Raw genomic sequence first — 72,089 nt, forward strand, 5'->3', positions numbered from 1 at the left:
CTCAGGGTAGCCACCTCTCTCCAGCTGACAGCAGAAAAGAGGGTTGCCACCCCAGTTGATTGGAAGGATGGGGATAGTGTCATGGTCCTTCCAATGATTCCTGAAGAGGAGGCCAAAAAACTTTTCCTGAAAGGAGTCTTCACCAAGGAGCTCCCATCTGGCAAGAAATACCTCTGCTCCACACCCCAGCCTTAAGTCTCTTGGAGAAGTTGGTGCTGTGAGCCAGAGGACATCCGCTGCTGATCATGTTTTCCTGCTGCAATTCCATAAAAACATCCTGGTGTCATCACACCAAGGTTTTTAGGTTTCTATACTATTGGCTTATTAAACGAAAACTGGCACTAAAAGTTTCTTGGGATTCTTTACACTCTGTCTTCACCAGCATTCAATTCTGTTCATACATCAGCACTCTCTACTGGTTCTCTTTGAAATATGTTCTGTATTTAAAACTCAAATCTTGTTGGATCTCTGCAGGGCTTGTGACCAATGAGGTCATATTTGTTGATGGCTGAGAAAGCTTGCTTCCGTCCATCAGAGAATGACTATCAATTTTTCCCTCCATCAGAGAATGACTATCAATTTTTTTAACTGTCCTATCACAACCTGTCTTCAGTCACGCATTTTGAAGAGTGGCAGAACTTGAGGTTCAACTCCTCTGTAAATATCCAAGAATAAAACCCAGGAACTTAGAGTAAGCCAGATGTTCTTTAATATTGTTTGGATCATAGCTGGGAGAAAAAAAACTTTTTAATTCTGTACCTTTCTAGTAGATAACTGAAGTGAAGAACAAGGGAAGAGACCTTTAAATATTTTGCTATAAAAAAAAATTTTTGTGGCCAGGCGCAGTGGCTCACACCTGTAATCCTAGCACTTTGGGAGGCAGGCGGGGTGGATCACAAGGTCAGGAGATCCAGACCATCTTGGTTAACACAGTGAAACCCCGTCTCTACTAAAAATACAAAAAGTTAGCCAGGCGTGGTGGCGGGCACCTGTAGTCCCAGCTACTCAGGAGGCTGAGGCAGGAGAATGACATGAACCTGGGAGGTGGAGCTTGCAGTGAGCCGAGATCGCGCCACTGCACTCCAACCTGGGCAACAGAGCAAGACTTCGTCTCAAAAAAAAAAAAATTGTGATAAGTTTCTATCAAAATGGGGCGACTGCAGAAAAGGCTTCCCTTGGCTTCCAAGGAGGTGTAGCAGGTGTGAGCAATCCTAGTGCCATGTGCCTTTCACACAGGGTGTGCCTTTATCAGTCTGCTTTCTGATGATGTGTACATGAAAGAGTACACGATGTGAAAGGAAGAGAGAATGACTGAAAGTGTTTTATTGTAGAACTCTTCTTGCAGTGGGTTTTGCTATTTTCTGGATTTTACTTTTTAGGGAACAACAAATAAAATCCTTTGTTAAAACTGAAAAAAAATACACAATGTATCAATGTCTATTTTTATGTAAATGTTAATATTTAAAATTGCGGTTGCCTAAATCACTTCTAGTTTCTGTATGTGTTACCCAAACTAATTTGGAATCAGGAACTTACAGGATACTTCTAAAAAAGACATCAGAGGTCATTGTGAAGGATGAGAAATGTCCCATGAACTCACTGGTTTTTACTGGTAGCCTTAAGGGGTCGTATCATTCTGTTTCTCAATGCCTATCTCAGTAAGAAGCAGAGGAATTTTGTAAATAAATATTTGCTCCATCAATACAAGCAGGATTAATTCTATATGGAACAACACAGTGCATGCAAGGATCTGTGGGGTTTCCTTTATTCCTAAAAAGCCAGTCTGCAGGCACTGTCTCCCAGGTTTAGACCTGGAAATTTTAGAAAGCTGTGAAGTCTCCCACTGTAAAAAAATTACTGTTTAATGCAATCTGTTGCTCTTTTGTGATAAATTGCCTTCTTGGAAGCAAAGCAAGAAACACCTGGATGAGGGACAACAAAAGCCGCAGAAGACAATGTAACATTAATTGCCCTTGGGAAGAAAACTAGATGACTCGAGGTCAAGGGTTAGAGACTTCCTTTTACCATCGATCTTGTTTCATTTTACTGTTTGTACCATTTACATGTATTATCCCTTTGAGAAAACAGATTCATAATAATTTTAAAATAAGTTATTTTGTGACTTCAGAAAAGAGCAACAAATAACATTTTTGTCTAATTTATCATAATTTAAGCCTTGAGGGTCTCACGCAGTCAGCTCTGATGGAGCTCAAAGTCCAGCTAAACAAAGCTTCTATGCCTGACACTGCTTCACAATTGAGCATCCACACAGTCAGTCCTTGCAGCAGAAATGAGAGACTGTATAGAAATGGAAAGGCTGGGGTCAAGGGACCCACAGCCTTGAACAAGCTCCCTTTCGTGAGACAGAGAGGGGACAGATATATACGTATTTACTCATATATGTAGAAACAGTCCTTTGAAATTATGGATGCCTAAGACCTACAGTGACTGGCATTATATTCACGGCACTGGATTGCATTTAATAAGTGGAAACCAAGCATAATTTGCTTTTCAACTTACTTATATTCATTGAAGGATTATCCAAATTAGCAAAAGGAGCATCCAGTACTAAATTAAATCTATTAATGCCTACCACAAGACACACATATTTGTTTGAGATAGAGGTTAGGCCATGATACTCTAACTTCTAGGTAGAGGCTTTACAGTATTCTTTTCTTCCCTTGTAGAAATGGAGGATGAGATATTGTAGGACATTCGTCAGAATCAGTTCTAGACCCTTCAAACAGAAACTCAAAGTATAAGTGACCTTTTAATAGTAGAAGAAAAGTAGGACAATATTCTCTCTCTCCCAACACACGCACACACACACACACACACTTACACTCCTCTAAGTGAGCAAGAACTTTCAAACTGTGGCCACTTGTATCCCCTGAAGTAGTCCTCTTCATGTGATCAGTTGTTTTGTGGGGTGGAGGGTTGTATTCATACACTTGCTCAGATTAGCTCTATGCAACAAAGCTGGTGAAACTTATTACGTTGATCTTAGACATCCATACACCTGCCAGCTCTGTTGACTAACCCATGTGGCTGTAGGTGTTATGGATTTGTAAATTAGGCAGTCCTAAGACATGGATGCTAATAAGATGTAGTTGAACTTGGGCTGTCTTCCTGTGTTGGTATTGAGAAAGTGCTGTAGCCAAGACTCAGGTTCACAATGTTTACACTCACGCATCTACAACAGTTCTCGATTTTTATGGATCACCTTAATTTTGTTAAAATGCAGATTCTGATTCTGCAGGTCGAGGGCAGGGTCTGCATTTCCAACAAGGTGATGCTGACACAGCTGGGCCATGACCCACACTTTTAGCAGGGCTGTGCCCCTCAGATGGTGTCTGGCTGCAGAGTCTTTCATACATTTTGAAATTTCAAGCATGAGATTTTGAAAATTTGAATACATGTAACTATACTACCTATCCAAAAAATAACAAAAGTTATACAAGTGAAATAATTGTTGTTGAAACCCCAGTATTCTGTAAGAGTCAGGCAGCCGAGTGAAAACATGGGTAAGATGCGCAGTAACAGGCCCTCTGTAGGAATCTTGCCTTTGAGTTGGAAGCTTTTTATCATGCTCACCATGCAAGTTTCCTCTCCTGAACCTCGGCTACAATGCTCTTCACAGACCAAATTGAAGCTTCACTGAGAATGGCTTCAGGGGATTTCCTGAACACAATAATCATTTTTTTCTCTTTTAGATGTTTTGCTTCCAGAAGGCAAAAAAAAAAAGGACAAAATGAACCTCCGAGCAGAGCCTATATGATGATTTTGCAGGAATATTAAGATGGCCGCTCCCCCACCATTATCCTTAGCAAACTAGAGCAGGAACAGAAAACCAAATAGCACATATTCTCACTTATAAGTGGGAGCTAAATGATGAGAACACGTGGACACAAAAAGGGGAACACACACACACTAGAGACTCTGAGGGTGGAGAGTGGAAGGAGGGAGAGGATAAGGAAAAATAACTAACAGGTACTCAGCTTAGTTCCCGGGTGATGAAATAATCTGTACAACAAACCCCATGACATAAGTTTACCTATGTAACAAATCTGCACATCTACCCTAAATCTAAAATAAAAGTTTAAAAAATTAGAAAAAGAAAAATAGCCAGGCATGGTGGCATGCACCTGTAGTCCAGCTACTCGGGAGGCTGAGGTGGGAGGATCTCTTGAGCCCAGGAGGTCAACGTTGCAGTGAGCCATGATTGCGCCACTGCACTCCAGCCTGGGTGACAGAGTGAGAAATTACCTCTAAAAAAAAAAAAAAAAACGAGAAGGTGGGCCCCGCCATGGCACGTATTAGAAAAAGTGCTCCCTCTGGACGGATGAGGCCCCTGGATAGATGGTGCTGAAACAGGTCAGGGTCACTGGTCTCATTGTCCAAGATGTTATCCAAGCTCGTTGTCTCACAACCAAAAGAATTAAGGAGCGTGGACACAAAGAGTGAGGTTGGAGCAAAAGTTTAATGAGCAAAAAAAGCAAGTTCTCCACTGCGCAAAGGGGAGCCTGAGTGGGCTGCCGTTTTTACAATTGAGTCCAAAAGCTTTTAGAAGAAACTCCTCTCATCTATGTAGCTGTTTGAGTAACTTCTCTTACGTGAAAAGCTGTCTGTAAACCCCACCCCTTATCTTTGTAGTTGTGGGTATGTCTCTAGGCAAGCACAAAGCACCGCTTCTCTTGTTCGTATAACTGTGGGTTTGTTTTAGGGAAGCCCCCTCCTCTCTGTGCAAGTTCCCACGGAGCCCACCGTGTACCTGTCTGAAAAGAAGGGGAAACTTTTCCCTGGGAGCTGGTTAATCACACGAAGAACAAAAGGCTTCTGTGCCAGATCTTGCGTGCTTGTCTGTGCAGATGCAGCCTGAGTTTTCCCCAGGCTGCTCTATTTTTGCCTGTAGCTGTGATTTTTCAGGCAGGCTGCTTCTCCAAGGACCAGCCTTAGCTGTCTACCTAACTGATTTTTCCTTTTCTTCTCCCTCAGTGCTTTACATGAAGAAAAAGATGCCCTTCCTCACAGGTGTACCTGGCCCACAGCTTAAAGAGCAGAGCTTGGGCTGGAATTGTGAAGGTCACCATTTGACCACTACCGGGGCAGCCCATCTAAAACTCTCCCACTCAGCTCATACTAATAAGGAACTCTTATAGAAAATGGACAGTAAATTAGAGGCAAGTGTTCACAGGAAGCAGTCTTCTTATTTGCTTTTCTAATCCTTCTGGTGGCAAGAGAGCCTGAGTGCTGGGAGTTCAGGGAGGCGGAGAGGCTGACAGTGGCACAACGTGGGGCTCCATTTTCCTTCCCTCTGCCTTGGACGTCTGCCCCTTGGTGTCTGGTCTTTATACCTGATACAGTGTTTGCCTTGTGTTATGGCTGAGTTGTATCCCCTCACCCAAATTTACATGCAGAAGTCTTAATCTGCCGGGCACACTGGCTCACGCCTGTAATCCCAGCACTTTGGGAGGCCGAGGTGGGAGGACGGCTCAAGGCCAGGAGTTGGAGACCAGCCTGGGCAGCGTAGTGAGACCTCGTCTCTGCAAAAAAAAGAAAATAAAATTTCTAATTCCCAGTGACTCAGAATGTGTCTGCATTTGGCAATAAGATCTTTAAAGAAATAATTAAGATAAAGTTAGGTTATTAGGGTGGTCCCTCATCCAATCTGACTGGCACCCTTATACATAGAGGAAACAGGGACACAGACACACACAGATGGAGGACTGAGTGGAGACACAAGGAGAACTCGGCCATCTACAGGCCAAGGAGAGAGTCTGGAGAAGGAGCCAACCCTACTGACACCCTGACCTCCGTCTTCCAGCTCCAGCATTGTGAGGAGATGCCATTGTGTGATGTAAGCCTCCCAGTCTGTGGTAATTTGTTACGGCAGCAGGCGGGACTGAAACACCTTGCCACTAGACCTTGATAATTTATAGGAAAAGTCAGAGGTAAATGCTTGTGAGATTATCGGGAAAGGATGCACCATGATTAGACCCACAAAAGGTCCTCTCCACTCCCCCACTTCCCCTCCCCAATGCAAGGTTGACGGCAGTGGACTTGAGTGGAAAGTCAGCAGCAGCAATGGAGCCTTGAAGCTGGCCCTCCTAACTTGTGACTCTTCATGTTTTGATTCAAAGCCAGGAGGACTCAATGACCGCAGTCATTGCAGGGTCTGAAGATCCTAGAAATGCTTGGCTTCATACAAAGCACTATATAGGGACCTGTGTCAGGCGAACTGCTAAAACAGAAGGAACACTGGGAGAAGGCTTTTCCCATTTCTCCAACCACCGCTTCAGAAAATCTCTGATATGCAGAGAGTGATTATTTCTCCTTGGTCTTTCTGGGATGTTTGAAGGAGAAGGTACCACTCCTCGTGCATTTTTCATTCTATAGCCATTTAAGTCCATTGCTGCCAAGAAAATGAGGGACTGACTAAATGACTTCTAATTAAAAATATAGGAAAGCTTCAAGTGACTTCATGAAGATGTCATGGCAATATAGTGCATTAGTAAATCACCGCAACTCCCCAAATCTAGGCAAATAAGCATAGATCTATTTATTCTTGAATTTTTTTTCAGGATATGAGTCCCCTGCCCAAATCCAAAGGCCTACTTGAACACAATTTCAGTTCTTTTCTTCTTTCCCAAATAACATCAGTAAAATAATTTATGTTCTTCCTCAAAAAGACGAAAGCCAAACTCTTCTGATACTATTTCAACAACCCTTATTCCTCCACTCACAGCCTCTCCTCAGGTGAAGTTTTTTCTCCCTTTCTCCAAGCCTTTGCCTTCCTTCTGCCTCCTTTGTGGGTAAAATTAACGTACTGCCTAGAACCAGACCTGTCACCTTCTGACTCACGTTCTCCCATAAAGGTACTGAAAAGCCTTAAGAAGATTCATGAAGCATCATTAGACACTCAAATAAAACTGTCAATATGAAAAAAAACATGGCCAGGCACGGTGGCTCACGCCTGTAATCCTAGCTCTTTGGGAAGCCAAGGCAGGTGGATCACTAGAGATCCGGAGTTCGAGACCAGCCTGGCCAACGTGGCAAAACCCCATCTCCACTAAAAATACAAAAATCAGCCGGGCATGGTGGCTCACTATAATCAACTCAGAGAATAGCTTTGCTGTCCTCCATTCTCTATGGAATGCCAAACACCTGTGCTATCTTAGACTAGTCACAGGACTTGAAACTAGCCCAATTGTCTTATAGAACTGATGTTTACAGCTTCTATTTAATCCACATAGAAATTGACCTTCCCAGTCTTAAAATTTGAGACTGTCACATTTGTCTTTTCTGAGTTCCTTTCTCAGGAAACCAACCATCAGGCTTCCTAGATAGTATCAAGGAGCTGAAACTCACCAGATCACTGCCTCTGGACAATGAGATGCCAGACCCCTCACCCATCATGACTACCTAAACGGCCACCGGCTTCCTGTTGACCAACTCTTTCTACTTATCCTTTCCTAATTCCTGTTTTCCCACACAAGGTTACATTTCTTCCTTGCTATATAACCTCCAGTTTTGGTTGGTCAGGGAGACGGATCTGAGGCTGATCTCCCATCTCCTCTGCTGCAGCACTTTATTGAAGCTTCTTCCTTGGCAATACTCATTTTCTCAGTCATTGGCTTTCTGTACAGCAAACAGCAGGACCTAGAGCAAAGCCCTGGGATTTTGGTAAGAGATTCAATGATGTCTCTTCAACCAAGTTGCTTATTTTCACCATGCAGTAAAAATAAGTACCATAGGCTGGGTGCGGTGGCTCACGACTGTAATCCCAGCACTTTGGGAGGCCGAGGCAGGTGGATCACTAGGTCAGGAGATAGAGACTATCCTGGCTAACACAGTGAAACCCCATCTCTACTAAAAATCAAAAAATCAGCCGGGCGTGGTGGCGGGTGCCTGTAGTCCCAGCCACTCGGGAGGCTGAGGCAGGAGAATGGAGTGAACCCGGGAGGCGGAGCTTGCAGTGAGCCAAGATAGTGCCGCTGCACTCCAGCCTGGGCGACAGAGGGAGACTCCATCTCAAAAAAAAAATAAAGAAATAAATAAAAATAAGTACCATATAAGCCTTGTGTAGATAACTTGTTTCCTTTAACCCACTCTTTATGGGTTAAAGGACACCCCCCACTCTCAGCTTGAATCTTTGCCCCAAACCACTCTCGTTACCCACTCTTACTAACAGCCATTCGTTTCGCCTTTATTGGATCCAGCTTCTCTATCCATAGACATGGTTTCTACTGCATGGCTCCTGAAACTTAAATGTGCATATGAATTACTTGGGTATTTTATTAAAATTTATATTTACTTCAGTAATTCTGGAGTGAAGCCTGAAATTCTGCATTCGTGTCAAGCTCCCAGGTAATGTCAGTGTTGCTGATCTGAAATTGTGCATTGGTTTAAAATAGTCTATTGTAACCCTTTGTAGGGTTTTCAGGCTCCAAACTCAGGCTCTGGGAGTTAAATTATACTAGTAACTTATATATCACTTCTGCCAAATAAATAGCCAAATCAATCCATCAGTGAATATTTGTTGAATACCTACTCCAAAGTCCCCTGTAAAATATTTTCTTCTTAGTTTGGTAGATAGTTTCGAAAGCACTTACCACTTCAAGTGTTTGTTTGTTCGTTTGTTTTTGCAACAGAGTCTCACCCTATTGCCCAGACCAGAGTGCAGTGGAATGATCTCGGCTCACTGCACCCTCTGCCTCCTGGGTTCAAGAGATTCTCTTGCAGCCTCAGCCTCCCAAGTATCTAGGATTACAGGCGTGTGCCGTCATGCCTGGCTAATTTTTATTTTTAGTAGAGATGAGGTTTCACCATGTTGGCCATGGCTGGTCTCGAACTCCTGACCTCAGGTGATCCGCCCGCCTCAGCCTCCCAAAGTGCTGGGATTACAGGTTTGAGCCACTGCACGCAGCCACCATTTCAAGTTCTAAAATACTTATCTCTAAACCTTTCATACGCAGTCAGTATTCTTCCCCTTTCTCCTTATCTCCTCATCACCAAGTTTTTTTGTTTGTTTTTTGTTTTTGTTTTTTTGCAACAGAATCCCAATCTGTCACCCAAGTTGGAGTGCAGTGGTGCAATCTTGGCTCACTGCAGCCTCTACCTCTCAGGCTCAAGCAATGCTCCCACCTCAGCCTCCCAAGTAGCTGGGACTACAGACACGCACCACCACACCCAGCCAATTTTTGTATTTCTAGTAGAGATGGGGTTTCACCATGTTGGCCAGGCTCATCTCAAACTCCTGGCCTCAAGTGTTCTGCCCACCTCAGCCTCCCAAAGTGCTGGGATTACAGGTTTGAGCCACCACCCCTGGCCTACCAAATTTTAATATAAGATTTATAATTCATTTGTCTGAAGATGGGGTTCAGGGCCAAAGAACCTTTCCAGTATTCTCAAGCTACATTCATTCATTCATTCATTCAGTAAATATTTACTAAGCACACACTACATACATGGCACTGTTGTGTGTACTGTTTACTGATAAGCATAGAACACAAGACAAGCAAGGTCCCTGCAGCTACAAAGCTCAGACCCCAAAAGGGTAGGAAATGAACAATAAAAACATAAAAAATAAATAATTTCAGAGAGTCAAAAGTAAATGACAAAAATAAAACAGCATAATTCAATAGAATGGGACTAAGAAGCGCTACTTTGGATAGGGTAACTAGGGAAAGCCTCTCTGGAGGGATCTCATTAGAGCTGAGATGTAAATGACAAGAAGGTGCCAGCCTCAGAAAGGTCTGAAAGAAGAGGTTCTAATGAGCTAATTTTCATGATTTGCTCTGTAGACTGCTTTCTTGAAAGTTGTAGTTGTGTGTTCCGTGTTCCCTTGGTCTCACTGAACGTGTCTGAAAAAGGCCACTTTGCAAATACAGTGGTGCACAATTACCTCCTGTTTTGTCATCATTTTTAGCTCTTTCCAAAAAAAGATTGATGGAGACTGCCTGCATGAGGGTTGGCTTATCGGGGATACAGGGCAGACAGTCAGCATAGATTTCCATGATCCGGGAGAAAATTATCTGTAGAACATTAAAACTCTTCATTCATTCCTGGAAAGGAGGGAATATTTTCTTTGATAAGCACTTACTGAGCACTTGTAACATGAGAATAAATGTTTATATGTGCATAAACAGATGAAATGCGGGTATGTAGAGATGAATGTGACATGGATTTTGTTGTCAAGGAGCTTACAAATAAAATACAAAGTAAAATGGAAAAAGTGAGAAACTAGAAGTACAAGATAATGAAAATAATCACTTTGCAGGAAGGGTGACTGATCTCGGCCAAGAGAATCTGTAAATGTTCCCATGAGCAGTCTGTATTTGAACTAAGGCTTGAAATAGGAAACATGAGGAGCCATATCCATAGACAGTACGAAAGGCCATAGAATCAGGTAAGACACTTAGGGAGGAAGTGGAGGAAAGAAGAGGCTCAAGGACTCTGCCCCTGCACCACCTGGTTAATGGCCTTGAAGGTGATGCTGCACAAGAAATGCAGATTTCAACCATGTCAAAGGACGCACAGGTCCAGCAAGATGAACGACAAAACTTGACCTTTGGATTGAACATTGTGGAGGTGATGTGGTGACTGGGAGCACAGATGTTTCCGTGAAGGGGAGAAAAAAAAGGTTTATCAAAGTGGATTCAAGAGAAATATGCAAGGAGAATTGAAAACTGGCACCACAGCTCAGGACTTCTCAAACTGTAATGTCACTATGAATCCTGGAGAACCTGCTGGAGTGCAGTTTCTGATTTATAGGTCCTGGGTGGAAACTGAGAGTCTGAATTTCTACCACAATGGCAGGTGACATTGATGTCATTGGTGGATCACAATTTGAGTAGCAAAGGAAGAGAATATTTCAGGAGTTTTATATTAAAAGGAGCAATGAAAGGGACTGGGTGAGCAAAGTAACTAGAGGAGGAGGTGGCATCAAGGATATTATTTTTAAGATTCATGCTATCACAGCATTGTATGCCAATGGGGATGATTCAGCTTTGAGAGGGGGAAAGTCAAAATGAGGAGCAGGAAAACTGAACATCGTCCTTGAGTAGCATGGAGAAAGGGGCACGCAGTGATCAGTGAAGGGGTGGCTCTGGAGGGAAGCCCAGCCAGTTCATGCATGTTACCGGGGGCAGCACAAAGCTCCTGTGCATAGAGGCAGGTGAGCTGGACCGTGCACAGGGGTTCTCTTCTGTTTTTATTTCTCAATGCAGTAAGGCACTTAGCTGCTAGGACTGGGAAGAAGAAGAGGCAGCAGTATGAATAATCATGAGGAAGTAAATTGACTAGGGCAGTGGTCCTCAACCCCATGAGACCCATGGCCCTTTTTTTTTGTTTTTGTTTTTGTTTTTGTTTTTTGGGACGGAATTTCGCTCTTATTGCCCAGGCTGGGGTGCAATGATGCGATCTCGGCTCACTGCAACCTCCACCTCCCGGGTTCAAGCGATTCTCCTACCTCAGCCTCCCAAGTAGCTGGGATTATACGCATGAGCCACCACACCCATCTAATTTTGTATTTTTAGTAGAGACGAGGTTTCTCCATGTTGGTCAGGCTGGTCTCAAACTCCCGACCTCAGGTGATCCGCCCACCTCGGCCTCCCAAAGTGCTGGGATTACAGGTGTGAGCCAACGTGCCCAACCCATGACCCTTTTTATAACACATACTTTTAACACCCTTGCTACTATTGTGAAAATATAATAATAGTTTATGTAACCTACCTACACACATTTTTGAATCAACATAATTCCTTCACCATAATGTAAAGAAAGAAAAGAAAAATCGTTCAGGCGTGAGCGTGCTGTTCTGTTAGGAAGCCGAAAGCATCTCCACAAGCACTGTGAGTGCCTCTAGAGGGCAGCGAGAATCTCTGAGGCTTGGTGAGACTCTTTCATCGCCGTGACTAAGGGTCCACCCGCAGTTAGTGGTTGTGATTTCATGGGAGACTCTCAGTTGTACATTTTGCTCAGCTGCTTGGATGCAAGCTCAGAGGTGGCAGAGTTGCATTTAATCAGGCTGGCAGCTTTACTGGGGAGTAAACGGACTGAAAATGGTGCAAGGAAGTTTAAGGTCCAGGTCTACAATCTCTATGTGCAATTCCAAAATCCAAAAGAGCTTTGAAAATACAAGTTGGTTGTTGGTGGTTATCCAAAACTCATTTGGCAGTGAAACTCAGCCTGAATAGACACAAAGCTATTTAGAGCCTTTACTGATCCCACTTATTTGAGAATCATCTTCAGTTTCACTGAAAATGATACTACTTAACAGTAGAACCGATTATCTTTCTACAATTTTTTTAAATCTGAATTTGGAAACATTTGTGCCCTTAGAGCTTGGGATAAAGGATTATAAACTGTACATGTAAGGGAATTAATATAATGACGGGCCAGGTAAGCCAAGGCAGGTCAGATAGGAAATAAAGACTTGAGCAGTTAAGACACAGTGAAAAAAATCGGGCCACCAGATTCTGGGTCCCTGTATGGCAGATTGTGGGGTGGAAGAGCTGGAAGTGAGACAGGAAGCCTGGGAGATTCAGAGCTGGATGCTCTCAACTGAGAATCCAAATGGGGTACAGTTACAGATAATGACGGGTGCAGACCCTGTAGTAGCTGAGGATGTCAAGGCGAGGACGTCAAGAATAATCTATCGCCCAGGGATGGCGGCTCATGCCTGTAATCCCAACACTTTGGGAGGCCCAGGTAGGTGGATCACCTGAGGTCAAGGAGTTTGAGACCAGCCTGGCCAACATGGTAAAACCCCGTCTCTACTAAAAATACAAAAATTAGCTGGGCATGGTGGTACACATCTGTAGTCCCAGCTACTAGGGAAGCTGAGGCAGGAGAATCGCTTGAACCCGGGAAGTGGAGGTTGCAGTGAGCCAAGATCACACCACTGCACTCCAGCCTGGGCAACAGAGACTCCACCAAAAAAAAAAAAAAAAACCAGAACAATCTATCAGAAGAAGGATCCACGTGGATGTGAGATTAGCACTGGGCACTTACACGTGACTGCCTCCAAAGGGAGTGGTGGCCAGTGTCGTCTGAGAGCTTCAGCTGCCGACGAGCTGCCTGGTGACAGGTGTAGGAAGTAGAAAGGTTGAGCGTGAACAATGGGAACAACACTTACCCGTGGGGGTGACACCTAAAGAGAAAGCAGCCTCCACCCGACCCTGCTTCAGGGGAAGCCACGTCCTCGGGTCGGTTAGGACCAAAAGATGAAGAATTTAGGTATGCAAGATATTTTGCTGATAACTGCCAAGGGGATCAGAAGACACAGAGGAAGAATTTGGGGGATTCTGCAGGGTTTTGAGCCTGGGTCATCCCAGGAAATGTACAGAGCCACGTGAGGATGAGACTCCAGTGTTGGGAGGATGACCTGGGGGTGTCTGTCTCGCCACTTGCAGTGACTGTGATAAAATGGAATAACTGGCTCAGTCCTAATGATACATAACAGCAGAATTTTTGCAAAATTGCTAGATGTACTCATAAGATTGAGTAGTTCAGAGGTCAGTTAACTTTTTCTGGGCCAGATAATAAGTATATTAGATTTTGTGTCACAATTCCTCAACTCTACCATTGTAGCAAAAAAGCAGATATGGCCAGGCGCGGTGGCTCACGCCTGTAATCCCAGCACTTTGAGAGGCCAAGGCGGGCGGATCACAAGGTCAGGAATTCAAGACCAGCCTGGCCAACATGGTGAAACCCCATGTCTACTAAAAAATATTAAAAAAATTAGCCAGGCGCGGTGGTGGGCACCTGTAATCCCAGCTACTCAGGAGGCTGAGGCAGGAGAATAGCTTGAACCCAGGAGGCAGAGGTTGCAGTAAGACGAGATTGCGCCACTGCACTCCAGCCTGGGTGACAGAGCAAGACTCCATCTAGAAGAAAACAAAAAAAAGCAGATATTTCTCATAGATAAAGGAATGGGCATGGCTCTGTTCAATAACATCTTATTTATGGTTACTGAACTTTTAATTTTATATAATTTTTAATGTTATGAAATATTATTTTTCTTTTGATTTTTTGTTCAAACATTTAAAAATGTAAAAACTTTTCATAGCTCATGGCAGGCCAACTTTGGAACATCTGCCATAGATTGAAGACCTCTGGCATAGTTTAATATTTAGCGGGAAAAGCAGAAAAAGAGATTGGAACCAGATTACTGTGGTTGTCAAAAAAAAGCTAAAGTGTTTGGATGGGAGGTGTGGGTATGTATGCTTTAGAATCCATTAAAAATTGTTAACGGAGGCAAAAGATACGATCTCATCAGTGTTTTAGGAAAATAGGTGGTTGCAATAAAAATGATGGATTGGAAAGATAAGAAATTAGATGCGAAGAGTCAGTTTAGAGACCTTGGCACTTCTATACGGGGACATATAAATGCCTAGAGACCCCTTTGCTTGAGAAAACATAAGCCACTCAATGTTATTAGAAATAATTAAAGTGGTAACATTGAAAAGATACTAAATATACAATTTTACTTTCTCTCTGAACACACTGTAAGTAGGAAAAACATATTAACAGAAACAACAATCTAATATCCTGAAATAGACCTGAGAAAAGGGTTGCAGGTAAAAGAAACACAAGGAAGACACAGAAAAGGAAGGAAAAGAATATTTAGGCACATTAAAGAGATTTAACCCACAGGACTAGGACTCATGCAGTAAGAATATGACGCTGGTAAAGAAATGGGGCTTCACACGGGGAAGAGTTCAGAAAAAGGACTCAGGAGTGGGGTCCAAGATAGAACCAGAGCTGAAATTATTTTCTCTTGGAATTTGAGAATTCTTTTCTATGACAATTTCAAAAATCACTTTCCCTTCTTGAAATGCATGGTTGACCTTTCTGGTGAAACCCTAGGGGCTGGGGGAAAGAGAATCCCTTCCTAGGGGTTATACCCGGGAAGGCACAGGGGAGACGCATTCCAAGTCCTAAAGAGCTCCTGGATTGGGCCAGCAAGACATACTTTTAGCATCCTTCCACAACAGTGGTTTCTTGACTCTTTTTTTTTTTTCTTGACTCTTTTTTTTTTTTTTTTAATTTATGAAGTATTTATTGATGATTCTTGGGTGTTTCTGGGAGAGGGGGATATGGGAGGGTCATAGGATAATAGTGGAGAGAAGGTCAGGAGATAAACACATGAACAAAGGTCTCTGGTTTTCCTAGGCAGAGGTCCCTGCGGCCTTCTGCAGTGTTTGTGCCCCTGGGTACTTGAGATTAGGGAGTGGTGATGACTCTTAAAGAGCATGCTGCCTTCAAGCATCTGTTTAACAAAGCACATCTTGCACCGCCCTTAATCCATTTAACCCTGAGTTGACAGAGCACATGTTTCAGAGAGCGCGGGGCTGGGGGAAAGGCCATAGATCAACAGCATCCCAAGGCAGAAGAATTTCTCCTAGTCAGAACAAAATGGAGTCTCCTATGCCCACCTCTTTCTACACAGACACAGCAACAATCTGATCTCTCCTTCCTTTCCCCACACTTCCCCCCCTTCTCTTCAACAAAACCGCCATCGTCCTCATGGCCCGCTCCCGATGGTCGCTGTCTCTTCGGAGCTGTTGGGTACACCTCCCAGACAGGGCGGCCGGGCAGAGGCGCTCCTCACCTCCCAGACGGGGCGGCCGGGCAGAGGCGCTCCTCACCTCCCAGACGGGGCGGCCGGGCAGAGGCGCTCCTCACCTCCCAGACGGGGCGGCCGGGCAGAGGCGCTCCTCACTCCCCAGACGGGGCGGCCGGGCAGAGGCGCTCCTCACTTCCTCCCAGACGGGGCGGCCGGGCAGAGGCGCTCCTCACCTCCCCGACGGGGCAGCCGGGCAGAGGCGCTCCTCATCTCCCAGACGGGGCGGCCGGGCAGAGGCGCTCCTCACTTCCCAGACGGGGTGGCCGGGCAGAGGCGCTCCTCACTTCCCAGACGGGGTGGCCGGGCAGAGGCGCTCCTCACTTTCCAGACGGGGTGGCCGGGCAGAGGCGCTCCTCACATCCCAGACGATGGGCAGCCGGGCAGAGACGCTCCTCACTTCCTAGACGGGGTGGCGGCGGGGCAGAGGCTGTAATCTTAGCACTTTAAGAGGCCAAGGCAGGAGGCTGGTAGGTGGAGGCTGCAGCGAGCCGAGATCACGCCACTGCACTCCAGCCTGAGCACCATTGAGCACTGAGTGAGCGAGACTCCGTCTGCAATCCCAGCACCTCGGGAGGCCGAGGCAGGCAGATCACTCGAGGCCAGGAGCTGGAGACCAGCCCGGTGAACACGGCGAAACCCCGTCTCCACCAAAAATACAAAAACCAGTCAGGCGTGGCGGCGCGCGCCTGCAATCCCAGGCACTCGGCAGGCCGAGGCAGGAGAATCACAGGAGCCCGAGGCAGGGAGTTTGCAGCGAGCCGAGATCACGGCAGTACAGTCCAGCTTCGGCAACAGAGGGAGACCGAAAAAAGAAGGAGAGGGAGACCGAAGAGGGGAGATGGAGAGAGAGAGAGGGAGAGAGGGAGAGAGGGGAGAGGGGAGAGGGGAGGGGGGAGAGGGGAGAGGGGAGAGGGGAGAGGGGAGAGGGAGACTCTTTCTTAAGGAAAGAATAAAGGCACACCCGGAACCCCGTTGGATACCTACTCCTTGGCTGCATTCATTAGAGAAAGGACTCTCAGCAGTGGTGAAGCTTTATCAGTACCCTGCAGAAAATCCGCCGAAACCAAGGTCCCTGCCTGTTAGTTCACGATAGGCACAGTCCTCCAAACCTGTTTGCCCCTCTCTTGCATTCTGATTTACTGCTCGCTCCTCACTTACCTCCTCCTTTGTCCTTTGCTGTTCACAGACTGCACCTGTAAATTGGGTAATTCGAGTTTGATCCTGGGCTGCCCTTTCTTCTACCTACACTCATTCCCAACACTGGGGCTACTAATACCATCTATAGTGAAAAGCGCCACGGAGAAAATAAGCCAAGGGGATATGATAGAGATTGACTGAGTCAACTCGGGTACATTGGCCCCGATGTCACACTTAGGCTGAGAGCAGAATGCTTGGAATAATCTGGGGTGTAGAATTTCAGACAGAAGAAAGACAAATGCAAGAACCCTGTTGCCAGTTAGAAAGATGGATGTAGCTAGAGAAAATTCTGACATAGTTCATTACTGCTTCACTGCATCACTTTCCAGGGGATGGGACAGCACGGCATGCCTGAAGAGCTGAGGGGCTGCACTAGTTTCTTCATATCGACTACATCACCTAAATCAACCTGTTGTAAGGCACATTTAGTGGATTCTTTTAGCTAAAAAAAAAAAAAAAAGAAGATAAAATATTTAAGGTCCAAATCAAATATTATTTGAGTCCCTGATGCTCACATATTTACTCATATTGATCCATTTCTAATTACACACATAAACACATTTTTCAAACCTTTCTGACCATTACAAAACGCTGGTCACTACCCACTAATTGGTTCCAACTCATAATGAAAATCATAGATTTTAATCCTAAAATTAAAAAAAAACTATACATAACTGTGTGTCCCACAACTGCTTATTTTATACTTCTCTCTTTGCCCAAATAAGGTGGAACCTGTATTATTTACAGGCTGATATCATTTGTTCTCACCATTTCAAACATAATATAAAACAATAACCAGTTCTACAATTTCCCTATTTAGACTATATAGACCTTGTAAAACCTGGAGGATCCAATGTGCCTCAATGATATTTTCCTGGACAGATATGCATTTTAAAGTATTGGTTTAAAATCCACATTATGGATACAAAAGACATCTAAAGGCTGATGATATGATATAAAATACATCCCTAAAAGCCAAGTAATTCCATGTAGGAAGTGATAACATTGAAGTTTCCGAAAGAAAGGCTTTCTTAGAAGTGGTGATTCTTGATTTGAGTCTTGTAAAAGATATAAACTTGGAATGGGAGGGTGGTAAATTTTATAGAAAGGGTGATATTAGCGAGGATATCCCAAGGCATAAATTATACTTTCCAGGCTAGAACTGGAATGAGATTATGGAGTTCATATCTGTGCATTAACCGTGCCCTAAATGCAAAATGGCATCCTGGATCAAATCCTAGAACAAATAAAAAGTACATGAGTGGAAAAGCACGATGAAGACCAAATAAAGTCTGGAGCTTGGTTGACAGGACTGCACCACTGTTGATTCTGTATTTTGATAAATGTACATTGGTTGTGTAGGATGTTAACATTAGTGGAAGCTGGGTGAAGTATATATGGAAACTCAATGTACTATCTTTGCAACTCCTCTATAAATCCAAAAGTATGTCAAAATAAAAAGTTAAAAAAAGACCACACCATCTGAGGTTGACTCAAAAGATTTTGAGGGAAAATTTGAGTGATGGTCTGAAACAAGACGGTGCAAGCTCAGAAAATTTACTCCAGATAAGCCCAATTTTAGTAGGTTTGTTAGTAGAAAGGCAAGCGGTGTTTGGGGAAAGGGAGGTTATGGGAATAGTTGTCTTAGTCTGTTCAGCCTGCTATAAAAAAATAATTTGAGTAATTCATATTTATTTATTATTTTTTTGAGATGAAGTTTCCATCTTGTCGCCCACGCTGGAGTGCGATAGCACAATCTCAGCTCACTGCAACCTCCGCCTCCACGGTTCAAGTGATTCTCCTGCCTCAGCACCCTGAGTAGCTGGGAATACAGGCGCCTGCCACCACTCCTGGCTAATTTTTTGTATTTTTAGTAGAGACAAGGTTTCGCCGTGTTGGCCAGGCTGGTCTCGAACTCCTGACCTCAGTCGATCCACCTGCCTGGGCCTCCCAAAGTGCTGGGATTACAGGCGTGAGCCACTGCCCCTGGCCAAGTAATTTTTAAACAAAAGAAATGTATGGCTCATAATTCTGGAGGCTGAGAAGTCCAAGATCAAGGTGCCAGCAGATTCGGTGTCTGCCCAGGACCCACTCCTCACAGATGATGCTTTCTGTGTGTCCTCATAAGATGGAGGGGAAAAGGGCTCCCCCACGCCTCCTTTATAAGGACACCAACTCCATTCATCAGGGCAGAGCCCTCATGACTAACTGCTTACCAAAGGCCACACTTCTTGATACCACCACATCAGGACAGGTTTCAATGCATGACTTTTGGAGGGACACAAACATGTAAACCATAGCAACAGTCCATTCTTAAAAAGAAGAAAAAATCTGGCCAGGCGCAGTGGCTCACGCCTGAAATCCCAGCACTTTGGGAGGCCGAGGCGGGCGGATCACCCGAGGTCAGGAGTTCAAGACCAGCCTGACCAACATGGAGAAACCCCGTCTCTACTAAAATACAAAATTAGCCAGGCATGGTGGCACTGCGCTTGTAATCCCAGTTTACTCGGGAGGCTGAGGCAGGAAAATCACTTGAACCTGGGAGGCAGAGGTTGCAGTGAGCCGAGATGGCACCATTGTACTCCATCCTGGGCAACAAGAGCAAAATACTGTCTTAAAAAGAAAAAAAAAAAGAAGGAAAAATCTTATGAAACTGCCAAACATAGCATTAACAAATCACTGTCAAAGTCTGAGGAGAATCTGGGGTCTAAAAAATAGCCTTTAGGCCCTATACTTAGACCCACTGCTAAATTCTCACAGATAATCAAATAAGACAATATTTATATGGTTATAGCTTTCATCTAAAGAGCACAAAAATTTTTGAAAATATACAACAGTATGATGACAAGTCTCATGCTTCTCAGGGTGAAGTACCAAAAAGCTTCCATTTAGATTTTAGATTCTACTTAGATTGTTTTTTGAAAAGCAGAGTTAAATATGCCTTTTAAAAATCATACTCTACTAAGATATCAAATTCCAAGTAGAAACATACATTACTGACTGGTGGGTTATTCTTTTTTTCACAGAAACTCTAAACGTATGTTTAACAAGCTCTTTAGGCCAGGTATGGTGGCTCACGCCTGTAATCCCAGCACTTTGGGAGGCTGAGGCGGGCGGATCACAAGGTCAGGAGATGGAGACCATCCTGGCTAACACGGTGAAACCCCGTCTCTACTGAAAATACAAAAAATTAGCCGGGCGTGGTTGCGGGCGCCTGTAGTGCCAGCTACTCAGGAGGCTGAGGCAAGAGAATCGCTTGATTGCTTGAATCCATGAGGCAGGGAGGCGGAGGTTGCGGTGAGCCGAGATTGCGCCATTGTACTTCCCCCTGGGCGACAGAGCCAGAGTCCATCCTAAAAAAAACAAAACAAAACAAACAAGCTCTTTAAACAACTGACTGAACTTGGCAAATTAACTTTACCTTTACATTTGGTATCAGGATAGCAAGATTTGGGTTCTAAACTCTGCTCTGTGAACTAATACGCACAGGGCTTTGAATAAGGCATTTGTCACTATTGATTTCACATTTCCTCACCCATAAAATGGATGAGAACAATCCCTAAGGTGCTATCAAGATCAAACAAGTATGTAAAAAGGCATTACAAATCATAGCCAATAATCACGTGGACAGATTTCTTAAAAGAAAATGCAACTACGGAGTTTGCAAAATACCTTAATGTGAAATACTATATTAGACCACAGTGACGCATCTCAAAGGAGCAAGATGAGTTCTTTTGTTGTTGTTTTTGTTTCATTTTTTTCGTTTGTCTTTGGAGACGGAGTCTTGACCTGTCGCCCAGGCTGCAGTGCAGCGGCACGATTTCGGCTCACTGCAACCCTTGCCTCCTGGGTTCAAGCAATTCTCCTGCCTCAGCCTCCCGAGTAGCTGGGACTACAGACGCCCACCACCACGCCTGACTTTTTTTTTTTTTTTTGTATTTTAGTAGAGACAGGGGGTTTCACCATGTTGCCCAGGCTGGTCTCCAACTCCTGAGCTTAGGCAATGTGCTGGCCTCGGCCTCCCAAAGTGCTAGGATTACAGGCATGAGCCACCACGCCCAGCCAACACTTGGGTGCTAATCTGAGTTTAGACACTTATTCCCCTGTATAAAGCTTCTTTGTGCCTCAGGGTTATTTTAAAATGCAAACGAAATTATAACAATAATAATAATAATCATTTTAGAAATTCGATTTCAAGATAAAATGAGACTGTGCATGTATTCAATTAATATTAGCTAAATCAAATAGAAATAAGCTGAAGCTCTAATAATGAAATAACGTTTTACAAGTTTAAGGTTAATAAGCATTTATAGATAAGGCATGTTTTCTTGCAATATTCCGTTCCCAGGGCTCCTGGACTGAAGATTGAAGTTTTTCCCACGGCCTGCGGGTTCCCAGAGTCTGGGCCTGTATAGCCTCTCCACATTCGCCTCCACTCATCTCTCAGGTCCTTCCATAACTATTCCCTCTCCTGTCAGGGAGGCTCTGCCCTCCACGCTGATTCCTGCAGATCAGGGAAACCTCCCCTAACTTCCCAGCTCTCCTATGTGGCTCCCACAGCACCACACACCTCTCCTTCATTGTGCTGATAATAGCTGCATTGTGACATTTACAAGCATGATTATTTGGCTGGTATCCTCTGACTCTGTCTTTATTTACAATGTGGATATTTTGTTCTCTATAAATTTTTGCATTAATTTTGATTCTTTTACATGCCAGGTTAAAATATTACTAATACTGATTACTGAGGGTGTTGTTTTTTGTTTTTTGTTTTTGGCACCCCTCAAATTTGCTGCAGACAAGTGAGTTACTCACCTCAATCTAGTTCTTACCCTGCTGTTCTGACCTGGCCATTCCGCATTCAAATCCCAGGAGGCCAGGAATACTTATCCACCAGGGTCTAGAACCTCCGCCTGTCTAGGGGAGAAACTCAAATCTGTATAGCGTGAATTAATGCATAGTTATAGGTTTTGCATTTTAAGGGTTTTAAGGAAAATGTTGATTTGTAACACAGATAAAATGGTCGAAATACAAGTTTTTTATGACTAAAATTCCAGCAATGGACAACATTTTTTCTATGCACACCCTCTTTGTGGTCAATTTCAAAAGACAGCCCACTTCTGTTTCACGGGTTAATTGGTTCTCGAGCTCATTTAGGAGAAATTAAATTTCCTTTGAGCTGAGTTCATATCACAACAGATGAGTTCATTCGTTTTGGTTTCTTCTTCAGGCCCATGGAAAGGAAAGCTAAATGATAATGGGAGCAAAAATAATCTAGGAAGAGGTGGAGTGTGAAATGTAAAATTAGATTTTCTAAACATGCTGTCTCCAATGGCCAAACAGAGCCACACCCAAGCGATCAAATGGAATCAGTGGTAGGGGAGGCGATTATCAATCAGTCTAGTTTATGGGATGCACTGTGTGAATGGTTAAGGGAGTGATAAAGGGTGGTTTCTGACAATCCAAAGAAAGGATCCTCTGCTTGAACTAAGTGTGTGTGTTTCCATCTAGTGAGGAAAGGGGCTTTCAATGACATTGCCACTTAAAGGCTTAGAAAGAAGGTTCCGTTCAACATTCTTCGGTTCATTGAACTATTTCTTATCGAAACCCAAATGTTAACATTTTTATCTCCAAGGGGAAAAAAAAAAAGGCTGGTGGAATGCCCCTGTAGTTTCTAAAGAGACCACAGCAAGGCTCCATGGAGGCAGAAGGAGGGAAGTTGAGGGAAGTCGTTCTGACTGGTGAGTCGGCTTTCTGACCCTCGTCTGCAAATAAAACATTCTAAGGTAAGGAACTAAGGAAGCTTTATTGAAATCGGATTTCAAATGGAGCGGTCCTGCTATGCCTACTGGAGGAGATCGGGGAATAAATAATATTTCCTTCATTGAAAATTATATTTTATTGGCCAGGCGCAGTGGCTCACGCCTGTAATCCCAACACTTTGGGAGGCTGAGACAGGCGGATCACCTGAGGTCGGACCAGCCTGCCAACATGGAGAAACGTTGTCTCTACTAAAAATACTAAATTAGCCGGGCGTGGTGGTGCATGCCTGTAATCCCAGCTACTCGGGAGGCTGAGGCAGGAGAATCACTTGAACCAAATAGGCGGAGGTTGCTGTGAGGTGAGACGGTGCCATTGCACTCCAGCCTGGGGGACAGAGAAAGACTCCGTCTCAAAAAAGAAAAAAAAAAAGAAAGAAAAAGAAAAAGGAAGGAAGGAAGGAAGGAAGGAAAATTATATTGGCCAACCTCAAAATTGAAGCTTATTCAGAAACAGACTTTAAGAAAAAAAAAAAGTGGAGAACTGCTCCCAGATATATATGCAGAAAAGCTTCAAGTCAACATTTAGGAGGTTTTTAAATATTGATCTGGGTTTCGTTCTGATGGTATGGGTGTACGTACACGAACTGTTACATTTCACTAGACTGTAGCCAATAGTGAGAATTGACCACTGCTTTCGAAGTGAGTTGTGTTGCCTTTAGCAATACAGTCACATTAATGGCCAGAAAAAGAAAAAAAGAAAACAAACACGCCAGTAATACTTTATCTGAGACTGGGGGTAGGGCGGGGTGGGAAAGGTGTAGGCGTTTGCGTTCGAGTCAACCTCTATTTCGGGGGGTAAAAACTGCCTCCTCCGCTTGATTTTTTTCCTCGACCTGCAAAAGCGTAAATGTTTTGTTTTGTTCTTTATTGAGACGGAGTCTCGCTCTATCACCCAGGCTGGAGCGTAGTGGCGCGATCTCGGCTCACTGCAACCTCCGCCTGCCGGGTTCAAGCGATTCTCCTGCCTCAGCCTCCTGAGTAGTTGGGACTACAGGCGCGCACCACCATGCTTGGCTAATTTTTGTATTTTTCGGTAGAGACGGGGTTTCGCCATGTTGGCCAGGCTGGTCTCGAACTCCTGACCTCAGGTGATCCCCCCCCCCCCACCCCGTCTCGGCCTCCGAAAGTGCTGGGATGACAGGCGTGAGCCACTTGTCCGGCCTAAAAGGGTAAATGTGATTACACCTACGCGTATTTGTTCAACAGACATTTATTGAGTGCTCACCACGTGCTAACGCCGGGCGTCTGGGCTCGGGAGGCGCTGCCACGTGGCGGATGCGCAGTGCCCGGCGGCCGGGCTGAGGGGTGAACGCGGGGCCAGGGGGCCCCGGGCTGAGGGTTTGCGTGCGGGCCGGGTGCCTGGGGGCCCCGGGCTGAGGGTGAGCGCGCCGCCCAGGTGCCAGGCGCCTCCCGGCAGAAGGTGAACGCGCGGGCCAGGTGGCGGCGGGGCGGGCCACGCCCTCCCTAACCCTGGCGGAGCTGAAGGGTGGGTGTAGCCTGATTAGACCGCGTCAGTCCGGAGGGTGGGTCTTGGGAGGGGGCGCAGGGCAGTCCACGTTTTCACTGCAGTTTCTCCTTTGTTTTACGTTTGGGAGGAGGTGGCATTGAAAAGAGCAGAGTGCTTCGCGGTAGCAGGGGTGAGTCTTGTTTCATGGAACTTTTTTCCAATGGGGAGAAGGGGGATGTGTTGCTCACTACTTGGAATGTGTCGGTCAAAAGGGTTAGATAGTCAGGGAGGGGAAGCTTGTTCTCATCCTGGGACCAGGCTGCAGCCGGCCTCGCCGGGAGACTTGTAGCCTTCGCCCTGCGGTGACCCGTGGCTGGCCACTGGCCTCAAATGTTGAAAATGGGCAGATGGGGGAAGTAACCCTCTCAAGAAAGCGAGTGTCTGGCGGTGATTTCCTAAATTGCATTTTTTTATTTTGTTTCAAAACTTCATGTAAATATGTTTACTTACAATATCTGGCTAGGTCTTTTATATTAACATGCTTACATTTGTGATCAAGACACCAGTCTCTTCCCTTTCTTTTCCTCTCCTCTTATCTCTGGAGATGGCAATACCCTCCACTCAAATTACTCTAGCAAAAAACCTAGGAGACTTTTTTTTTTTTTTTTTTTTTTTTAAGGCAGTCTCGCTCTGTTGCCAGGCTGGAGTGCAATGCGCGATCTCGGCTCACTGCAACCTCCGCCTCCCGGGTTCAAGCGATTCTCCTGCCTCAGCCTCCCAAGTAGCTGAGATTACAGGCGCCCGCCACTGCGCCCGGCTAATTTTTGTATTTTAGTAGAGACGGGTTTTCACCGTGTTGGTCAGGCTGGTCTCGAACTCCTGACCTCAGGTGATCCGCCCACCTCGGCCTCCCAAAGTGGTGAGATTACAGGCGTGAGCCACCGCGCCGGGCGAGACTCATTCTTGATTCCTGTTTCCCTTCCGCTCTTCATCCAATCCACCAGCGAGCTGGAGGGCGAGGGGGCGGTTCTTTCTCCGGTTTTCCCGCTCTCCCTGCATTTCATCTCCGCCGCCATCTGCTCCAAACCACTAGCAGCCCTTCCCGGGATTCCCAAATCTAATAGGTTTTTCTGTTCTCCCCAAATCCATTCTCCATGCAGCTGCCCGGCCCATCTTTTAACCTAAGAAAGCTTGCTGTTTGCTTGTTGGAAGCCCTGTAATGGTTTCCTTGGGTCCTGGAATGGGGCTCGTAGTCAGCCCCGCGCCTGGGCCTCGCCCCAGCCCCCACCGTCCTGCCCGCCATAGCTGTAGGGAGCATTGAGCGTGGTCTCCTCCCCCAGCCCCCGGGGAGCCGCCGGCAGCCTGGAGCCAGCAGCCTTCGCTCGTCTCCTCCCACCACCGGGCACTTTTCCTCCTGCCCGCATCTGGCTCCGATGGCCCCGTCTTTGGGGGCTTTTTCCAGACATTCCTGATGAAGGTGGCGTCCTCGGTTACTTCCCCTGTCATTCATACTCTTTTTTTTTTTTTTTTTCAGACAGAGTTTTGCTCTTGTCGCCCGGGCTGGGGTGCAATGGCGCCATCTCGGCTCACTGCAACCTCCGCCTCCCGGGTTCAAGCGATTCTCCTGCCTCGGCCTCCCGAGTAGCTGGGACTACAGGCGCCGCCACCACGCCCGACTAATTTTTTTTTTATTTTAAATAGGGTTTCGCCATGTTGGCCAGGATGGTCTCGATCTCCTGACCTCGTGATCCGCCCGCCTCGGCCTCCCAAAGTGGTGGGATTACAAGCGTGAGCCACCGCGCCCGGCCACCCCCCACCCGCCCACCACCTTTTTTTAATAGCATTTTTCGCAATCTGACATTTTTTGTTTATTTGCCCTTTACTGTCTCTCCCACACCAAACTTTGTGTTAACGAGGAACTTTGCATCTTTTTCCCTAAGTTCAGCACCTAGAACAAATACTAAATGTATATGAAGATTTTGTCCACATCCGCTTTTACCAGTATGTTTTCCATGTACAGTCAAGTTCCATATAAGGACGTTTCAGTCAGTGAGCAACCCCACGTACTATGGTGGTCCCATAGGATTATAAAAGAGCTGAAAAATCCCTATGGCCTAGTGACATCTTCATGATCCTGAATTTGTGTAGGCCCTAGGCTCATGTGTGTGTTTGTCTCTTGGTTTTTAACGTAAAAGTATTTAAACAGACAAAATCTTATAGAATAAGAATATAAAGAAAAAATATTTTTGTACAGCTGAAAAAATGTTTGTGTTTTAAGCTAAGCGTTATTACAAAAGAGTCAGGAAGTTTGCACATTTTAAAGTTTATAAAGTTAAAAAGAGTCTGGGCCTCGGTGGCTGACGCCTGTAATCCCAGCATTTTGGGAGGCTGACGCAGGCGGATCGCCTGAGGTCGGGAGTTCCAGACCAGCCTGACCAACATGGAGAAACCTCATCTCTACTAAAAATACAAAATTAGCTGGGCGTAGTGACGCATGCCTGTAATCCCAGCTACTCAGGAGGCTGAGGTGGGAGAATCGGCTGAACGTGGGAGGCAGAGGTTGCTGTGAGCCGAGATCACGCTGTTGCACTCCAGCCTGGGCAACAAGAGGGAAACTCTGTCTCAAAAAAAAAAAGTAAATAAATAAATAAATTTAAAAAGTTACAGTAAGCTAAGGTTAATTTATTATTCAAGAAAGACAAATTTTTAAATAAGTTTTAAAATTTGCCTAAGTGTACAGTGCTTATAAAGCCTACACTTGTGTACAGTGGTGTCCCAGGCCTTCATTCACTCAACACTCACTGACTCATCCAGAGCCACTACCAATACTGTGAGCTCCATTATGGGAATGTGCCTACACAGGTGTACCATTTTTTATCTTTTGTAGAGTATTTCTTCTGTTTGGATATGTTTATATGCAAATATTTACTGTTGTGTTACAGTTGCCTATAGTACTCAGAACTGTAACATGCTGTGCAGATTTATAGCCTAGGAGCAATGGGCCCTACCGTGTAACCTGGGTGTGTTGAAGGCTATGCCATTCAGGTCTGCGTAACTACCCTCTATGATGTTCACAGGATGACACAGCAACCTAGAGATACATTTCTCAGAACATATTCCTGTCTTTGAGTGATGCATGACTAGTTATTTCTGCTAACAGAAATTGGCTTGCCATATAAATGGTTTTCTTTTAGTAAATTAATAAATTACCATTTCAATGTTATGTGTCATCCTCACAAGCTTGTATACTGCTATGAGAAATAGCATAATGCTCGGAGATGTGACAAATAAGAATTTAGCTTAGAAAGGTAAGGACCATACTTGAACCTTGGTAAATTCATAAAGAAAACACCTCTCTTAGAAGATGCCTTTCTTTCTTTCTTTTTCTTTTCTTTTCTTTTTTCTAAGACAAGGTCTCATTCTGTTACCCAGGTTGGAGTGCAATGGTGTGATCTCAGCTCACTGCAACCCCTGCCTCCCAGGCTCCAGCGATCCTCCCACCTCAGCCTCCTGAATAGCACTTGGCAAACCCACCCCGCCCACGTCTCCCTTGGGAATTCAGACCTAACCATCGCTGAGCTGAAGTGTAGGTGTAGTCTGATTAGACTCATTTTTTTCTTTTTCGTAGGGATGGGGTTTCACCATTTTGCCGAGGCTGGTCACCAACTCCTGGGCTCAAGGGATCCACCCACCTCAGCCTCCCAAAGTGTCGGGATTGCAGGCATGAGCCACCATGCCTGGCCTTAGGAAATTCCTTTCTATGTAACACCCTGCATCATTAATAGCCAGCTTTTTTGAAACTTCTACATTAAGTTGTCTAAACTCTCAGATAAATTCCTAGTAAAGTAATTATATAGGGTTGTTAAATCAGAGATCAACAGCACGATGACTAATGCATACTCATGATTTCATCTCACTAGACAAATGTACTGAGGCTGGAGCCTGTGTGAACAGAACAGAAGAGGCCTTCACTCTAGTAGTGCTCACGGTCCAGCAGGTAAGACAGACTTGAAGCAAGGGACACCAGATATCTGATCAGTGTGAAATAGGGAGCGAGGGGAACGTTTAGCTTTGGGACTCAACTGAGCCGAAGAATCCAGGGAAGCCTGCCTGAGGAGGTGATGTTTGCGCATTTGAAGTATGGATGGGAAGCAAGCCTCTGTGTGTGTGTGTTGGAGGATAGGCAGTATTTTAGTGAGAAAAAAGAACGTTTGTAATGGACTGATTGACGCTTTATTGGAGAAAGTTTATTATGGCTGAATAGTGAAATACAAGAGCTATAGATGGCAGGAGGTGAGCTTGGAGAGAAAAGCAGCAGTCAATTAAATTGCAGTTACAGGTTGAGTATTTTTTATCCAAAGTGCTTGGGACCAGAAGTATTATGGACATCAGATTTTTTTGAGTGTTTGAGTGTTTGCAAAATACCCAACATGAGCATCCCAAGTCTGAAAATTCAAAATCCAAAATGGTCCAATGAGAATTTCCTTTAAGTGTCACGATGGCACTCAGAAAGGTTTCATACTTTGAGCCTTTCAGGTCTTGGATTTTCAGATTTGGGATGCACAAGTTGTTTTTTAAATGGACTAATTGGGGAGAGCAGCTCTGTGTTTAATCCTAGTAATTAGCCTCCAAAGGTGCTAATATTGTGCTTCATAAATATTTTGAGATCTCGCTGGTTAATTTCATCTCTATTTTTATTTTATATTTTTTTCTTTTTCTTTTTTTTTTTTTCCCAAGAGAGTCGCTCTGTTGTCCAGGCCGGAGTGCAGTGGTGCAATCTTGGCTCACTGCCTCTGCCTCCCAGGCTCAAGTGATCTCCTGCCAGTAGCTGGGATTACAGGTGTGCGCCACCACATCCAGTTAATTTCTTGTATTTTTAGTAGACAGGGTTTCGCCATATTGGCCAGGCTGGTCTTAAACCCCTGACCTAGGTGATCCGCCAGCCTTGCGCTCCCGATGTGCTAGCATTACAGGCATGAACCACCGCACCCAGCCCTACTTTCACCTTTTTAAAGGACACAGGCCTGGCGCAGTGGCTCACACCTGTAATCCCAGCACTTTGGGAAGCCGAGGAGAGCGGATCACCTGAGGTCAGGAGTTCGAGACCAGCCTGGCCAACGTGTCACATATCTACTAAAAAATACACAAATTAGCTGGGTGTGGTGGGGGCGGGGGTGCCTGTCTGTAATCCCAGCTACTTGGGGCCTGAGGCAGGAGAATCACTTGAACCCCGGAGGCAGAGGTTGCAGTGAGCTGAGATCGTGCCATTGTACTCCAGCCTGGGCAACAAGAGCGAAACTCCATCTCAAAATAAAATAAAATAAAAGGGCACAAAAAATAATAACATCAGTAGCATATAACATATATGTATTACATATTTTTAAATATATTTTAAGAAATCTTAAACTCCCTACAGTTGGAACACATTTTGTTTTTATTATATGTATTTGTTTTTTTACCAAAAGTAAATGACATGCTTCTGTTGAGGTGTTTTTTTTTTTAATGTGGTTATTTTAAAGTATTTTCAAGCTATTAATTTTCATCCGACAACTTTTACCTTTGCCTCTTTTTTAAAAGCATATAATTTTTCTTCCTACAGAAAGACATCAGGACAACAAATAGGGAGATCTTTTCTCAGGCACACAATTGTAACATTAAGCAAGAGACTTTTATAGTAAAAGCAATAACATATTCATGCTATAACTTTTATAACATCATTGCTGTTAGATGTTTAAGGAAATGATAGGAAAGTCTTCAGGGCCAAGCTACCCTGTGCCTTTATTTTGGCATGGATTCCTAAAAGGTGGGAGCACCATTAATTTCATGTGTCTTATTCTCTGGATCCCCGTCTTCTAGAACAATGAGTGGGCACACGATGGCCCATGGGCCAATCTCCCTGTTTTACTGGAACACAGCCAACCTCATTCCTTTATGTGTTATCTGACTGCTTCTGTGCTGTGCTACAATGGCAAAGTTGAATAGTTTCAACAGACACCACAGGACCCACAAAGCTAAAATCTGGCCCTTTGCAGAAAAAGTTTACCACCCTGGTCTAGAAAGAACCTGGCGTGTAGCAGGATGCAACATATACTTGTAGAATTAATAGAAAGGTAATAAAATAACAGGAGCTCACATAGCGGTCAGCATTTGCTGTGCACCATAATCTGTGCTAAGCACTTTGCATGCATTATTTAATTTGAATTTCATAACAGTATTACATAAGAAAACAAGAATAGGGCCAGGCGCGGTGGCTCACGCCTATAATCCCAGCACTTTGGGAGGCCGAGGCAGGCGGATCACGAAGTCGGGAGTTTGAGACCAGCCTGACCAACATGGTGAAACCCCCTTTCTCCTAAAAATAGAAAAAGTAGCCAGGCATGGTGGCATGCACCTGTAATCCTGTAATCCCAGCTACTTGGGAGGCTGAGGCAGGAGAATTGCTTGAACCCGGGAGGTGGAGGTTGCGATGAGCTGAGATTGCGCCACTGCACTCCAGCCTGGGCGACAGTGAGACTCCATCTCCAAAAAAAAAGAAGAAAAAGAAAAGACAGTATTTTGCTCCCTCACCTCCTTCAGGCTTTTGACCAGCTGCCACTTACCACCCTCGCAAAGGTTTGCCCGAGTGCCCTATTTAATATTGCATGCAGGCTTCTGTTTCCTACCAGCCCCTTTGCTTACTCTTTCACACTTAGTCGCCTTCTAACACGTGGCATACATTGCTTATTTTCTATGCTCATGAGTATGTCTACTCTATGGAGGCATAGATGTTTGTATGCCTGTTTATTGATGTATCACAAACTGTATAGCCTAAAATAGAGCTAGCACATAGTCCCGCCCAGTACATGTCAGGTGAGAATTAGATATAGAGGGTTCCGATAACTTGTGGGGACACCCAGATAAGATCTGTTTATGACTCATGTCTTACACAGAGCTCATTCTCGGTCTCTTGGTTAGTTTATCAGAGAAGATGGAAATGTATTATTGGAAAATGTGTCCTAGGTCATTTTTTGACAGTGGCTCTAATACTGGAATCTATTTTAAAGGTTATTATCATAAAGCAGGTGTTTGCTGAAGACAACTTACTCAGATCACTACTGCCTGGAGGTGGTTGATATATCCTGGTGTAAACCTTCAAGAAGGACACAGGCAGGAAAACATGAACCAGCAACTGAAGAAACTGGCAAAGACGAGACGCCAGAAAGGCCTGGGTGGAAGAGCCCCCAGTGGGGCTAAGCCCAGGCACGACAAGACAAGCCAAGACCTGCAGGCGGAAATAGAACCTGTCAGTGTGGTGTGGGCCTTATGTGATGGCTATGTGTGCTATGAGCCTGGCCCTCAGGCTCTTGGAGAGGATGATTTCTCAGACTGTTACATAGAATGCATCATAAGGGGTGAGTTTTCTCAACCCATCCTGGAAGAGGACTCATGTTTTGAGTCCTTGGAATACCTAAAGAAAGGATCAGAACAAGAGCTTTCTCAAAAGGTTCTCGAAGCAAGCTCCCTTCTTGAATGTTCTTTGGAATACATGAAAAAAGGGGCAAAGAAAGAGCTTCCTCAAAAGATAGTTGGAGAGAATTCGCTTGAGTATTCTGAGTACATGACAGGCAAGAAGCTTCCGCCTGGAGGAATACCCGGCATTGACTTATCAGATCCTAAACAGCTCGCAGAATTTGCTAGAAAGAAGCCCCCCATAAATAAAGAATATGACAGCCTCAGCGCGATCGCTTGTCCTCAGAGTGGATGCACTAAGAAGTTGAGGAATAGAGCCGCCCTGAGAAAGCATCTCCTCATTCATGGTCCCCGAAACCACGTCTGTGCGGAATGTGGGAAAGCGTTCGTTGAGAGCTCAAAACTAAAAAGACATTTCCTGGTTCATACTGGAGAGAAGCCGTTTCAGTGCACTTTTGAAGGGTGCGGAAAACGCTTCTCTCTGGACTTTAATTTGCGTACACATGTACGCATCCACACGGGGGAGAAACGTTTTGTGTGTCCCTTTCAAGGCTGTAACAGGAGGTTTATTCAGTCAAATAACCTGAAAGCCCACATCCTAACCCATGCAAATACGAACGAGAATGAACAAGATGGAAAGTAGTCCTCCATCAGGATAAAGCATGTTAACAGAAGAGTGATGAGTGACAAACATGCCTCACTGATTATTGTTTCTAGGAAGGAATTTTTAAATCAATATTGCAACCCCAAAAGCAGGTATAATTTGGTGTTACTAAGATGCTCCTACACTTTGTGATACCGTTTTAAGAACATGGTGTATTTTTTTTTCTTTTTTGTTTTATTTAGAACTTTGTGTATTCTTAAAGTGTGCTTCCAACAGGAAAGTCAGTGATAAATTGACTTCAAAAGCATAATCTTTAATATATTATCTGTTGGATTATTGGATATGACTTATTTTCATGTACTGTAAATATGAAAATAACTTTGATTTTTAATTGTGTAGTTTCCATTTCTTAGCTTTTGTCTTTTAAATTTATACTTCAGCCAGGCATAGTGACCGACGCCTGTAATCCTAACACTTTGTTGGGAGGCCAAAGCGGGAGGATAGCTTGAGGCCAGGAGTTCCAGACCAGCCTGGGCAACATAGTGAGATCCTGTCTCTACAGAAAAATTTGTTTTTATTTGTATTTATTTATTTTTATTTTTGTTGGTAGACGTCTCGCTTTGTCACCCAGGATGGAGTGTAGTGGCGTGATCTCGGCTCGCTGCAACCTCCACCTCCCGGGTTCAAGTGATTCTCCAGCCTCAGCCTCCCAAGTAGCTGGGACTACAGGCGTGTGCCCCCATGCCCAGCTGATTTTTGTATTTTTAGTAAAGATGGGGTTTCACCATGTTGGCCAGGCTGGTCTCAAACTCCTAACCTCCAGTGATCCACTCACCTTGGCCTCCCAAAGTGCTGGGATTACAGGTGTGAGCCACTGTGCCTGGCCCCCACAAAATGTTTAAACTTAGCTAGGCCTGGTTGCATACACCTGTGTTCCCAGCTACTCAGGAGGCTGAAGCAGGAGGATAGTTTGAGCCCAGGAGTTTGAGGCTACAGTGAGCTGTGATTGCACCACTGTACTCCAGACTGGATAACAGCAAGAGCCCATCTTTTAAAAAAAGTAAAAATTAAAAATATACTTGATGGTTCATGTCATAGCCCTAGGAATGAAAAATTTGCGGTAGTCAATAAATGAATGAGTAGTTAAATATTCTTTAAAGTCAACTGTATTTCATTGTAATTTTTGTTTTCTTTTTATCATTGTATCAAACTTATGGAAATCATATGGTTAGATGTGAGTGATTATTTGATAATGTTAGTCCATTTGAATCCATTTTAGATATTTCACAATTAAAGAATATGAAACTTCAGAAATATGCCAAGTCTGTATTTTAAAAAATCAAAGAGTCTGCACTGAAAAGAGATACCATTTATTTGTTCTTAAAAATTAGCAAAATTCAACAGACTGATGTTCAGTATAGGTGAGGTATGGCGGGAAGTTAGGCTTACGTGTGGTTGGATAAGGTATAAACTGTCACAGCCAGTTAAGTGTGCTATATTCGTTTTTAGAGCTACCATAGCAGTACCCCCAAGCTAGGTGACTTAGCAGAAATGTATTGTCTGGATTCCAAAGGCTAGAGGTCCAAAACCCAGGTGTTGGCAGGGTTGGTTCCTTCTGAGGCTGAGAGGGAAGGACTGGCCCAGGCCTCCCTTTTTGGCGTTGAGTGACTGTCTCGTGTTCACATGGCATTCACCCTGTATCCCCACATCCCTTCCCTCTGCCTGTGTCGGAACAAGGACACCAGTCATGTGGGATTATCACCCATGCTGATGACCTCATGTTAACTTGACGAACTCTGAAGACCTTCAAATAAAGTCGCATTCTGAGGTACTGAGGTTATTTGTACTAATGTACAAAGGGATCTGTTCAAGAATGTGAACTGAATAGTATTTTTAATGGTGATAAACCCATAACGTAAATGTTCATTAAGGGGATATGGGGTGCATAATTCATGCCACTTTTGTTCAACAGCAAATGTGCAAGTCTCCTTCAGGGAGAGGGTCACAGCTGGCGGCAAGCCACCCAGTAAGAGGGAATTTCTTGTTACGAACAGATGAGACGGGATCTGGTGTATTTTCTTGCTGTGGAAGGAAATTCAGAGAAAGTAGTTACATACGGATAAAGGGAGAAATTGTCTGAAGGTAACTGGTAAAAATAAAATCTAATGTAGGGGTTAACTCATTTTTATCATTATTAAGTGAATCCCTGATTGGAATCATCTCATAATGGCCAAAAGTATGCTGCCATCAAACTTGAAATGCTTATTTGATTTTAAGATTTAAGACATCACTGGAGGTAATGCTAAGCGTACCGTTAATTGAATGGCTTTTCAGGAAATAGCAATACCACACTAAGTAAATATATCAAACTCAACATTAATCTTGATTTTTAAAACGCCAAAGCCTAAAATATGTCTTTAAAACAAGTAAAAAAATCAAAGGCTTACATTTTGACATCAGTATGAGCTAATTGCTACTATGGACTATGGAAATTATTTCTTAATTTGGTCTAGAATTTCTAGTATCACTTTTACAGGAATGTGGGTACTGAGTGAGGAACATTGGGTACATAATCCATATGTAAGTGTGGAATTTCCTCCAAATCAAACACCTGAGTATAGAACTTGGGATGGGAATTTGGTATTTGATCAAGATGACAAAGCATATTCTCAGCTAGTTTTGCTTTTGTAGCACTGTGTTTGATTTGCTCTTCTGTGGGTTTCTACTTCAGAGATGAATTAGGACAGAGCACCTCTGAAGACCAGGCAAAAGGCAGGAGTACATAGCAGCCCTCAAGACCAGAGGAAGTCAGGGGCAGGGTTCAGGCTGCAAGCTGGAGAGCTGAGATGCAGGGCACCAAGAGGGATGGATGGAGATACTTCTTCCTGAACCATGAGCATTTCTAAAAGGTAGATCAGCCTTTACATAGTGGGAGCCAGTCGCCATCCCTCTTGCTGTTCTCAGATGGCTGTTCCTGTTCAGCTCTTTTCTAGAGCTGAAGGGTCCAAAACTCCCTGTTAACAACTCTAAAGCTTAAATGTGTAAGAAACAACAATCTGAGAAAATGCTTGTGTATCTGGATCCCAAGGCTTAGTTAAATCCTGACTGAGGAATAGGATGCTACTTAGCCAGCTTCCTAGCTGTTCTTGTTTTTAGTTTTCTTCCAAAAAGGAACCCTGAAACTGCTAAGAATGTAAAAGGAAGAACGCATGTGGATGCAATGAAAAAAAAAGGAAAAGGAGGTTAGCTAATGAGGATATATAAGGATATGTCACCTGAAATCCTTTGTTTATGGTTCAGGAAGAAATGTACATAGACTCTCCACATTTGTGTTTTAAGTAAGAACGAACACAAGATACCTGAACACATACCCAGAGAAAACTGAAAACAAGTCTCAGTTCATCTAGCTTTTCACCTTTCCAGACACTGGCATTTGACAGACCCCAAATCCTGATAAATGAATAAATGGTTTTCTGTTTTCAAGCTGGCATTTGGCTTCATGGCCCATAAACAACAAACAATCTTACATGTATAGGGTTTTTTAAATTTTTTATCATGTTTGTTTAAGATGTATGTGCTGGGCCAGGCACAGTGGCTGTAATGGCAGCAGTTTGGGAGGCCAGGATGGGCGGATCACCTGAGGTCAGGAGTGCAAGACCAGCCTGGCCAACACGGCAAAACTCCATCTCTACTAAAAATACAAAAATCAGCCTGGTGTGGTGGCACGCGCCTGTAATCCCAGCTACTCGGGAGGCTGAGGCAGGAGAATCTCTTGAACCTCGGAGGCTGAAGTTGCAGTGAGCAGAGATCGCGCCACTGCACTCCAACCTGGGGGACAGTGTGAGACTCCGTCTCAAAAAAAAAAAAAAAAAAAAAAGGTGTACTGTTTTGATATGCATATAGTGAAATGATTACTGTCATTAAGAAAATTAACCCATGGCCGGGCGCGGTGGCTCACGCCTGTAATCCCAGCACTTTGGGAGGCCGAGGCGGGCGGATCACGAGGTCAGGAGATCGAGACCATCCTGGCTAACACGGTGAAACCCCGTCTCTACTAAAAATACCAAATATTAGCCGGGCGTGGTGGCGGGTGTCTTTAGTCCCAGCTACTCAGGAGGCTGAGGCAGGAGAATGGCGTGAACCCGGGAGGCGGAGCTTGCAGTCAGCCGAGATCGTGCCACTGCACTCCAGCCTGGGTGACAGAGTGAGACTCTGTCTCAAAAAAAAGAAAAGAAAATTAACCCATTGTCCCCTTTTTCAGTTATCTTTTGTGCGAGTAGTAAGAGCACCTAAAATTTTCTTTCAGCAAATTTTTAGTAATGAATACTGCATTATTAACTGCTTCTTCATGCTGTGCATTAGGTTTCTAGACCCGTATGCTATCTAAGTGCAAGCGTATACCCTTTGTCTGTTTCTCCCTATTTCTCCCTCCTCTACCTCTGCATTTCTGGTCACTACCATTTCTGCTCTGTTTCTATGTATTCGCCTTTTTTGTTTGTTTGTTTAGTTTCCACATATCAGTGAGATTATGTAGTGCTTTTCTTTCCATGTTTGGTTTATTTTTCCAGTTTGTCTATGTTGTAGCAAAGGCAGTTATCTCCTTTTTTAAGTCTGAATAATATTCCGTTGTACGTATGTGCACCACGATTTCCTCATTCATCTGTTGATGGACGTGTGGCTTGTTTCATTTCTTGGCCATGGTGAATGGTGCTGCAGTGAAGATGGAAGTTGCAGGTGGCTTCATGCGGTGGTGATTTCATTGCCTTTGGGTATATGCCCAGGAGGGGAACCGCTGGGTCATATGGTAGTCGTACTTTTAGTGTTTTGAGGAATTTCCATCCTGTTTTCCACAATGGCTGTGCTAACTTACTTTCCCACCAACAGTGTGCAAGAATTCACTTTTCTCCACATCTTTGTCAACACTTGCTCTTTCTTGTCTCTTTGATAGTGGCCATTCTGACCAGTGTGAGGGAGTGTTTCACTGTGGTTTGGTTTGCATTTCTCTGACAATGAGTGCTGTTGAACACCTGTTCATATATTTATGCGTCTGTTGCGCTATGTCTGTTCAAGTCCTTTGCCTTTTTTTTTCTTTTTTGTGTTTTTAAGAGACGAGGTCTTGCTATGTTGTTCAGGCTAGTCTTGAACACCTGACCTCAAGCGATCCTCCTGTCTTTGCCTCCCAGAGTACTGGGATTACAGGTGTGAGCCACCATGCCTGACCCTTTGACCATTTTTTTAATCAAGTTGGTTTTTTTGTGGGGGGGGGGGTGTGAGTTGTGTGGGTACCTTGTATTTTTTTTAATATTAACCCCTATCAGATACATGGTTTGCAAATATTTTCTCCCAACCCATAGGCCGCCTTTTGATTTTGTGGATGTTCTACTTACCATGCAGCTTTCTAGTTTGATGTAGCCCCACTTGTTAATTTTTGCTAGGTGTTGGTTTTTGTGTGTATGGTTTAAGATAATGGTCCAGTTTCATTTTGCTTGTGAATATCCAGTTTTCCCAATACCATTTATTGAAGAGAGTGCCTTTTCGCCATTGTGTCTTTTTCGTTGGTCTTGATGAAAATTCTTGTATATGCTTTTGGGTTAATTTCTGGGTTCTCTGTTCTGTTCCTCTGGTCTGTGTGTCTGTTTTTATGCTAGTACTGTAATATTTTGATTACTGTAGCTTTGTAATATAATTTGAAATAAGGGAATGTAATGCCTCTAACTTTATTTTTCTTTCTCAAAACGTTTTTTGTCTATTCAGGGTCTTTCATGGTTCTAAACAAATTATAGAATTGCATCTTCTGTCCAGGCATGGTGGCTAACACCTGTAATCCCAGTACTTTGAGAGGCTGAGCCAGGAGGATTGCTTGAGCCCAGGACTTGAAGGTTGCAGTGAGCTGTGATCTTGCCACTGCTCTCCAGCCTGGGCAATAGGGTGAGACCTCTTCTTTTAAGGGGAAAAAAAAGAGAAAAAAAAAAATAAAAAGTTTTTTTCATTAGCCGGGCGTGGTGGCAGGTGCCTGTAATCCCAGCTACTCAGGAGGCTGAGGCAGGAGAATCGGGAGGCGGAGGTTGCAGTGAGCCCAGATCGCGCCACTGCACTATTTCTGTGGAAAATGACATTGGTATTTTGATAGGAATTGCATGGAATCTGTAGATTGCTTTAGGCGATAAAGACATTTTAACAATATTCTTCCAACCCGTGAACATAGGATATCTTTCTATTTATTTGTGTCTTCAGTTTTTTCAGCAATGTTTACACTTTCTGGCATTTGTGTCTTTCACTTCCTCTGTTCCATTTATTCTTAAGTATTTTATTCTTTTGGATTCATTCTAAACGGGATTGTTTTCTTGGTTTCTTTTTCTGATAGACAGTAACTGCTGTAAAGAACGACAACTGATTAAAAAACTGAAAATCTTAAGGCAGAGTCCACTGCTTTCTTGGTATCACTAATACAGGCAATAGGAGGCACTTAGTAAATTATGGAATGAATAAATGTGTAGAAATGGAGCTTAATATGCTTTAAAAAGTACCTTTAATAAAATTATCAAAATTAAATTAAAAATATTACTCAAAATGGCCAATAAGGAAAGTGTTACTGTTTTGTTTTTTTTTTTTTTGAGACGGAGTCTCGCTCTGTCACCAGGCTGGAGTGCAGTGGTGCAATCTTGGCTCACTGCAAGCTCCGCCTCCCAGGTTCAAGCGATTCTCCTGCCTCAGCTTCCCGAGTAGCTGGAACTATAGGCGCATGCCACCACACGTGGCTAACTTTTTGTATTTTCAGTAGAGACGGGGTTTTACTGTGTTAGCCAGGATGGTCTTGATTCCTGACCTCGTGATCTGCCCGCCTCGGCCTCCCAAAGTGCTGGGATTACAGGTGTGAGCCACCGTGCCTGGCCATGTTACTCATTTTTATATAAAATATGAATACTCTGAAATAAAAGTGAACAACTTTAATAAACTAACATATTCTCATTAAAAGAAAAAAATGTGTTTGTGTTTGCATATACATATAACACATGCACACACCTATTCCTATTTTCCAAAAGTATTCACCACTAAGAGTTCTTAAATTATTTTGTTTGATCATCTTCATTAATAGTGAAAATAATCTTAAATCTCATTATCATTCCTTTCTGCCTTCCTTCTCTGTAAGAGGCAGGGGACTGAGGGTCTGTTCATCTTCCAGCATCTTGAATAATGAAGAACTCACCAGTATGGAGAATTATGACCAAGACTGTATTCGATGGTGATATCACTTACATTCCTACTTGTTCAAATTAGTTGTTTTATACCCTGTGATATGTGCACAGCTCTCCCAGTGATATCTGACTTCTGTATTTCACCATAGCTACAATATACATTTGTGGACATAGGATTTACAGAATTCTATCTGAAAGCAAATTTGTCAGGTTGTTACATTGTTGACAAATACTCTTGTTTCTCAGATCGTTTTTTGCTGGCTATATGCATGTGCAGGAATCTGTGTGTGCTTGTGTTTTGATTACCTGATGCACTGGCTCTGACTGAGTAAATTGCATGATTACCTCCTACACTGGACACAGAACAGTGCACGTCATATTAAAAAGCCATTATATTTGCAACTCTGAGCAAGAGACTATAATTAAAAGGCAGTTGGATGAAATTAGCTTTGAGAGTACAAGAGTTTAAGCAAAATTTGGTAAATGAACATTAATGGTTAACATGTGGTTTTTATTAGGTCTTTTGCTTCTTCTCTCCATAACCCCAGAGTTGAATTTCTTAGATGTCAGTGGACCAGACATGTGAGAACACCTGTACAAAGCTATACTTTACCATGTGGCTAAAATTATATTCATAAAACAAGCCAACATAACTTTTGTGACTTTAGTAAATCAAAGGTATTAGACTAGAATGATCCCCTGGGCATTAATAAGCTATTCTTAATGCTCCTAAGATTTTAGTTATATGTCATTAAAAGCATACTGTGTGCTCCATGCAACTTAAAATGTTTGTCATAAAATACACATATACAAGTCAAAGAAGTAATAAAACTTGAGGGAATTTTAATTATTCTCACCATTAAATATAAAAAAGTTAAAGTTGTACACAGTATGTGTAATAGCACCCCATTCTTATCTGTTTGCAGACTGTTGAGGACTCGGCATGGTAGTGATATTTTTGTAGAGGGGAAAGCTTTATGGAGTATGTGTATGTACTTAATACATTTTACACTTAGGCAGATTAAAGATGCCTGCAAATTCTGGCCGGGGGCGGTGGCTCACGCCTGTAATCCCAGCACTTTGGGAGGCTAAGGCAGGGGGATCACGAGGTCAGGAGATCGAGACCATCCTGGTTAACACGGTGAAACCCCGTCTCTACTAAAAATACGAGAAATTGGCTGGGCGTGGTGGCGGTGCCTGTAGTCCCAGCTACTCGGGAGGCTGAGGCAGGAGAATGGCGTGAACCCGGGAGGCGGAGCTTGCAGTGAGCCGAGATCGCACCCCTGCACTCCAGCCTGGGAGACAGAGCGAGACTCCGTCTCAAAAAAAAAAAAAAAAAAAAATGCCTGCAAATTCTTCGCTACTTCTCCCAGTGAGAGTAGGGATCTATTTCCTTCCCCTTGAGTTTGGGCTGGTCTGTGACTGCTTTGATCAGTAGAGTACAGTATAATGTAAATGGTGCTGCAATGGTAATGCCAATTCCAGGCTTAGTTTGTAAGAAGTCTTGCTGTCTTGGAAACCTACTGCTAGTTTGCTGCTGCCTTGGAAACCAACTGCCATTTAAGAAGCATAACTACCCTAAGACCACCTTCCTGGGCACAATCCAAGCCAGCCACAGGCAGAGGCCCTGTAGGATAAGAAATCATGTGGAGAGAGAAGCTAAGGAGCAATGAGGTGCTGGGCTTGTGAGTGAAGAAGGCGACTGAAAAAGCCATCTAGCCCGGATCACCCCAGGTGACGCCACAGGAGTTGGTCCCTTTCCAGGTTTCTAACCCACAAAATGATGCACAGTACAAAAAGTTTGCCTTAAGCCGCTTAATTTCGGGTTAGTTTGTTATGCAGCAATAAATCACATACACCCCACTTCAGGCTTGTTTTTGAATTTCATAGTCCCTGCTTTATATGTGTGTGTATACGTGCATACATATATATACGTATAGAGATAGATTGTCATATGACTATATACATACGTACATATATACATATAGAAATAGATAAGATTTTGTCTTATATCTAGTTCGTGCCCAAGTTCAAAAGGAAGTCTATATTTCTAAGTTTATATACTAGATTTATTTTCAGCCATATGACAGTGAAGTAGTGAGTTCCCTCTTCCTTGAACATGAAAGACTGGTTCTATTTGGTGGGGTATCTAAGGAAACTGCAGCTGCCTTGAGTTTTACTAAAACTCAGTCTCTAAAGATTGGTGGAGGGAGAATCTCCACTTGGGAGGAACAGTTTTTCTTCACGGAACCGGTTCTGAGGCTGGGCCTGGTGGCTTATGCCCGTAATCCCAGCTCTTTGGGAGGCCAAGATGGGAGGATTGCTTGAGGCCAGGAGTTTGAGACAAACCTGGACAAAACAGCAAGACCCCGTCTCTACAAAAAAATTTAAAAATTAGCCAGGCATAGTCCCAGCTACTCAGGAGGCTGAGGCGGGAGGATCGTGCGAACTCAGAAGTTCAAGGCGGCATTGAGCTATGATCACACCACTGCAGGCCAGCCTGGATGACAGAGCCGGACCCTGTCTCAAGAACCGGTTCTGCCACCTGGGTGGATCACCTTCTTGGAGGAATATCATTAATTCCTATCACCACAAGCGCTGTCCTTAAAGGGCCACGCTACACTTCACGCTCTGACCCAAGCCTGAGCACCTAGCTCTTTCTTTATTTCTTAGTAAAAGTGAGATGAGGTTGGAACATGTAAAGGCTCCTATTAATGGCAAGAAAACAATACCGCTTGGATTCTCAGGTCACAGGCTTTAGAGAGTTGCACCTGTTTCAAGATCTAGAGTTAAAAGGCTCTAATGGTTCATTTCTATCTGAGACCTGGTTTAGGTTTCTGGCTGGGATCTACCTTACCCAGTATGTCTCACTGACCTCTTCATGAAAGTTTATATCCACACATTGTGTGACTTCACATTTCACTTAACACGCTAACAATGTAAATGGCTCAACAGCCCCAAACGTAGATAAGAAATGAATACATTCTTTATGAACTTTTTCTGTAATTCTGCTGGCGGGATTAAAGTATTAGTTAGAGTATTTAACTAGAAGACTCCTCTAAAGTTACCCAAGATGGGAATAGAGAATGAACAAGAGAACTTTGCCCCTGGGAAGGGGCAGTTTTGCAGGCTTTGTAACCCATCATAAAGGGTTAGAACTTTGCCTTGTAGTCAATAAAGGAAGCATAGAAGGGATTAATAAGCAAGTAAGTGACATGATCAAATTCACTTTTTAGAAAATACATTTAGGGTGCAGAGTTAAAGATGGATTGGGAGAAGGAAAAGATGAAGCCGTTGCCATAATCTAGAGGTAAGGTGACATGTCTTTCTGGACTTAGTTTCCAGCACAGGCACAGAGCACAGTGAGTGATTATAGATGTTTGAATATATGCTTGACTAGACAAAACTAAAAGGATTTCCAAGCAGTAGTAAACATAGAAAAGTGACAGATGCACTAAACTTAAAGTCAGTGACACACGACAATCAAAAGATAAATACACCCATTTAAAATGGGCATAGGGCTGGAGTAGACATTTCGCCAAAGAAGATAGATAAACGGCCAATAAGCACGTGAAAAGATACTCAACATTATTCATCACTAGGGAAATGCAAATCATAACCACCCTCAGATACCATTTCACACTCTCAAGGATGCCTATAATCAAAACAAGAAGTATTAGCCAGATGTGGAGAAATTTGAGCCTTCATTCACTGCTGGTGAGAATGTAAAACAGTTTAATAGTTCCTTAGAATATTAAGCATCGTTACATAAACCAGCAGTTTCACTCCCAGGTGTATACCAAAGAGAAATGAAAAAAATCTGTCCACACAAAAACTTATATATGAATGATCATAACAGCATAATACATAATAGCCAGAAAGAAGAAAAAATCCAAGTGCGTGCCAACAAATGAATAAACAAAATGTAATATGTCCATGCAATGAAAATTTCAGCCATAAGAAGGTAGCACTAATACGTGTGATAACCTGGATAAGCCTTGAAGACATGCTAAGTGAGAGAAGCCAGACACAAAAGTACCCATATTGTAAAGTAGCATTTATGTGAAATGTTCAGAACAGACAGACCGACCCAAAGGAACTGAAAGGGGTTAGCAGTTGCTGGAGCGAGGGCGTGGAGGTGATAGGGAGTGACTGCTCAGGGTACTTTTTGTGGCATGTTAAGAATGCGTTGAAATTAGGTAGTGTCAGTGATTGCAGAACTCTGGGAATGCAGTAAAAACCACTGAGTTGAATACTTTAAAAGGGCCAATTCTATGACATGGGAATTGTATCTCAATAAAGCTGTTATTTTAAAAAATCATTTATGCAAACTTTTATGGACTTCTTAACTATTTTACAGTCACTTTCATCAAAAGTAATAATGCAAAAATTCAAACACCCAGGAGGTTACACATTCTATGTTAAGAACACAGACTTTGAAATCAAGCAGACTGAGTGGAAACCCAGTTCCATCCCGTAGAAACTGTGTGATGTTGGACAAATGACGTAACTTCTCTGAACCTTTAATCATCTCTAAAATGTAAATAATACCTATCAGACATGTTATAAAGGTGAAATGGGACAACAGAGAAAAAAGTCCTAAGTTACAGTATGGACATGAATTATTATCCATGGTATTGTTATTCTTTACTGTGCCGAGCCAATGACCCAGCCCCCTGAAGGTATTACAGTTTTATAGCACATTCTAGGTGGTTGACATAAATTGCCATGTTTATGTTTCCTTAGTGAGCACATATATTAACTTTTAAAAAGTATGTTGAGGCCAAGCACAGTGACTCAAACCTATAATCCCAACACTTTGGGAGGCGGAGGCAGGCGCATGGCTTGAAGCCAGGAGTTCAAGACCAGCCTGGGCAATATAGCAGCACCCCGGTTCTACAAAAATAAAAAAATTAGCCGGGTGTGGGGGCACACTCTTGTAGTCCCAGCTACTTCGGAGGCTGAGAGAAGGATCACTTTAGCCCAGGAATTTGTGGCTACGATGAGCTTTGATTGTGCCACTGCCATCTCTGCCTGGGCAACAGAGTGAGCCCTATCTCTTAAAAAATAAAGAGGTGGGGCGCGGTGGCTCATGCCTGTAATCCCAGCACTTTTGGAGGCTGAGGCGGATGGATCTCCTGAGGTCAGGAGTTTAAGACCAGCCTGGCCAATATGGTGAAACACCGTCTCTACTAAAACTACGAAAATTAGCCAGGCGTGGTGGCGCGCACCTGTAGTCCCAGATACTCGGGAGACTGAGGCAGGAGAATTGCTTGAACCCAGGAGGCGGAGGTTGCGGTGAGCAGAGATCGTGCCATTGCACTCTAGCCTGGGTGACAGAGCCAGATCCCTGTCTCAAAAAATAATAATAATAAAAAATAAAGAAACAAAGAAAAGTATGCTGAAGATGAAAATATTTAAAATTGTCAGTATGTTATAGTTTTGTTCGCTTGAATTAAAATACACACACACACACACACACACACGGTGGCTTATACAATCGAAGATTTTCCAAAGACATCTTTTTGTTTGTTTGTTTTGTTTTGTTTTGTTTTTTGAGATGGAGTCTCACTCTGTCGCCCAGGCTGGAGTGCAGTGACGCGGTCTCAGCTCACTGCAACCTCTGCTGCCCGGGTTCAAGCAATTATTCTGCCTCAGCCTCCTGAGTAGCTGGGATTACAGGCGCCTGCCACCGCGCCCGGCTAATTTTTTTTTCTTTCTTTCTTTTCTTTTTTTTTTGTAGTTTTAGTAGAGACGGTGGTTTCACCATGTTGGCCAGGCTGGTCTTGAACTCCTGACCTCGTGATCCACCCGCCTCGGCCTCCCAAAGGCCGCCTGGGATTGCAGGCGTGAGCCACGGTGCCCAGCTTTCCAAGGACATCTTTAATGGGTAGGTCTGATATTTACAAAGCCCACTCCACCTTCTGTCCCTTACACCAGCCAGCCTCCGCAGACACTTTGTTCTTAAATGAAGGAAGCATCCAACTCCAGCATATTTGTCTCACAGCGCCATCCCCTGTGATTTCCGCTCGCAGCGCCCTAGGATTCTGTGATCCAAAAGAAGCCATGGCATCCCTCTAGATTTTCCCCAGATAAAGTTTTCCATAGAAATGCTAGCAGTCTTTTATTGCCAGATATTTCTGGATAAAGTAAAAATAACATGCAAAGTGTATTCATACGTGGTAAGAATTTTCACAGTGTCTTGATTTGGGGTTTGTTGCTGAGGTAGTAAGTGAGGGTGGGACTCTGTGAATGCCCTCTTGCCCTGCCCTGCATTGGGATGACTTCACAGTGGCCCTTCCTGGTCTGCAGACGTAATTCAGGTCCACGAATAGGTAGGTGTCTTCTAGTGTTAGGAAAATATTTAGTCTCTTTGAGAACTGAATCATATGGTAGTTATGTTTTTAATTTTCTTAGGAACTCCATCCTGTTCTCCATAGTTGCTGAATTAATTTTCCTTCCCACCAACAGTGAATGGGCTCCCTTTTCTCCACAGCCTTACCAACACTTGTTACCTCTTCCTTTTTGATAATAGCCATTCTAATCGATGTGAGATAATATCCCATTATGGTTTTAATTTGCATTTCTCTGATGATTCTTGATGTTGGGCATTTTTTCACATACCTGCAGGCCATTTGTATGTCTTCTTTAGAGAAATGTCTATCTAGGTCCTTTGCCTATTTTTTAATTGGATTTTTGTGTTCTTACTATTGAGTCATTTGATTTCCTTATACATTTTAGGCATTAACTCCTTATCAGATGTATGGTTTGCAGATATACAACCAGTGACACCAGTCAGAGGAAGTCGTGGGAGCCAAAGCCTGGAGACGTGGAAGACATTGGCTAGGCATGAAATAAAGTGCTGGGCAAGAACTGCAAAAGGAAAGAGTGCAGGCCGGGCGCGGTGGCTTACGCCTGGAATCCCAGCACTTTGGGAGGCCTAGGTGGGCGGATCACGAGGTCAGGAGTTCCAGACCAGCCTGACCAACATGGTGAAACCCCATCTCTAATAAAAATACAAAAATCAGCTGGGCATGGTGGTGGGCACCTGTAATCCCAGCTACTCAGGAGGCTGAGGCAGGAGAATCGCTTGAACCTGGGAGGCGGAGGTTGCAGTGAGCAGAGATCGTGCCATTGCACTCCAGCCTGGGCGACAGAGCGAGACTGTCTCAAAAAAAGAAAAAGAAAGGAAAGAAAGGAAGGAAGGAAGGAAGAGTGCAGATGCTGGGAGGGGCCTTGCACTAAAGGGGCTTTCATACTGTGCATAAGAGCTTCGGTTTCTCACATGTAGAACCTAAAGCCATTGAAGGTAGAGCTTTAATATTTTGTATTATTTTTTAAATTGCTCATAAGAACTGAGCTCATTTTCAAGAAATACATCAAAGTATAAAGCATTAATAAAAGGCATAAGCACCAAAAATTCACGAGCTCTAAGGAACCATTCTGGTGAATGCATTCTTCAAAAAAGTAGTGCATTTAATCAGAGGAGCAGTAAGTTCAGATTTGCATGCTGTATCTGACACTATTGTGTGGCCCATGGATATAAGCAGATGTGAAGCAGAAAAGAGGAAAAGACTGCAGAATTGTTAGTTTGGAAATAAGAAATATGGAAAGCTTGGAAAAAGCACAGTTGTTGGGATAAGGAGGAGAGAGGAGGAAGGACATATTTAGGTTAAGTGATCAGGCCGGGGCCGAATGCGGAGTGAGGGAGGGAGGAGGAGGAGCAGGCATGCAGGAGGATCTTGAGGTTTTCAGCTTGGTGGAGTGAATGGATTGAGATGCGATTGAAGGAGATGGGAACTGGGAATGCAGGAAGAGAAGCCAGAAGGGGAGACTGCGTGACAATTCGGGTGAAGATAAGAATTATTCTGACAATGCAATTGTGCATGTTGGAAAAATAAATCACCATGGAAATGAGCCTGATCAAATTTGACTCGGGAAACGAAGAGTTGCACAGAACTCTGATTCCAAAATGTTATTGAGTCCTTAAGATAATTGAACTCTGTGTTGCAAAATAGGTAGACATAAACAGAGAGGAAAACAGTATTTTCACAGGTTACATGCAAAATGATTTCATCACATTTTCAGCTCCCCAAATTCACTAGTTTATGACAAAATCAAAACCTGTAGACAGATCAAAGCTGTTTTCTCTCCATCAGTCAAGTATTTATTAGCACAGAGGATCGATATGATCAAGAATATTCAGCTTAACTTTCAAAATAATTAGAGATTCAGAGGCCTCCTATCTAGAAATTTCTCTAGCCAATAATTGTGTAACAATAGTTATAAAATAGCTGACAAGCCACGTATTAAAACAGCAGCCGACTAATGCTTCTCCTTGTTTCAAGGTTACATTATAAATCAACTTAGAGGGGCAAAAACCTTGTCGGAGGCCTGTAGGAGGATGAGCAGAACAATTTACACTATAAAAAAGTCCTAAAGCACATATCTCACTTACAGAAAGGATGAGATTTAAAAGGATGATAATTAACAGAAATTAACACAGCTGGCATCCAGCAAGTTTCGGTTGCAAAGATCATAGAAATTGATTTACAGTGTTCCCATGTGACTAATGAAAGTAGACTGGTGACCATATTGTTCTAAATGATTGCATTAGAGAACGTTCTTACTTTAGAGAAGCCCACATTAATAATAAAATCATTATAACCAAAGAATAAACAAAATAATCATTTTCAGGATCAACATTTGAGATTTTAACCCTCATATTTTATGATTAACTATATCCTTAGAAGTGATTAAAAAGAAAACTATATAAAAAAATCTGTTCTGCTCCTCATTTTATTTTTCCCTTGGAAGAAAAGGGAAGATTCAAAACCTTCCTGATGTCAGCACTTAGAAAGGTTAATTATTCATAGAGAACAATGAAGAGGAAGTACTAGATTTAATTGGACACATGCTTCTCACATTTAAAGATGGGGGAGGAAATAATGGTGTCCCTTTGTGTCCTTCCCAAAGAAATATGAGGAACTGATAATGCCTCACATAAGTGTTAAAGGAAGAAAATGTAGAGCATGCACTTTTGCAGATCACTCTCTCATTAACAATCTCAGAAGAAATGTGGTCTCAATGAAATGCTTCCTTTCTTGGAGCTTAAATATGGTCAAATCTAAATATCTAAGAAATCAGGAAGTTTGACATCTTTAACCACTAAAGATTAAGACAAATTTTTTACGTGTAAAGTTTTATCTGGATATAGACACTTCCTGATCAAGGAAATAGTTGAAAGGAATAAAAAAAAAAAAAAAAAAAAAAAAACTGGGTCACAGAACATTCCATCAATGAATTATCGTCCAGGTTTGTTTAGAAGTGGTGGCACTAATATTATTTTGTTCAAAGTAAATAAACTGCATTGCAAACTACATAAAGAGAGAGAAGTTGTACCTTTTTGTTTACCTCTGTTTTCCCAATGCCTAGTATAAGTTGTCTAGCACGTAGTAAGTAGACAGAAACTAACTACATATGTGGAATGAATGTATGTGGGAAAGATCAATTGTGAAACGCGTATAGACAAGAAGTAACAAATATTCTTAAAATAGTACAAGAACTCATTCATTCATTCATCAAATTCATTTTAATATAGATTCTTTATTGAAATATTAGAGACAGAAAAATAAGTCATAAATGCTCTTATATTCCCCTTACCGGCTTCCAGACTTTACCTTCCCTACCCCAAAAGATAATTTTTCTACTAACCTCTAACGCTGTTAGATGTTAGTTTTCTACTAACCTCTAATGCTGTTGATGGCATCTGAGAAGTCTCCAGTTTTCAGCTATCACTAACAGTGCTGTAATGACTATTCTGTTTTTTTGTTTTGATTTTATTTTAGAGGAAGGGTCTCACTGTCACTCAGACTTGGATGCAGTGGCATGAGTATGGCTCACGGAAGCCTGGATCTCCTGGGCTTAAGTGATCCTCCCACTTTAGCCTCCCAAGTAGCTGGTACTACAAGCACACACGACCACACCCAGCTAATTTGAAAAAAATGTTTTAGAGATGAGGTCTCTCTCGCCATGTTGCCCAGGCACATCCTGAATTCCTGAGCTCAAATGATCATCCTGCCTCAGCCTCAAAAAGTGCTGGGATCACAGGTGTGAGTCACCATGCCCAGTCTCTTCTGTATGTAACTAGAATTGCCCATTCTTTGAATGTATATATGATCAGCTTTAAAAGATATTTTTGAACAGTTTTCAAAGTGAGAGAGGAAATTCGTCTAAAGCATTTTCTTAAGTGATGAATAGGAGTTTCTAATGCGTTCTTTGCCTTTTTCACAGTGTCCACGTTGACATTCATGGTGCAAAAGCAATAATGGATGAACCAGTTGGTGCCTTAGAACGAATCAAGGCAGTGGCACCAAACTGTCTTGGTAGTCATAACATGCTAGTAGTCACTTCCATGTATCAAAGCAAACAAGAGCCAGTTTTATTTTTTAAATGTCTTAATGATGTCGGTTTAAAAATAAATAAATAGAAATGTTAAAAATTGAAATGTTTTAATGAAGCACTAAAAAGAATCAATTTTACTACATCTCAGCCCTTGAGTTCACATTATTATGAAGTATTTTTTAATATTTTCTCTGATGAAATGGACATATGCATAAAGCATATCTGTTGTATGCCTAAGTACCCAAGTACAACAGATGTCTCAAAGAATAGAATCTATGAAATTGGTGGACTTGAGAGCTGACTTAGCTGATTTTTTTCATGGAACATAAATTTTACTTGAAAGAATGACGAAGACGCTGGGTATGGTTATTCAGATCGGGGTGTCTCTCAAAAATATACAGACATACTCTTAGAAACAAGTGAAATGGGCCTGTGATCTCAGAGAAAAAACTATTTTTGGTCAGGGATAGAATCTGAGTTTTCACAAGAAAACTAGAAATTTAAAAAATTTTAAAAACTTGAATCTATCACTGTGAACTTTGCAGCTTGCCTGTACTTCAACATTTTCTGATAAGATTATTATGTTGTTTCATGAATATAATTTTTCAACATTACTGAAATATGTCAACATTTGGAAGATCTGCATAACTCAGTGAACCAATATTTTCAGTGTATTATATTACAAAATTATAGTGAGGAGAGATCCATTAAAGGTGCAAGGGACAGGCCAGGCGCGAGGGCTCACACCTGGAATCCCAGCACTTTGGGAGGCCGAGGTGGTTGGATCACGAGGTGAGTAGATCGAGACCATCCTGGCTAACACGGTGAAACCCCATCTCTACTAAAAATACAAAAAAAAAGCCAGGCGTGGTGGCGAGCGCCTGTAGTCCCAGTTACTCAGGAGGCTGAGGCAGGAGAATTGCTTGAACCCAGGAGGCGGAGGTTGTGGTGAGCCGAGTTCACACCACTGCACTCCAGCCTGGCAACAGAGCGAGACTCCATCTCAAAAAAAAAAAAAAAAACCTACACTTGTAAAGGTTTGGTGTAGATTCAGGGTATCCACAGGTATCTGAAACAGCTATTAAAATACTGTGTGAGGCTGGCTTTTCTTCATATACTTCACTCAATCAACATATCAAAACCGATTGAATACAGAAGCAGATATGAGAATCCAGATGTCTTCTGTAAATCCTAAGTGACAGTTCCATTGTCATAAAAGAGAACACATAGAATAATTTTTCCAGAAACTCCAAGGTCAAAATCTATATTTTAAATGTGCCTAATGTACTTCTAAAGTAAGAGTTCTTACTTTGATTAGTTAAATCAGAAAAAAATTTTATTCAGATTCAAAATAGTATAAATACATAACAATGTCAAAGGCATAGCCAATTATTGATCACAGAAGTGACATGATACAGTTGTTTGTTACAAATCTGAGTGATTAGTTACAAATCTTTAGAGTTGTTGTCTGGTAGGACTCAGTACGGCAATTGGAGTGTAGCTGAAAGTAGGATAAAGCAGGTGGATATGTGCAGATGATAGAAATATGGAGATGGGAGAATCAATAATAAAAATATCACAAAACAAGCTCCATGATCCTACTTTAGCTGTTAAACTTTTGTTGTTGTTGTTGTTGTTGTTGTTGTTGAGACAGAGTCTCACTCTGTGGCCCAGGTGTTCTCAGCTCACTGCAAACTTCGCCTCTGGGGTTCAAGTGATTCTCCTGCCTCAGCCTCCCAAGTACCTGGGACTACAGGCGGGCACCACCATGCCCAGCTAATTTTCTGCTAAACTTTTTGAAATGAGAGGCCCATGGTAAACTACATGTCAACATAAGGCTTGTTGAGTGACTGATTAATTCTAGATTATTATTCTCATTTATTGGCACAAAAACAACTACACATTGCTTTCTATTTGGCTTCTCTGGTGCCCTTACCACCACTGCACAGTTCCTACATATGCAGTGATTCTTAACCTTTGGAGCTCGAGTAATTACCCCTAAATCCGTCTCTTAAAAATCTTGGGGGCCGGGTGCGGTGGCTCACACCTATAATCCCAGCACTTTGGGAGGCCGAGGAAGGTGGATCACCTGAGGTTGGGAGTTTGAGACAGGCCTGACCAACATGGAGAAACCTCGTCTCTACTAAAAATACAAAATTAGCCGGGCTTGGTGGCGCATGCCTATAATCTCAGCTACTCAGGAGGCTGAGGCAAGAGAATTGCTTGAACCCAGGAGGCGGAGGTTGCGGTGAGCCGAGATCGCGCCATTGCACTCCAGCCTGGGCGACAGAGCCAGACTCCATCTCAAAAAAAAAAAAAATACTGGGTTCAGAAGAACACATTAGAGAACACCAGAGGGGACAGCCAGCCAAATCAACTGTGGAGTGTAGGGTGTGTGGGGGGACAAGGATAAGAATTGTGCAAGACAACCTGATTTCTTCAACAAATAAAGAAAAAAGATTATGAAGATTTAATACGTGTTATCAACTAAATGCAATCCATGAAACTTGTTTGGATTTAGATTGAACAATTCCAAAAATATATTTCTTTTTTTTTTTTGAGATGGAATTTCACATTTGTTGCCCAGGCTGGAGTGCAGTGGTGCCACCTCAGCTGACCGCAACCTCCGCCTCCGGGTGCAAGCGATTCTCCTGCCTCAGCCTCCTGAGTAGCTGGGATTACAGACACGAGCCACCACACGCGGCTAATTGTTTGTATTTTTAGTAGAGACAGGGTTTTGCCATGTTGGCCAGGCTGGTCTCGAACTCCTCAGGTGATCCGCCCGCCTTGGCCTTCCAAAGTGCTGGGATTACAGGCATCAGCCACCCCGCCTGACCCAAAAAGATATTTCTGAGATTATCAGAAAAATGTGAATATCTACTATTATCTATTATCTAGATATTAGATAATATTAATAAATTATTAATTGCTCAGAGTAAAAAATAATATTGTAGTTAATGTTTTAAAAGACCTTTTCTCGGCCGGGCGCAGTGGCTCATGCCTGTAATCCCAGCACTTTGGGAGGCCGAGGCGGGCGGATCACGAGGTCAGGAGATCGAGACCATTCTGGCTAACACGGTGAAACCCCGTCTCTACTAAAAATACAAAAAATCATCCGGGCGTGGTGGCAGGTGCCTATAGTCCCAGCTACTCGGGAGGCTGAGGCAGGAGAATGGTGTGAACCTGGGAGGCGGAGCTTGCAGTGAGCCGAGATCGCGCCACTGCACTCCAGCCTGGGCAACAGAGCCAGACTCCGTCTCAAAAAAAATAAATAAATAAAATAAAAGTCCTTTTCTCTGAATAATACATACCGACTTTTTTTATTTTTTATCTTTCTGAGACAGGGTGTCACTCTGTCACCCAGGCTGGAGTGGAGTGGCAGTATCTCGGCTCACTGCAGCCTCAACCTCTTGGGCTCAAGCGATCCTCCCACTTCAGCCTCCCCAGCAGCTGGGACTATAGGTGCACACCACCACACCCGGCTAACTTTTGTATTTTTTATAGAGATGGGATTTCACCATGTTGCCCAGGCAGGTCTCAAACTCCTGGGCTCAAGTGATGTGCCCGCCTCGGCCTCCCAAAGTGCTAGGATTACAGGCATGAGTCACCTCTCCTGGCCCATACTGACATTTTTATCGATAAAATTATGATGTCTGGAATTTGCTTTTGAAAAAGTCCAGCAGGGGCCAGGCACGGTGGCTGACGCCTATATTCCCAGCACTTTGGGAGGCCGAGGCAGGCAGATTACTTGAGGGCAGAAGTTCATGACAGCCTGGCCAACATCGTGAAACCCCATCTCTACTAAAAATACAAAAATTAGCCAGGTGTGGTGGTGCATGCCCGTAATCCCAGCTACTCAGGAGATTGAGGCAGGAGAATCACTTGAACCTGGGAAGCGGAGGTTTCAGTGAGCCGAGATTGTGCTATTGCACTCCACTCTGGGTAACGAGACAGAAACCCTGTGTCAAAAAATAAAAAAGAAAAAAGAAAAGAAAAAATCCAGCAGGTATCTGGGTAAAGGTGAGTGAAAGGGCATGGATAAAACCTGATTTGTCATCTGTTGATAATTGTTGCTGCTGGGTGATGAATACATTAGGAATGTTCTACTATTTTTTTCTACTTTTGTGTATATTTTAAATTTTTCATAGTAAAGATATGTTAAAACAAAAAAATTAGTACTCTTAGGATGAAACAGAAATGCCATTCATGCCTTTGACATTTATAAGCCTTCTGTAATATTTATGATTGATAGAAAACTTAAATGACATAAAATTGCAGTGCTATCATTGTGTGGACCTCAAAGATGTTCGAAACATTCTCTCAGCCAGTACAATGCTTCTGAGCTGAGAGGGCAGAACAGTAAAAAATGACAGGCGTCACAGATCTTGTGATAGGATGATTGAGGTTTAGCAGGGCATCACTTACCTATTGTAACAGTGATTAGCCTGGGCACTGTGACAGGCACCCATTACATAGGAATTTTAATGGCTGGATTCTGAGGGGAAAGTGAAGGAAATCTTCAACGTGAGCCCACGGGGCCAGGGCGGTGGAGCAAAACATGTCAGACACCTGAGCCAGCCCATCCTTCTTCCCCCATGAGGCGGCACAAGCACGCCTGTTTCCCTTTTATTCAAAAGTTCTTTATAAAAATAGTCTCCCCGTAGCTGACCTGAACCAAACAAGTTTAAATCCTAAGAACTGGATCAAGCCAGAACACCCTGACACTTTTATAATGAAAAAATAATGTATAATGAACTGTATCTGATCTGCAATTATAAATGATGGTTCTGAATCCACATACACAAGTTATATTAACTTCCATTCAAATTTAAAAATGTGACATTTATTTCATATGCAAATGTACCTAAATTATACTCATAAAGAAAGACATTCGAAACCATCTAAATTATTTTATTTTGGCTCTGTGGTCAATAGTCTTAAAATACAGCTGCCAACAATTCTTCTCAGCCCTGGGAAGCCACTCCAAGCTCAGATTCCATTTTCTGTCTACTTGAGTATGGGCTGTGCTGTGACTTGCCTCAAATAATAGAATGCCATGAAAGAGACATTCTAGGACTTTGAGTTCAGGCATTAAGAAAACGAGCAACTTTTGATTTTCCCTCTAGGAGCCACCTTTTATCTGTAAAGAAGCTAAGGCTGAAATACTAATGAAGGATATCTTAGGGAAAGAATGCCAATCATGTATGTTCCAGCCCAGCTGAGCTTCCAGCTAAATGCAACAGAATGAATACCCTCAGCCTATGCATTGTGGAGCAGAAGAACTGCCCAGCTGAACTCAGTCCACCCTCAGGATCATAGAAAAAACAATTTTTTTGTTTGGTTTAGACCACTAAGTTGAAATATATTTATTACGCAGCAACTGATAGAGGCTCTAACTAATGAATAATTTGCCATTCAACCATTATATTGGAGTGCCTAACATCAAATTGCATAAAGTTTATTTCAATGGAGGGCATTTTTTAGGTAATGTTTTATTTTGATATGATTTTTAACTCACAGAAAATTTGCAAGAATAGAACAAAGAACTCCCACATGTCTTTTACATTTTGTCACCTTCGTCCACATGATCTCTTTCCGTCTGTCTTGGGCAGGCACACTCTCTCTGTTTCTCTGTTACTTTTTGCCTTACCACTTGAGAATAAGTTAAAAATATATCCATTTACTCATAAATATTTCAGTGTTCATTTCCTAAGAACAAGGATATTTACTGACATAAATACAATAAATATGGTTGTCAAATTTAATTTTGATTTTTAAAAGCCTATTGTCTAATCCATAATCTACATTTCAAATTCTGTCCATTTCCTGGTAATGTCCTTTATAGCAACCACCTCCCCTCTCCCCCAGGTTGAGGATCTAATTTAAGATCATGTATTATATAACAATTGTCATGTCTTTTTAGTACTTTTTAATATAGAAAGTTCTTTGGCCAGCCAGGTGCAGTGGCTCACGCCTGTAATCCCAGCACTTTGGGAGGCCGAGGCGGGTGGATCAGGAAGTCAGGAGTTCGAGACCAGTCTGGCCAACATAGTGAAACCATGTCTTACTAAAAATACAAAATTAGCCTGTTGTGGTGGCATGCCCCTGTAATCCCAGCTAATAGAGAGGCTGAGACAGGAGAATTGCTTGAACCCGGGAGATGGAGGTTACAGTTAGCTGAGATTGCTCCATTGCACTCTAGCCTGGGCAACAAGAGCAAAACTCTGTCTCAAAAAAATAGAAAAGAAAGTTCCTTGGCCTTTTCTTGTGTTTCTTGACCTTGACATTTTTGAAGAGTCCAGGCCAGTGATTTTGTAGAATGTCTCAGTTTGGGTTTGTGCAATGTTTCCTTGGGATTAGATTCAGGTTGTGCATTTTTGGCAGAAATACAACTATAGTGATGTTGTCACCTTCACCATGCATTGAATCAAAGGCACATGATGGTGATGCCTTCCAAGGTGATGTTCTCTTTGAGCACTTGGTAAGGTGGTATCTGCTTTATTTCTCGACAGGCAAGTTACTGTTTTTCCTTTGTTATTGATAAGCAACTTATGGGGAGATACTTGAAGACTACGCATATATCCTGTTCTTTATCATACTTTCACCCAACAGTACCCAATGATGAAAGGAACATATTGTGTATACATGAAATAATAATAAACTATTATCACTGATAGAAGGAACATATTGTGTATACATGTAATAATCATGAACTATTATGACTTCTTAAAGCAGGTTGTTCATTGTTTCCTGAGTATAAATAAATTAGAACTGAATGGCTTTAACTTTCTGTAAAATATATTTACTTAGAAAATAATAGAAAATGTGCTTTACAAAATGAGTTCTAGGGTTTTATTGAACAAAATGTGTTTGCAAAAAACTGTGGGGTGAAAAGAGTATGACCCCTTACTTCCCCATCACAACGCTCCTGGCTGACACTCCTGTAATAAAAGACAGGTTAACAAGAGAAAAGCATAACATATTTATTTGATCAAAGTTTTTTTACGTGACAAAGGAACGTAAATGAAAGGGCTTCAGAAATGAAGCCCCGGAGGCCCCCAGAAAGCTGTCTGTTTTTATGCTTAGGCTGGGTGATGAGTGGACATCTTTGTAGAAATGTGAGTGAACAAAAGGGGAAGATCTAATGCTAACAGACTGAGTGCAGACACCCAGCAAGGCCTGTCTGTTCAGATTCTTCTCGGCCTCTCAGTGCAGCCTGCAGCGTCCCTTCCTCCTGGGTATGGGGCAGGGCCCTTCTGGAATGCGGGTTTATGACCTCCGTGTAGGCAAAATAGACCAGACACTTTCTTTATGGCCAACTCTTACACAGAAAGGCAGGGAAGATTGGAGTAATTTTTTTAGGCTTTAAGGCTAGCTTTCGGGGAGAATGGTTCTGATTTCTATGGACTCACCTTGGGGAAGAGGGATTTTAGTTTCCTCATTTGTTTGTTTGTTTGTTTTTTGAGATGGAGTCTCATTCTGTTGCCCAGGCTGGAGTGCAGTGGCACAATCTCAGCTCACTCCAACCTCTGCCTCCCAGGCTTAAGTGAGCCTTCTGCCTTAACCTCCCAAATAACTGGGATTACAGGCGTGCGCCACCACACCTGGCTAATTTTTGTATTTTTAGTAGAGACCAGGTTTTGCCATGTTGGACAGGCTGGTCTCGAACTCCTGACCTCAGGTGATCCACCCGCCTTGGCTTCCCACAGTGTTAGGATTACAGGCGTGAGCCACCGCACCCGGCCCTAGTTTCCTAGTTTCTATGGTCGGCCTGGGGGAAGAAAGGTTAGCAGGAGAAGGAGGGCGAGAAGAAGGTCAGAAACTTCGCTTCCGAGGCCCTCCAAGGCGCTCCCAGGCCCTTTGCTCCAAGTCCTCAGCAAGCCAGAGGACGGCAGGATTGTCTTCTGAGCCCAGCAACAGTTTAAGGCATTCAAAAATTAGAAGAGCAATGAGGCAGTCAACCATACTAAAAGGGTGTTTATATTTTCAGCATATTTTCCAATCCATAGAACAAACAAGCAAACAGACAAAAGAACTGGCGTGTAGAGTGAAAGGAGCGTTAGTGTGTATAATATCTGTGGACAGAATAGTCGTTTGAACTGAATCTACAGCAAAACTACAAAGCTGTGATATTGTGACTCTGAGAAAGTACAGATTTCATATTCCAGTAAGATTTATTGAATGCCTGTTGCCTGCTAAGCATTTGATACATAAGCATATTCATACACAGCACCTTATTTTATTATCATAATTCTATAGGGCAATGGTATTATGCTATTCTTCCACTCAAGAGAACCTTTCAGAGGTTCATTTACTTAACAAATCACGACTGCCACGTGCCAGGTGCTTTGTTAAGCTCTGGGAATGCAACCTGGAAGAAGATAGATCTGGTTCCTCTCACAATCTAAGCAAGACAGACATGTAAACAGCCCAGTTATAACATGCTGGGCCCAATGGTGAATCAACAGTAAAATCGGGTTTACGAGATGTGCTAAGAGAGGCATCCAAACCAAACGTGTGGACTCAGGGGAGGCTTTGCTGATGGAACTTCTAATTAGGCTGGGAAATGAAAGACGACGGGAAGCTGGGTGAGGAGGGGGGATGGTGGTGGAGGGAGGACCCAAAGGAACGTTGTCTCAAAAAAATAAAAATAGAAATAAAAAAGGCTTCGGTTGGGCACGGTGGCTCAAGCCTGTAATCCCAGCACTTTGAGAGTGTGAGGTGGGCGGATCACGAAGTCAGGAGATCGAGACTATCCTGGCCAACATGGCGAAACCCCCCATCTCTACTAAAAATACGTGGTGGTGGGCGCCTGCAATCCCAGTTACTTGGGAGGCTGAGGCAGGAGAATCACTTGAACCCAGGAGGCAGAGTTTGCAGTGAGCCGAGATCACCCCACCGCACTCCAGCCTGGTGACAGAGCAAGACTCCATCTCAAAAAAAAAAAAAAAAAAAAAAAAAAGGCGCCTCAGGCTGTCCCAGCATTTTCATTCAAAAAGGAGCTTTGAGAGCCAGCCAGGTGGCTAGTGACGGGCTAGCAGAGGCAGAGAGGGCTGCACCTTTTCTACCACAGCTTAACATTGCTCAGAGATTGCGTGTCTAACCTCAGGAAGGTTTTGACATAGTTTACATTGATTTTACTTTGTTCACTTCAGGATCAAAAGGATGGCAGGGTCTCTGCTGCATCCAGGATAGTATGAATCATTAAAATGCTGAAACCACTTTCAGCAGTGTATTCTAGTCCTGGCCGGAAGTCACTAACCTAGCTGAAACATCAAATATTATGGTAATTTGGTCTGAGAATAAATAATAGATTATGTTAATACAGACAGGGATGAGATAATGAGAAACAGGCTTCTTAAGAGGCATATTGAGTGGTTTATTTGTGAATCAAAAAGAAGCAAAGAAATTGCATTAAAAGAAAAACTGACCCTGGAGTCAGTCTTTTAGGTGTTCTTAATATTCCATAAATTATAAGTTAAGATAAATGAAACAAAAGCTCTATATTATGAAGAGTGAAATTATTTTATAATTCTGACAGAGAACTAAGTATTCCAACATTTTACTGAAGAAACGCCTGCTGATCATTCTCATTTCCTGCCACAGAACACGTATACACTTTGCCAACACTTACTGAGCACTTACTATGTGCAGTTACTAAAGTCTAATGTTTTTTGTTTTTTTGAGACAGGGTCTCACTTTGTTGCCCAGACTGGAGTGCAGTGGCGTGACCTCCGCTCACTACAGCCTCAACCTCCCAGGCTTAAACAATCCTCCTGCTTCTGCCTCCCAAGTAGCTGGGATCACAGGCACGCCATCACACCTGGCTAATTTTTCTACCTGTTTAGCAACAGGGCCTCACTATGTTACCTAGGCTGGTCTTGGACTCCTAGGCTCAAGCGATCCACCTGCCTCAGCCTCCCCAAATGCAGGAGGAATTACAGGTGTGAGTCACCATGCCCAGCCTAACTCTTTACATCCATGCATATACTACTTTAAACATCTTTGCCATGCGAGAATGTAGATACCACTTGTATAGATTGGGAAACTGAGGCACATGATGGTTTAATAATTTGCCAGAGGAAACAGAGCTGGCAGGCTGAGGGGCTTGAGACCAAAACTTCTCTGACCTCATTTGGTAGCAAAACATATGCAAAGCTTTCTGCAATCTTTATATACCCCATTAAGTGTGAATACTTATACATTCTCGTGCAGAAATATGTATAATCGTAAAATACTGCCCCAAATCCCTCTTAGGAGAACTGATAGATGGTGCATGGATTGTCTCCTGTCTCTAAAAAACACTCTGAGGCCAGGTGCAGGGGCTCACGCCTGTAATCCCAGCACTTTGGGAGGCCAAGGAGGGAGGAACACGAGGTCAAGAAATGGAGACCAGCCTGGCCAACATGGTGAAACCCCGTCTCTACTAAAAATACAAAAGTTAGCTGGGCGTGGTGGCACACACCTGTAGTCCCAGCTACTCAGGAGGCTGAGGCAGGAGAATCACTTGAACCTGGGAGGCAGAGGTTGCAGTGAGCTGAGGTTGCGCCACTGCACTCCAGCCTGGGCAATACAGCAAGACTCCATCTCAAACAAAACAAAACAAAAAAACACTCTGAATTCTAAATATCTGACCTCAAGCGTTTTGGAAAAGGCATTTTGGTCCTTTGCAATTTATACACCAACAAATAATGAATTAATATAGTAACATAATAATTTATTTAGTATACCCTTTAAATTTAATACTTGCATTTTCCAGATATCAATATAAAGAAATTGGCAAACCTCAAATAAAATTCAATTGGCATGTTTTAGAGACAGTTATGTTGCTCTTGTGAGCCGCTACCTGAAATCCAGGTGGCTGCCTGGTGGTAGTCTGGAGTTTAGTGTCTCCAGAATGTAAAGTACTGAACAAAGCAAGGACATCATGAGGGATCCAGTTTGAATATTTCATCTGCAATTTAGTGAACTGTGTGATCCTCAGCAAATTACAAGGTGACTCTGTAACACTGTGATAACAGTTTATGTGTCCAGGTTATTGTGACTATTGAATAAGATGATATGGGTCTTTACACCTGGCCTCTTCATGGGCATGTTGTAAATTGTAGCAATTATTAAGCTAGATAATTATGCATAGGGATAATACTTTTCTATCAAAGCAAATAATAGGCACTAGCTAAATGTCTCCATGAAAGCTAAGTATGATAAAATACACAGGAAGCATCTCCAACATGAAAAGTACCCTCAGTGCTTTGTAAGATAACAGTTCCCACAGTCATAGAGCTTACCTTTTGGAAAGGCAGGAGTTGAAAAATTACTTTTTTTTTTCAGATGAAGCTTCGCTCTTGTCACCCAGACTGGAGTGTGATGGTGCAATCTCGGCTCACTGCAACCTCTTCCTCCTGGGTTTGAGCGATTCTGTTGCCTCAGCCTCCCAAGTAGCTGAGATTGCAGGCACCTGCCACCACGCCTGGCTAATTTTTTTGTATTTTTAGTAGAGATGGGGTTTCACCGTGTTAGCCAGGCTGGTCTCAAACTCCTGACCTCGTAGTCGGCCTGCCTCGGCCTCCCAAAGTGCTGGGATTACAGGCGTGAGCCACTGTGCCCAGCCAAAAAATGACTTTATTATGTAGCTTTGAAATGAGTCACAAACACGTAAGTTGCTGCATGAGTGACTTAACATTTTCCTGTGATAAAAACATGGAGCGTAATCTTCTTCCCCACGAGAATGTTGGGTCACACTTTATCAGGCCACATATGTGTTGTTGGCTTCAACCTCTGGACCCCAAACACAGAAAATTTGAGATTTTGACAGGCACATTGAGAGTTCAGGCCCTGGCAAGAATACTGTCTGCCAACCTTCAGGCAAGTCTCTGAAGCCACACCCACCAACACTGGCACCGCTGGCTGGCATCAGGGACCTTGTGTCATGGTGGATCTGTGCTGCATTGCTGAAATTCACTCTCCAAAGAACCTCTCCTAGAAAGGAACACCTCCTAGAAAGAGACACCTCACACTTAGATTCAACTTTACGGCTACAGAGGCCTGCTGCCATCCTAACTGACCAGCTAGACTTTAATAAAATTAGAACTCATTTACTCTGTGGTTAATGGACCTCCCTCCTCCATGGAGTGCATTCCCTGTGAGAGCTGTTCTCATTATTCTCCCCCTTTTGAGCATTAAAATAAACAACAACAAAAGCTACAAAACAAAAAACCTCTTTATATGGCAATAAACTGTGATTCATGAAATTATACTTTGTTCATCTCATTTTAATCATAAAAAACACTTTAAAAAGCAAGTTTAGCTGGGCGCAGTGGCTCACACCTGAAATCCCAGCACTGCACTTTGGGAGGCCGAGGAGGCAGGTGGATCACCTGAGGTCAAGAGTTCGAGACCAGCCTGAGCAACGTGGTGAAACACTGTCTCTACTAAAACTACAAACTTAGCTGGGCATGGTGGCGGGTGCCTGTAATCCCAGCTACATGGGAGGCTGAGGCAGCATACTTGCTTGAACCCGGGAGGCAGAGGTTGCAGTGAGCAGAGATTGTACCATTACACTCCAGCCTGGGTGACAAGAGTGAAACTCCATCTCAAAACAAACAAACAAACAAACAAATAAATAACAAAAAATAAAAAGCAAGTTTAAATGAATATGAGAAGATGGTAAGTGCTATGGAGAGAAAAAGAAAAAGCAGAACTGGCTTGGAATAGGTGTTGAGGGAGCGGGCAGCATGAGTGACAAAGGTGACAGGTGGTAAATATAGGCCTCATTACAAAAGAGAAGTCGGATCTGAGACTGGAGGGAAGTGAGGACCTAGTGAGTATCGGTAGAAAGTGTTCCAGGCAAGGACTGTCCAGGGCAAAGGCCCTAAGGCAAGAATTGCCCACTACATTGAATCACCATCGAAAGCATGCCCGGAGCCCTGAGCTGGGTGGGGGAATTGGGGGAGATAGATAGTATAGTAGATGGGTTCAGAGACCCGGGAGTGCGGAGCTCCAGAGAACCACATAAGATAGTACCGGCACTTCTGACAGTTTCTTTGTTATGTACCTGTGCTTCCATTTGAAATCGTCTGACCCAGGGGTCAGCAAACTTTTTCTATAAAGGGCCAGATCATGAGTATTTTTTTTTTTTTTCGAGACGGAGTTTCGCTCTTGTTGCCCAGGCTGGAGTGCAATGGCGCGATCTCGGCTTAATGCAACCTCCAACTCCCGGATTCAAGCCATTCTCCTGCCTCAGCCTCCGGAGTAGCTGGGATTACAGGCATGCGCCACCACGCCTGGCTAATTTTGTACTTTTAGTAGAGACAGGATTTATCCATGTTGGTCTGGCTGGTCTCAAACTCCGGACCTCAGGTGATCCGCCCGCCTCGGCCTCCCAAAGTGCTGGGATTACAGGCGTGAGCCACTGCGCTCGGCGATCATGAGTGTTTTTAAACGTTATGGTTCGTATGAACTCTATTGCAGCTACTGAACTCAGCCACTACAGTGTGAAAGCCGTAGGCAATCATGAAAGGGAATGAGCCTGATTCTGTTTCAGGAAAACTTTATTTACCCAAACAGGCACGGGGCCATGTTTTATTTGCCAGCCATAGTTTACCGACCCCTGCTTTGGCCTAACTTATAAACACAAGGAATTTTTCTCTCTGTTTTCTTCTAGACATTTTATAATCTTATTTATTCTTTTTTTATATATGAAGAGATTTATTCTGAGCCAAACATGAGTGACCAATTGCCCATGTCACAGCCCTCGGGAGATCCTGAGGACATGTGCCCCTATTTTTTCACTTGGGTCTGTGGTTCATTTTGAGGTTATTTGTGTGTGTGTTAGCTAATGCTTGAGTTTATATAGAAAATATGTGTTATTTATATTTAACATATTTCTGGCCTATGGATATCTAATTGTTCAGCACTATTTGTTGAATGATTATGTTTTCCCTTTATTTTGACACTTCAGTCAAAAGTCAATTGAGTGGGGCCCAGTGGCTCACATCTGTAATCCCAGCACTTTGGGAGACCAAGGCAGGCGGATCACTTAAGGTCAGGAGTTCGAGACCAGCCTGGTCAACATGGTGAAACCCTGTCTCTACTAAAAATACAAAAACTAGTCAGGCGTGGTGGCACGCGCCTGTAGTCCTAGCTGCTCAGGAGGCTGAGGCAGGAGAATCGCTTGAATCTGGGAAGCAGAGGTTCCAGTGAGGTTGCAGGTTGCACTCCAGCCTGGGCGACAGAGTCTCCAAAAAACAAAAAAATCCATTAAATGTGTGCACCTGTGTGTGTGCCTGTGTGTGTGCCTGTGTGTGTGTGCACCTGTGTGTGTGCCTGTGTGTGCACGCCTGTGTGTGTGTGCTCCTTTGTGAGTACATGTGCGCTTGTGTGTGTGTGCCTGTGTGTGTGCCTGCGTGTGTGTGCCTGTGTGTGTGTGCATCTGTGTGTGTGTGCCTGTGTGTGTGCACCTATGTGTGTGTCTGCCTGTGTATGTGTGCTCCTTTGTGTGTACATGTGCGCCTGTGTGTGTGCGCCTGTGTGTACGTGTGCACCTGTATGTGTGTGCCTGTGTGTACACGCCTGTGTGTGTGCACCTATGTGTGTGTGCCTGTGTGTGCGCACCTGTGTATGTGTGCCTGTGTGTGTGTGCACCTGTGTATGTGTGCCTGTGTGTGTGCGCACCTGTGTATGTGTGCCTGTGTGTGCACCTGTGTGTGTGTGCCTTTGTGTGTGCATCTGTGTGTGTTTACGTGTGTGCGCTTGTGTGTGTGCGCCTTTGTGTGTGCCTCTGTGTGTGTTTACGTGTGTGTGCATGTGTGTGCACCTTTGTGTGTGCCTCTGTGTTTAAGTGTGTGTGTGCGCCTGTGTGTTTGTGCCTGTGTGTGTGCGCCTTTGTGTGTGCCCTGTGTGTGTCTATATGTGTGTGCGCGCCTGTGTGTGTGTGCATGTGTGTGTATTTGTCTCTCTATTTTGGACTCTATTTTGCTCTATTGATTTCTATGTTGATTCTTACACAAATACAACACCGTCTTGATTACTGTATCTTTATGGTAAGTCTTTTTTTTTTTTCGGAGTCTCACACTGTCGCCCGGGCTGGAGTGCAATGGCACGATCTCGGCTCACTGCAACCTCCGTCTCCCAGGTTCAAGCGATTCTCCTGCCTCAGCCTCCCAAGTAGCTGGGATTACAGGCGCCCACCACCACGCCCAACTAATTTTTTGTATTTTTAGTGGAGATGGGATTTCACTATGTTGGCCAGGCTGGTCTCAAACTCCTGACCTCGTGATCCACCTGCCTCAGCCTCCCAAAGTACTGGGATTAAAGGCATGAGCCACCTTCCCCAGCCTATGGTAAATCTTGACATCAGGTAATCTAAGTCTTTTAACTTTGTTCTTATTTAAAATTGTTTTGGCTATTCTGTGTCCTTTCATTTACATATGTGTTTTAGGGGCAGCTTGCCAATTTCTACAAAAAAACACTATTGGGATATTGATGTGGATTATATTGAATCTATAGATCAATTTGAGAAGAGTTTAGTTCTTAACAAGGATTTATTAGATAGGATAACAAATGTACAAACCATAAAAGAAAAAAAATGATGAATTGAATTTCACCACAATTAAAAAGGCACAACTCCAAAATGGCAAACCATAATCAGGAAGAAAATATATGCAAAACATAAATCTAATAAAGGACTTGTATCCAAAATACATAAAGCACTTTTATAACTCAATAATAAAATAACAATCAACCTAATTAAAAACTGGGCAAAAGATTTGAATAGACAATTCACAAATGAATATATATAAATGGCAAACAAGTACATATAAAAGCATACTCAACATCATTAGTTATTGGGAAAATGCAAATTAAAATTACAGTGAGATACCACTACATAGCCACTACAATGGCTGAATTTTAAACGGCTGACAATGCCAAGCTTTGTCAAGGGTATGAGGGAACTGGAACTCCCACAAATTGCTAGAGGGAATGCAAAATGAAAAGTATGTAGTTTCTTAAAAAGTTTACCCTCCCCTCCTGTGTGGCCCAGCAAACCTGCTCCTAGGTACTCAACCAACTGAAATGAAAACATGTTCACACAAAGGCGTGCCCTGAGATGTTCATTGCAGCTTTATTCCAAATTGCCAAGAACTGGAAACAACCCAAATGTCCATCAACTGGCAAATGGATAAACACATTGCCCTATGTACATACAATGCAATACTCCTGAGCCCTCAAAAGGAAAAATTCACTACTACATATAACAACCTAAACAAATCTCACATGCATTTGCTAAGTGAATGAAGCCATACACAAAAGGGCACATACTATGTGATTCCATTTAAACAAAAATGGATTCCAGTAAAGGCAAGCCTACAGTTACAGAAAGCAGATCAGTGGCTGCCAGAGACCATGAAAGTGGTGGTTGTGACAGGAGGATTAACTGGGAAGGGCATGAGGAGAGTTGGAGGGGTATGGAAGATGGACCTGTTCTACATTGTGACTTATTGTTAAATGACGCGGTTGAATCACAATAAGCAGGCAAGCTTTGATGGAGGCTTGAACCAGGGTGATAGTGAAAGGGAACTCAAATGAGTCATAGACACAAATGTTAAAATAAAACTAGTAAATATCTAGAAGAAAACAGAAAGAAAAAGCCGGGTGCAGAGGTTCATGCCTGTAATACCAACATTTTGGGAGGCCAAGGCGGGCGGATCACTTGAAGTCAGGAGTTCGAGACCAGCCTGGCCAACATGGTGAAACCCCATCTCTACTAAAAATACAGAAATTAGCCGAGTGTGGTGGCGCACACCTGTAATCCCAGCTACTCGGGAGGCTGCGGCAGGAGAATCTCTTGAACCTGGGAGGCGGGGGTTGCAGTGAGCCCCACTGCACTCCAGCCTGGGTGACAAGAGCAACACTCTGTTTCAGAAAAAAGAAAAGGAAACAAAGAAAAAAACCTTTCTGTTTATAAGTTAGGCCAAAGCAGGGGATTGGCAAACTACATCTAGCCGGTGAAACGTGGCCTCCTCCCTGTTTTTCATAAATAAAGTTTTACTGAGACACTGGCCTTGCTTACTCACTTACATAATGCCTGTGGCTTTCTTGCTGCAGGGCTGGGCTGAGCTGAGCAGGTGAAAAGTGCTCAGATTCTCTGTTTTGAAGGTAGAGTCACAGGATCTGACGGCTCGGGTGTAGAACGTGAGTTTTGAGGATGATGTGCCATCTTCCTCGCTTCCTGTGGAAAGGACAGCCGTGGCTGAGCGCGGTGGGTGTGGGCCTTGATCCCGGACTGCGGTGTGTTGTCATGTTTCCCCACTGTAAGATCCTTTCTCCACACCGCGCTCCTGGGAAGAAAGTCAGTCAGTGCAGCGCTTCCTTAGGCAAGGGGGAGTTTCGCTCTGGCTCTATCCACCATGTTTTTAAAACTGAAGATTGTAGACATTCGAAAACAACTACAAATTCTCTTTCATTAACTAATTTTATTTTATTGGTTCTTCTTGAAATTAGATGATGTTATACCTTCATGATCCCAACCCAGAGCTCCTGATTCAGCCTAGCCAGGGTGAAACTCACCGGATTCACAAATGCCTCGTGTGATTCAGATGCAAATAGCCCATCAGCCCACTTCAGAAAGCTCCTCTCTAATCACTTACTAATGATAATTACTCTGAACTAGGACCTCTTTACCGAGGCTGAAGCTATTTTTCTCTTGGTTAAGGTTTTTGTCATTAGTTTCCTGTCAGAGTCGGGGGATACCTCTCTGCCTTTGTCGGCCTGCCCAACAGTCACACAAGTTAAACGAATTCGGCAACCACCTAATTACTATTCATTGCCCATGGGGATATTCAAATGCAGCACACAGCTCTATCGCTGCTCCACTCCACGAAAAATCCCAAGTATATACAAATAATTGTATAAACTACTACAAATGCACTTTAAATGAGTTCCACATCTCCAAGACACAGACAAACCAAGGCTATTGTCAAGAATCCTTCTAGAAATGTGCCTTAAAAAGACACAAAACGAAACAACAGGAGACATTCAACGAGGACAGTGGTTTCCTCTGAAGAAGAGAATGGAAAGCCTGGCGCTGGGAGAGCTGCGTCTTGACTCTCCTTTCCCTCTAACTCGCCGAGCCATCTAGGGAAATGCACTTCGTTTTTGCGCTTCAACCTCTCATCTGTAAAATATTAATAATAGGCCGGGTGCGATGGCTCACGCCTGTAATCCCAGCAGTTTGGGAGGCCGAGGCGGTTGGATTGCCTGAGGTCAGGAGTTCGAGAACAGTCTGGCCAACATGGTGAAACCCCGTCTCTACTAAAAATACAAAAATTAGCCGGGCATGGTGGTGCGCGCCTGTAATCTCAGCTACTGGGGAGGCTGAGGCAGGAGAATTGCTTGAACCAGGGAGGCGGAGGTTGCAGTGAGCTGAGATCATAGCACCGCACTCCAGCATGAGCAACAGAGTGAAACTGAGTCTCAAAAAATAATAATAATAATAGCACCTGCCTGATATTAATTTGCTTAGATTTAGGATAAAATTAGACACTGTGTGGATCTGAGAAATAAAGTTGTCACACAGATGTGAAGTTTTCTGTTTTCTGTTTTTTTCTAAAGCAGTCTTGTTTCAATAAAACCTTATTTACAACAACGGATTTTCTTTATTTCTTTACAAATACTCATGGGACCAAATTTCAATTTTTAATTTTTAATATCATCATGATTCTATGCCCAGATCTAGGTTAAGGAAACAAAGTTGAAGAAACAAATTGCCTCTGATGTCCTAGTAGATAATGAAGTAGATCAAAATATATGACACACAAAACCAGACACAAAATCTGTAGATTCTAGGAGTATTCATATTAAGTTCTATTTAGTTGCTTAAAATAATTACCTTAGCATTCTAAAAATCTGTAAACAATATGGCATTTCTGAATATTTAACATTGGCCTTTTCAAAATGAAGTTCAATTACCATTTCCCCTGAGAAGCTGTAAGCCTGAGAGGGTCTCGGCCCCTGACACTACGGTTTTCAATCCTGGCTCGGCCGCTTACTGGCTGGTGATTGTGGGTGAGTTTCTATGCTCTTCGGTTTTCTCATCAGTAAAATAAAGATAAGAACAGCACCAACTTTGTGGGTTATCTGTGAGTAGTTAGTGTCCACATGTGCAGAAGTCTTTAGAACAGTGCTATATGTGTTTAATATTGTTATTTTTATTACTATCGGTTTTAAGGGATTAAGCAGCTATTGAAACCAATGAGACTACCTTTTTTTCTTTTTCTTTTTCTTTTCTTTCTTTCTTTCTTTTTTTTTTTTTTTTTGAGACGGAGTTTCGCTCTTGTTGCCCAGGCTGGAGTGCAATGGTGCCATCTCAGCTCACTGCAACCTCCGCCTCCCGGGTCAAGCAATTCTCCTGCCTCAGCCTCCCGAGTAGCGGGGATTACAGTTGTGCACCACCACGCCCGGCTAATTTTGTATTTTTAGTAGAGACGGGGTTTCTCCGTGTTGAAGCTGGTCTCAAACTCCTGACCTCAGGTGATCTGCCCGCCTCGGCCTCCCAAAGTGCTGGGATTACAGGTGTGAGCCACCGCGCCCAGCGAGACTACTCGTTAATACACGCACACACACACAAACACAAAACCAGGAAAAATGTGCTCAAATAGTTTGTTAGTACTTTATATAACAACTGAAAATTCTTTGGATTTAATCAAAATGGCATATTTGAAGTAAAAACACCTATACCTAGTCTCTCAAGCCTCTTAGGTAGAAATATTTGATAGAAAGGAAATTAATTGGATTACCAAAGGACAGTAGGTGACCCCAATTACTTTTGCTTTTAATTATAAAAAGAAGTCTGAGCCATAAAATTGAAAAGATCTTCCTGTAATGAAAAATGTAGAGAAGTAGTTTCACAATTTTACATTTTCTTTTTTTTTTTTCTTTTGAGATGGAATCTTGCTCTGTAGCTCAGACTGGAGGGCAGTGGGGTGATCTTGGCTCACTACAAACTCTAACTCCTGGAGTTCAAGTGATTCTCCTGCCTCAGCCTCCCAAATAGCTGGGATTACAGGCACCTGCCACCATGCGCGGCTGATTTTTTAGTTATTTATTTTTATTTTTAATAGAGATGGGGTTTCAACATGTTGGCCAGGCTGGTCTCAAACTCCTGACCTCAGATGATCCACCCGCCTCGGCCTCCCAAAGTGCTTGAATTACAGGTACAGGCGTGAGCCACCGAGGCTGGCACAATTTTAGGTTTTCTCTTTAACTGACACAAAAGGTCTTCCTCTTATGTAATAGTATATTATGATGGTATGATATACCATCCTATTGACTAATATTTAAAATTGCAAATCACTTATCGAAATCCAGATTTTTAAAGATTAGGTTTAAATCTGAATGCTTCACAAAGATCACTTGACTGCCCCTGGAAGAAGTGAGTTCCTACCGCGCTCAGAGGCAGAAGAGGTCTTTGCCATTATGGGAGCTTTCTTATCATTGTTGGCACAGAGTCCCATGGCACCTACACAAAGGGCCTGCTCTTGTATATTTTTGTGGTTTCCCATTCCATTCAGCACAGACAAAGGGACCTGTTGAAAGGCACACAGGTGGATTCTCTTAAAAGACATTTACGCATATTAAAATTTTAAAGTTTATCTGAGCAAAAAGCTATTCATAAACTGGGCAGCTCCAGACAGCAAGCAGTTGGGCTCCACCAAGGAGGGGAGTCGAGGGGACTACTTTTATAAGATGTTTGCAGAAAGAGGTTGTTTAAGCTTAATTTACTGTTCACACTGAGCACTGTTTCCGTTTGCTGACATAGGAACTCAAGGGATTGGGGCCAGCTCAACCCAATGGTCTCTCAATTGATTTTTTTTTTTTTTTTTTTTTTTGAGATGGAGTCTCGCTCTGTCGCCCAGGCTGGAGTGCAGTGGCGCGATCTCGGCTCACTGCAAGCTCCGCCTCCTGGGTTCACGTCATTCTCCTGCCTCAGCCTCCCAAGTAGCTGGGACTACAGGCGCCGCCACCCACCATGCCCAGCTTTTTTTTTTTTTTTGTATTTTTAGTAGAGACGGGTTTCACTGTATTAGCCAGGATGGTCTCGATCTCCTGACCTCGTGATTCGCCTGCCTCAGCCTCCCAAAGTGCTGGGATTACAGGCATGAGCCACTGCGCCCAGCTTTCAATTGATTTTTAACAGCACCCACCTATGACTACAGCCCAAATCTTCTGACACTATTCCAAATATGCTTTTCTCCACATTTTTCTTTTTTTCTTTTTTTTTTGAGACAGAGTCTAGCTCTTTCGCCCAGGCCGGACTGCAGTGGCACGATCTTGGCTCACTGCAAGCTCCGCCTCCCGGGTTCACGCCATTCTCCTGCCTCAGCCTCCCGAGTAGCTGGGACTACAGGCGCCGCCACCACGCCCGGGTAATTTTTTGTATTTTTTTAGTACAGATGGGGTTTCACCAAGTTAGCCAGGATGGTCTCGATCTGCTGACCTCATGATCCGCCTGCCTTGGCCTCCCAAAGTGTTGGGATTACAGGCGTGAGCCACCGCACCCGGCCTTCTTATTTTTATATATGCCAAAGCTGTTCTGAAATTCCATATGGTTGAAAATCCAGTGAGAAGCAAATTAGTTTCATAATAATAATAAAGAAGTTTTAATTTGATCAAATTCTTTTGTACATGATTACACAATTGTTTTACAAAATGAAATAATATCTTCCATTTTCAATAATGAAATGTATTTCACAATATAAAATCTACAATTCCTAACCTAGGATTCATTAAAACTTCAAGTATTTGGTTCTACTAGGGCCAATGCATCACCTTTTTATGTGTATGTGGGTTTCATTTCAGTTTGCTATCAGATATATTAAGGTGACATTTGGGGGAGAATCTATCTTTGAATGCAGAGATTCTATTCAACTCCCAATTTTGAGATCCATTGATGGTGAATTAGTATTCTAGGTCAAAGATCTCCTTCCCTTTACCTTTCATACCTCATTTATGCAATGAACTACCTATGCTATAAAGTTCAAGTCTACCTGATATCAGAGCTTACTACTGCTACCACAGCTGTCTTTAAGTACGTGAGCTAGTTCATTTTTGGTATATTTACTTTAAGATATTTATTATCCATATGCTTTAATTTTAAATTGCTTATGATGTGAAGAAATGTTTGGTTAATATTTTTGTTACAATAGGTGAGCTTTAACCTACTTATCTTATTTGGAGAAGGTTATTTATGTTACACAAAGGTTATTTTACTTTCCAATAATATTTTACTTTTCAAATAATCTTTTTGTAATATAAATTATGTTCTCTAAATAGTCAATCT

At 43.1% G+C, this 72,089-nt stretch overlaps 2 protein-coding genes across 7 annotated transcripts in view; both read left to right on the forward strand.

Moving 5' to 3' along the window:
- The window catches only part of LOC100447051 (peroxiredoxin-6-like), a 1,039-nt gene extending 818 nt beyond the window's left edge, over positions 1–221 (forward strand). Inside the window, exon 2 of the mRNA XM_054554876.2 lies at positions 1–221. This exon is cut by the window's left edge and continues 276 nt beyond it. Within this exon, the coding sequence (XP_054410851.1) occupies positions 1–195 (195 nt within the window). The 3' untranslated portion in view covers positions 196–221.
- Positions 222–24,181: 23,960 nt separating this feature from the next.
- ZFP42 (ZFP42 zinc finger protein) lies at positions 24,182–38,146 on the forward strand. Of its 6 annotated transcripts, none has more exons than XM_024246153.3 (4): positions 24,182–24,287; positions 27,530–27,683; positions 28,018–28,094; positions 31,141–38,146. In XM_024246153.3, the coding sequence occupies exon 4, from the start codon at positions 31,254–31,256 to the stop codon at positions 32,187–32,189; it is 936 nt and encodes a 311-aa protein (XP_024101921.2). In that variant the 5' UTR covers positions 24,182–24,287; positions 27,530–27,683; positions 28,018–28,094; positions 31,141–31,253; the 3' UTR covers positions 32,190–38,146. The 6 variants fall into 6 exon arrangements, with proteins under 6 accessions (XP_024101921.2, XP_054410840.1, XP_024101922.2 ...); XM_054554865.2 differs by having other exon boundaries at positions 31,156–38,146; XM_024246154.3 differs by having other exon boundaries at positions 31,159–38,146.
- The last annotated feature ends 33,943 nt before the right edge of the window (positions 38,147–72,089 follow it).

This window comes from Pongo abelii, chromosome 3, assembly GCF_028885655.2.
Source record: "Pongo abelii isolate AG06213 chromosome 3, NHGRI_mPonAbe1-v2.0_pri, whole genome shotgun sequence".
NCBI classification, from domain to species: Eukaryota; Metazoa; Chordata; class Mammalia; order Primates; family Hominidae; genus Pongo; species Pongo abelii.

Excerpts from the sequence above, each read along its gene's own strand:
- ZFP42 (XM_024246153.3), top strand. The coding sequence starts at position 31,254 with ATGAACCAGCAACTGAAGAAACTGGCAAAGACGAGACGCCAGAAAGGC.